We start from the raw sequence: 72,089 nt of genomic DNA on the forward strand, positions 1-72,089 counted from the left end.
TAACTAGAAATCAAGGGTTATATTCATAACACATTAAGTTTGAAGTCCATGTAAGTCTTGCAACTAGAATGCTAAAATGATGGGATACACAAACACAAATACATATACACAAATACGTGAATATTACAAACCTATTTATAAACACAAACACATGCCCCCACACAAACATGAATGAAAGGGTCAGGATAGGAATAATATCTGGAAATTATCAGGCTAAAGATATTATTTAAGGCCACAAATCTGGAGGAGCTCACCTAACAATTTAAAAAAAAAATAAAGAGAGAGAGAGAGAGAGAGAGAGAGATATGAAAAGAAATGAAAGAAAACCAGTAAAACAATGAAATCATAATTTGAATTCATTCAGTCAATGGAATGTCTTCTAGTTCATTTTTTATTAAGTTGGAAAAACTTTCCAGAAATTTTAGAAATTTGAAGTCTCGTTTTTAAAAATTTTAAATATATTTATTCTAATTTTGTTATACATGATAGCAGTATCCATTCCAATTCATAGTGCACATATAGAGCATGGTTTTTCATGTCTCTCTGGTTGTACACAAAGTAGAGCCACACCATTCGTGTCTTCATACATATACTTAGGTTAATGATGACTATCTCATTCTCTTCCCTACCCCCAAGCCCCCTCCCTTCCCCTTTCTCCCCTTTGCTCTATCAATACTTCCTCCATTCCTCCCATGCTCCACCACCCGCCGTCCCATCCCCATTGTGGAGAAGCATTCACATTGGAGAAAACATTGGCCTTTGTTTTTAGGGAATTGGCTGACTTCACTTAGCATAATATTTTTCATTCCATTTACCTACAAATGCCATGACTTTATTCTCTTTTAAGGCTGGGTAGTATTCCATTGTGTATATATACCACAGTTTCTGTATCCATTTATCTACTTCTGTTCAGTTCCTTGACCCATTTACTGATTGGGTTATTTATTTGTTTATTTATTTATTTATTAAGTTTTTTGAGTTCTTTGTATATCCTGGAGATTAATGCTCTATCTGATGTGTGGTGTGGTAAAAATTTGATCCCAAAATGTAGGCTCTCTCTTTACCTCACTGATTGTTTCTTTTGCTGAGAAGAAACCAGTTAGAATCCATCCCATTTATTGATTCTTAATTTTAATTCTTGTACTATTGGAGTCTTCTTAAGGAAGTCAGGGACTAATATGACATGATAAAGATTTAGGCTTACTTTTTCTTCTATTAGGCACAGGGTCTCTGGTTTAATTCCTAGGTCCTTGATCCACTTTGACTTCAGTTTTGTGCATGGTGAGAGGGAGGGGCTTAATTTAATTTTGCTGCCTATGGATTTCCAGTTCTCCCAGCCCCATTTGTTGAAGAGAATATCTTTTCTTCAATCTGTGTTTTTGGTGCCTTTGTCTAGTATGAGATAACTTTATTTATGTGGGTTTGTCTCTGTGTCTTCTATGCTGTACCATTGGTCTACATGTCTATTTTAGTGCCAATACTATGCTGTTTTTGTTACTATTGCTCTATAGTATAGTTTAAGGTCTGGTATACTGATACCACCTGCTTCACTTTTCTTGCTAAGAAATTTCTTTGGCTATTCTGGGTTTCTTATTTTTCCGGATGAATTTCATGATTGCTTTTTCTATTTCTATGAGGAATGTCATTGGGATTTAACAGAATCACAAAAATAGATACATAGAATTAAGTTAAGTGAAGAAATGTCTAAATACCTTTTGTGATTAAAGCTATGAAGTAAGCTTGAATCAGAATAATCCATGAAAGTGAGAACATGGGAAGTGAAAGCATGATTTCTGTAGCAGTGAAAAACCATTCATGTGTAGGTCACATAGCATTAATAAAATTTATGAGCATTTTCTGTACTTCCTCTTCTCTTTCATAGACCTCCTCAGATTTAACATGTTGGTGTGGAATATTTTTATATCAGTTAAGCATAGCCATCCTTAACTTCCATGACCCCCAATATACATATATATGTAAAATTCTTTCTGCAAAACTATGAAAAAGTTGTGATTTTAATTTTGCTTGTTTCCTTGTTCCCTTTAAAGTCTCTAACATTTCCTTGATATCAGTTGTTTTTTTAAAAAAAAAATAAATATGAAATTCATCTGGAAAAATAAGAGACCCAGAATAGCCAAAGCAATCCTACCAAGAAGAGTGAAGCAGGTGGCATCACTATCCCAGATCTTAAACTATACTACAGAGCAATAGTAACAAAACAGCATGGTATTGGCACCAAAACAAACTTGTAGACCAATGGTACAGAATAAAGGACACAGAGACAAACCCAGATCAATACAGTTTTCTCATACTATACAAAAGTGCCAAAATATTCATTTATTAGAGAAAAGATAACCTCTTTAACAAATGGTGCTGGGAAAACTGGAAATTAATAAGCAAAAAAATAAAACTAAGCCCCTATCTCTCGCCATACACAAAACTCAACTCAAAGTGGATCAAGGACCTAGGATTTAGACCAGAGACCCTGTGCCTAGTAGAAGAAAAAGTAGGCCCAAATCTTCATTATGTCAGATTAGGCCCCAATTTCCTTAATGAGACTCCTATAGTGCAGGAAAAATCAAGAATCAATAAATGAATTCAAATGGGACAGATTCAAACTGAAAAGCTTCTTCTCAGCAAAAGAAACAGTGAGGTGAAGAGGGAGCCTACACATTGGGAGCAAATTTTTACAACACACAGGTGAAATAGAGCACTAATCTCTAGGATATATAAAGAACTCAAAAAACTCAACACCTAAAAAACAAATAACCCAATCAATAAAAGGGCTAGGGAATTGAACAGAAGCTTCTCAGAAGATTATATGTAATTGATCAACAAATTTATGAAAAAATGTTCAACATCTCTAGCAATTAGAGAAATGCAAATCAAAACTACTCACTTTTATCTCTCTCCAGTCAGAATGGCAGCTATTAAGAATACAATTGGTGACCCAGTGGGCACAGCTCCACCTACTGGAAGAGAAATTAATCGAACTCTATGACTGCATTTATTATTATTATTATTATCATTTTTTTTCTTTTTCTTTTTTTTCTTTCATTTTCAATTTTTTTTTTGTTGTTGTTCTTTAACTTTTTTTAATGTTTCTAATTTTTTTAATTTTTATTATTATTATAATTTTTTAATTTTAATTTTCATTATTTTTATTATCATTATTATTTTTGTAAAAAAAATTTCTTTTCTTTCTTTCTTTATTTTCTAACTTTTTTGTATGTGTTTTGTTTTTGTTTCTTTTGTCTTTTCATTTCTTTTCAATTTCTTATTCCCCCTTCCTTGAATTCTACCTGCCTACTCTCATTCTCTTTAGTCACTTCTTCCCTTCCCTTCTAATATCTTTCCTCCCAAGCATCAAACAAATTTATAAGAGTAAACAGTAACTCAGCAGTCAAACAGAACAAGAAGTAACATAAGCAGCATAAAAAAGCAAGGAAGCAAAGGGGTACAAACAATGACGGACAGCCTAAATATTCAGGAGGACCTAGAGTCAGCAGAAAAATGGTCATATAAAGAACTCAAGGAATACCTTAGACAGATGGAATGGAACCTTAAAGAGGATACGAGACAGCAAATCCAAACAGTGAAAGAACACTTTGAAAATGAATTACATAAACAGATAAAAGAAGAAGTTAAGCATCTTTATCAGGAGATAGAGATTATTAAAAAAATCAAACAATAATTCTAGAAATGAAGGAAACGATAAACCAAATTAAAAACTCAATTGAGAGTATCACTAACAGAGTGGAGCAAGTAGAAGCCAGAACGTCAGATAATGAAGACAAAATATATCATCTTGAAAAGAGCCTAGCCAACTCAGAAAGGCTGGTTAAAAATCACGAGAGAAACATCCAAGAGATATGGGATAACATAAAAAAACCAAACCTACGAGTCATTGGGATAGAAGAAGGTACAGAGATTCAAACCAAGGGAATGAGTAGCCTGCTGAATGAAATAATTATAGAAAACTTTCCAGAAATAAAAAAGGAAACGGATATACAAATTTTAGATGCATACAGGACACCGAGCACACAAAAATCACAGTAGACCAATGCCAAGACACATTGTTATGAAGATATCCAATATACAGAACAAAGAGAAAACATTAAAAGCTACAAGAGAAAGGAGGCAGATTACATTCAGGGGTAAACCAATAAGGTTAACAACGGATTTTTTCATCACAGATGCTGAAAGCGAGAAGATCCTGGAACAACGTGTTTCAAACACTGAAAGACAATGGATGCCAACCAAGAATTCTGTATCCAGCAAAATTAAGCCTCAGGTACGACAAGGAAATAAAAATCTTTCATGATAAATAAAAGCTAAAAGAATTTGCAGCCAGAAAACCAGCATTGCAAAGCATCTTGAGCAAAACACTACACGAGGAAGAAATGAAAAACAATAACCAAAACCATCAGTGGGAAGTGCCTCTATAAAAACAGAGGGAGGGGGGAAAGCTAACCATGGAGAAACAAACTAAATTAAATAAGAAAAAAAGAAGAAAAATAATCAAACATGGCTGGAAGTACAAACCATATATCAATAGTAACTCTAAACGTTAATGGCTTAAACTCTCCAATAAAGCGACATAGGCTGGTAACATGGATTAAAAAAACAAATCCAACAATATGCTGCCTCCAGGAGACACATCTGATTGCAAAAGACATACACAGGCTGAAGGTGAAAGGTTGGGAAAAAATATACCACGCACATGGTCCTCGTAAGCAAGCAGGGGTGGCCATCCTCACAGCAAATAAAATCGACTTCAAGACTAAGTTAATCAAAAGGGATAAGGAAGGACATTATATACTGTTAAAAGGAACCATTCACCAACAAGACATAACAATTATCAATATTTATGCACCAAATAATGGTGCTGCGACGTTCATAAAACAAATTCTCCTCAAGTTCAAGAATCAAATAGACCACAACACAATAATTATGGGTGACTTCAACACACCTCTCTCACAATTGGACAGATCCTCCAAACAAAAGTTGAATAAAGAAACTATAGAACTCAATATCACAATCAACAACCTAGACTTAACTGACATATATAGAATACATCAACCATCATCAAGTGGATATACTTTTTTCTCAGCAGCACATGGATCCTTCTCAAAAATAGACCATATATTATGCCATAGGGCAACCCTCAGTAAATATACAGGGGTGGAGACAATCCCATGCATTTTATCTGATCATAATGGAATTAAACTGGAAATCAATGATAAAAGAAGGAAGGAAAAATCCTACATCACATGGAAAATGAACAATATGTTACTGAATGATCAATGGGTTACAGAAGACATAAAGGAGGAAATCAAAAAATTCTTAGAGATAAATGAAAATACAGACACAACATATCAGAATCTATGGGACACAATGAAAGCAGTTTTAAGAGGGAAATTCATTGCCTGGAGGTCATTCCTCAAAAAAAGGAAAAACCAACAAATAAATGAGCTCACACTTCATCTCAAAGCCCTAGAAAAGGAAGAGCAAAACAACAGCAAATGTAGCAGAAGGCAAGAAATAATTAAAATCAGAGCGGAAATCAACGAAATTGAAACAAAAGAAACTATTGAAAAAATTAACAAAACTAAAAGTTGGTTCTTTGAAAAAATAAATAAGATCGACAGACGCTTAGCCATGCTAACGAAGAGAAGAAGAGAGAGAACTCAAATTACTAACATACGGGATGAAAAAGGCAATATCACAACAGACGCTACAGAAATACAGAAGACAATTAGAAATTATTTTGAAAACCTATATTCCAATAAAATAGAAGATAGTGAAGACATCAATAAATTCCTTAAGTCATATGATTTGCCCAGACTGAGTCAGGAGGATACTCACAACTTAAACAGACCAATATCAATAGATGAAATAGAAGAAGCAATCAAAAGACTTCCAACCAAGAAAAGCCCAGGACCGGATGGGTATACAGCGGAGTTTTACAAAACCTTTAAGGAAGAATTAATACCAATACTTTTCAAGCTATTTCAGGAAATAGAAAAAGAGGGAGCTCTGCCAAATTCATTCTATGAGGCCAACATCACCCTGATTCCGAAACCAGACAAAGACACCTTAAAGAAAGGAAACTACAGACCAATATCTCTGATGAACCTAGATGCAAAAATCCTCAATAAAATTCTGGCGAATCGGATACAAAGGCACATCAAAAAAATTGTGCACCCTGATCAAGTAGGTTTCATCCCTGGGATGCAAGGATGGTTCAATATACGGAAATCAATAAATGTTATTCACCACATCAATAGACTTAAAGATAAGAACCATATGATCATCTCAATAGATGCAGAAAAAGCATTCGACAAAGTACAGCATCCCTTTATGTTCAAAACATTAGAAAAACTAGGAATAACAGGAACTTACCTCGACATAGTAAAAGCTATCTATGCTAAGCCCCAGGCTAGCATCATTCTCAATGGAGAAAAATTGAAGGCATTCCCCCTAAAATCTGGAACAAGACAGGGATGCCCTCTATCACCACTTCTATTCAATATAGTTCTCGAAACACTGGCCAGAGCAATTAGACAGACGAAAGAAATTAAAGGCATAAAAATAGGAAAGGAAGAACTTAAATTATCACTATTTGCAGACGACATGATTCTATACCTAGAAGACCCAAAAGGGTCTACAAAAAAACTACTAGAACTAATAAATGAATTCAGCAAAGTGGCAGGATATAAAATCAACACGCATAAATCAAAGGCATTTCTGTATATCAGCGACAAAACTTCTGAAACGGAAATGAGGAAAAACACTCCATTCACAATATCCTCAAAAAAAATAAAATACTTGGGAATCAACCTAACAAAAGAGGTGAAGGATTTATACAATGAAAACTACAAAACCCTAAAAAGATAAGTAGAAGAAGATCTTAGAAGATGGAAAAATATACCCTGTTCATGGATAGGCAGAACTAACATCATCAAAATGGCGATATTACCAAAAGTTCTCTATAGGTTTAATGCAATGCCAATCAAAATCCCAATGGCATTTCTTGTAGAAATAGATAAAGCAATCATGAAATTCATATGGAAAAATAAAAGACCCAGAATAGCAAAAGCAATTCTAAGCAGGAAGTGTGAATCAGGCGGTATAGTGATACCGGATTTAAAACTATATTACAGAGCAATAGTAACAAAAACAGCATGGTACTGGTACCAAAACAGGCGGGTGGACCAATAGTACAGAATAGAGGACACAGAGACTAATCCACAAAGCTACAACTATCTTATATTTGATAAAGGAGCTAAAAGCATGCAATGGAGGAAGGATAGCATCTTCAACAAATGGTGTTGGGAAAACTGGAAATCCATATGCAACAAAATGAAACTGAATCCCCTCCTCTCGCCATGCACAAAAGTTAACTCAAAGTGGATCTAGGAGCTAGATATCAAATCAGAGACTCTACGTCTGATAGAAGAAAAAGTTGGCTCCGATCTACGTATTGTGGGGTCGGGCTCCAAATTCCTTAATAGGACACCCATAGCACAAAAGTTAATAACAAGAATCAACAAATGGGACTTACTTAAACTGAAAAGTTTTTTCTCAGCAAGAGAAACAATAAGAGAGGTAAATAGGGAGCCTACATCATGGGAACAAATTTTTACTCCTCACACTTCAGATAGAGCCCTAATATCCAGAGTATACAAAGAACTCAAAAAATTAAACAATAAGAAAACAAATATCCCAATCAACAAATGGGCCAAAGATCTGAACAGACACTTCTCAGAGGAGGACATACAATCAATCAACAAGTACATGAAAAAATGCTCACCATCACTAGCAGTCAGAGAAATGCAAATCAAAACCACCCTAAGATACCATCTCACTCCAGTAAGATTGGCAGCCATTATGAAGTCAAACAACAACAAGTGCTGGAGAGGATGTGGGGAAAAGGGTACTCTTTTTACATTGCTGGTGGGACTGCAAACTGGTGCGGTCAATTTGGAAAGCAGTATGGAGATTCCTGGGAAAGCTGGGAATGGAAACACCATTTGACCCAGCTATTGCCCTTCTCAGACTATTCCCTGAAGACCTTAAAAGAGCGTACTACAGGGATACTGCTACATCGATGTTCATAGCAGCACAATTCACAATTGCTAGACTGTGGAACCAACCCAGATGCCCTTCAATAGATGAATGGATAAAAAAAAAATGTGGCATTTATACACAATGGAGTATTATACAGCACTAAAAAATGACAAAATCATGGAATTTGCAGGGAAATGGATGGCACTAGAGCAGATTATGCTTAGTGAAGCTAGCCAATCCATAAAAAACAAATACCAAATGTCTTCTTTGATATAATGAGAGCAACTAAGAACAAAGCAGGGAGGAAGAGCAGGAAGAAAAGATTAACATTAAACAGATACATGAGGTGGGAGGGAAAGGGAGAGAAAAGGGAAATTGCATGGTAATGGAGGGAGATCCTCATTGTTATACAAAATTACATATAAGAGGTTGTGAGGGGAATGGGAAAATAAACAAGGAGAGAAATGAATTACAGTAGAAGGGGTAGAGAGATAAGATGGGAGGGGAGGGGAGGGGAGATAGTAGAGGATAGGAAAGGTAGCAGAATACAACAGTTACTAATAGGGCACTATGTAAAAATGTGGATGTGTAACCGACGTGATTCTGCAATCTGTATTTGGGGTAAAATTGGGAGTTCAAAACCCACTTGAATCAAATGTATGAAATATGATATGTCAAGAGCTTTGTAATGTTTTGAACAACCAATAAAAAAAAAAAGGAACAGAAAGGCTCAAATCAAAAAAAAAAAAGAATACAATTGGTGTGAATATACTTTGTATACAACCAGAGATATGAAAAATTGTGCTCTATGTGTGTAATAAGAATTATAATGCATTCCACTGTCATATATAAATTTTAAAAGTTAATAAAAAAATACAAACAACAATAAGTGTTGGCAATGATGTGGGGAAAGGGCACACTCATACATTGCTGGTGGGACTGCAAATTGGTGCAAGCAATCTGGAAAGCAGTATGGAAATTCCTTGGAAAACTTGGAATGGAACCACCATTTGACCCAGCTATCCCACTCCTTGGTTTGTACCCAGAAAACTTAAAAACAGCATACTATAGTGACGCAACCACATCAGTGTTTATAGCAGCACAATTCACAATAGCTAAACTGTAGAACCAACCTAGATGCCCTTTGATAGATGCATGGATAAAGAAACTGTGGTATATATACTCAATGGAATATTACTCAGCAATAAAAGAGAATAAAATGACATTTGCACGTAAATGGATGGAGGTGGAGAAAATTGCTAAGTGAAGTTAGCCAATCCCAAAAAACTAAAGGCTGAGTTTTTTCTCTGATAAGTGGATGTGATCCATAATGGTGGTGGTGGTAGTGGTAGTGGGGAGCATGGGAGGAATGGAGGAACTTTGGATAGGGCAAAGAGGAGGGAGGGGCAGGGAGTGGGCATGGGGGTAGGAAAGATGGTGGAATGAGATGGACATCATTACCCTAGGTACACGTATGAAGACACAAATGGTGTGACTACTTTGTGTGCAACCAGAAAAATGAAAAATTGTGCTCCATACATGTACTATGAACTGAAATGCATTCTGCTGTCATGTATAAAAAATTAGAATAAATAAAAATTTTAAAAATTAAAAAAAAGAAATGAATTATTCATAGAATAATTGTTTTTTTTAGTTTAATTACTTGTAATACTGAAAATGCATTATAATGTGTAATTATATTTTTCCAACATAGTCACTAAGTATAATGTCAATGAATAATTCTTTATAAGATCACATGAAGAAACTTGTGCTGTTCATGCATAATGTTACACTTTGTTATTCCTAAGAGTTATTATGATTTGTTATTTTAAATAGATGGATCATTTCACAGGCAAGAAAAACAAGGATTTGCTGTTTATGGTGAATGTGATAGCAGTTTGAAAGTAAAACTATTTAAAAATATTAATATTATAATGTATCTTTAAACATGTTTGCTTATTTATTAATGCTATAGCATAATTTACAACAAACAAAATTTGGTTTGCATGGAAAGTCATGATATAAAATTTTTTGATCATGGAAAATTTTCATGTGCAAATCAAAAAAATATATAATACATATCAAATTATATTGTCTAAAACCAAATTAATATTAGTGATATGTAAGGATTTTGAAGCAGCTATATCTCCTACTTTTGATTATTGGTGCTCTTTCACTAAGTGATCATTTTAGTGAATTCAAGTATACCAAATTATTCTTCATCTCTTGGTCTTATCTATAGGATTGTTAGCAGAGTAAGAAATATGAGACCCTCTAGTATTGGTGAAGTTTATAATTAAGAAGCAGCTAACATTGGGCTAGGGGGTGTGTCTCAGGGGTAGAGCAATTTCTTAGTTTATGGGAAGCGCTAGGTTTTGTCCCCAGAACTATTAAGGAAAAAAAATAGTTACTCTTCATTTCACCTAATAATTAAAGAAAAAGTCATGTCAAGGAAGGAACATAATATGTTCTTAAATTTATTCAACAATAGAATAAATAAATTGAATAAATAAATTTATTCAACTTCATATATATATATATATATATATATATATATATATATATATATATATATATATATATATATAAACAAACAATAGTTGAAAGATTTCTATGTGGCTATAGGTCAAATAGATTTGCTTCATTCAGTTTCAAGTGCTCTTGAGAAAGTTCATAATCTTGGCTTTATCCATTCATTTCTAGTATCATGTTCTCCCTAAAATAACTCTCTCCTTGCATAACCTAATTTTATCTCTCTTTCAATCATTACCTCATTTCCCATGTGATCCCCTGCCACATCTTTTCCTAAACAAACTTGTCTTGTATTCATATTGATAAAATAGCTTTTATAAGTAGGAAATATGTTTATTTTTGTTGATTTAGTCACTTTAAATAGATTATAAATGCTTTTGAAGGAAAAGATCAAATAATTAAACCATAGTTTTTTGTTCTTTTAATTTGTTTTGATATTGTTACAATAATGGTTGACATCTATTCATATTTTAGAGTTGCAAGTGGTTTTCATAACTATAAATTCCAATAATTCCAAGTTTAAATGCCATGAGTTTTACCAAAGTGGGCTCCCAAATTTAAGGAAAATTAATTGTATATACTCATACTATAAGCCTTACTAGCTAAATCATCCCTCCAATTTACTTGTTCTGAATTAGGATTATGTCATATTGATATTACTTTAAAGCTAGTTATCTCATGACAATTGTAAATTATGATTATTAATTAGTTATATACTATTGATTGTTATGGGTTTAATTTGGAATGGCTTCCAAAACCTCATATATTTAGAGGTGGGACCATTTGGAGTTTATTGGATCATGAAGGTTCTGACCTCAACAGTGGATCCATTCATTGATGGCTGAAAGGATTATTGGGAGGCGGAACCTAGTTAGAGAAAGTTGGTCATGAGAGTATAACCTGAAGGGTTTATCGTTTCCTGGTCTTTCTCCCCAACCCCATTTTCTGGCTGCCATGAGCTAAGCAGCTTTTCTCTGCCACATCTTTTCACCATGATACTCTGCCCCGCCAAAAACCATGTACTCAAACCTCTCAAACTGTGAGTAAAAACTAATCTTTCTTCCTCCAATTTGTTCTTGTAAGGTATTTTGGTCACAGACAAGAAAATCTAACACACTGATACATGAACTATTTTCAACAAATGTGATTTTGTAGAACAACCTTTCAAAACAAAGTTTGTCAGGATATAAAAACAAAACAACACTGAATGCTTGTGATTCACTTAGATATTTAGACCAATAATGCTTGAGATGGGAAGACCCATAAAAAGAACTTAAATATAGGCATTTCTTTGGAGTTACATTGCAGCAAACAAACAAAAAACAAACAAACAAAAAAAGGATATTTTACAGTGGACTCCATGAATGCTCTAGGCCTGAAATAGTGAGAAAATCAAAGTGAGAAATTCATCAAGAAAGGGCAAAATGAGAAATAAATGATGAAAAAAAAACTGAAGAATCACTACTTTCACCACTTTTATTCAACATAATACTGGAAGTCCTATAAAGAGTAATAACACAAGAGAAGATAATAAATGTTATCTAAATTGGAAAAGAGAAAATAAAATTGCTGCCGTAGATGAAATAATCTTATATTTAGAAAACTCCAAAGACTCTATCAAAAAACGATTAGAAACAATAAATTAATTCAGCAAAGTCACAAGACACAAAATCAAAGTACAAAAATTAGTAGCCTTGTTATGTGCCAATAGCAAACTATCTGAAATAGAGATCAAGAATTTAATACCATGTAAGTAACTAGCAGAAAAACAAATGCCTGCAAAAAAAAAAAAATGTAACTGAAGAGACGAAAAATCTCTACTGAGAAACTGAAGAAAGAAATTAAACAAAATACACACAAAAACAACCAACCAACCAACAAACAAACAATTGGAAAGACATTTCCTATATATAGATTAGAAGAATCAAAATTGTTAAAATGTCCATAGTACTCAAACATAATTCTATCAAAATATCAATGCATTCTTCACAGAACTAGAAAAAAAATCCTAAAATTCTTATACGTCTGCAAAAAGTCCCAAGTAGCCAAAGTTATTTTAAGCAAAATTAACAAAGCAAGGAGTATTTCACTATTTGACTTTAAAACATACAAGAGGTGCTGAGGATGTGGCTCAGTGGTAGTGTCTACCTTGCATGTACAAAACTCTAGGTTTGATCCCTAGCACCATAAAACAAACAAACAAACAAATTTTCTAAACAGATTTAGTAATAAAAAAGCATGATACTGGCATAAAACAGACACATTGATGAGTAGAAAAGAAAAGAACCTAGAATTAAGCTCACACATCTCCAGCCAACCAATGTCTTACATAGGTGCTAAAAAATACACAGCAGAGAAGGACAAAGTATTTCCCACAAATTGTGCAGGAGAAATTGTGTATCCACATATAGAGGAATTAAACTGGACCCCTATCTCTCACCAGTTACCAAATCCAACTCACAACTGATGAGAATTCAATGTAAGTTCTGAAACTATAATGACCAGATGAAAACTTAGGGGAAATACTTGTGAACATTAGAATGGATGAAGTTATTTTAGAGAACACACAAAAGCACAGAAAAAAAATATAGACAAGTGAAATTACATTAAACTAAACATTTTCTATACAGCAAAGAAAAAAATCAATAGAGAAAAAAACCCCCAAATAATGGGAAAATATTTGAAAAATGTAATTTGACAAGAGGCTAATATACAGAATAAAAGAGAAACTCCCAAAATCCAGTACTACTATGATTAAATATTGTTAAGATGTCAGTTCTTCCCAAGTTATTCTACAGATTCAAAATAATCCCAATCAAAATTACAAGTTATTTTTATATATAAACAAATAGATTATGAAGTTTATCCAGAACAGAGGAAGACCCACACAATACTGAAGGAAAAGAAGAAAGTTAGAAGAACAACACTAACCAATTTCAAGACTTGCTATAAAATAGCGGTAATCAAGATAGCATAGTATTAAAGAATAGACAATCAATGAAACAGAATAGAGTCCATAAATAGACCCTTGTGTATATGGACAATTCAATTTTGACAATGGAACAAAGTCAATATAAGGAAGCAAAGATAATCTTTCCAATAAAGAATACTCTGACAACTGAACATTAACATGCAACAAAATTAATTCAAACAAAAACATTGTGCCCTTCACAAAAATCAAATGAAAAACAGATCAACCTAAGAACAGGTCTATAAAACTTTAATCTAGAAAATCTCTCGAAGATGATATAAGACTAGATCTAGATGACCTTGCGTTTTGACATGGCTTTTTAGGCATGTGCCATGAAAAAAAGAACTGATAAACTGGACTTCATTAAATTACATATAGACACACACACACACACATACATGTATGTGTGTGTGTGTGTGTATAGATAGATAGATAGATAGATAGATAGATAGATAGTGTGGTAGGGCAATAAAAGTTATAGAAATAAAAATAATAGATTAAGCTGTCATTACAGATGAATGATTATGTGACATGGAATCAAAAGAATCAGAGGTAAACTTAGAATTAATGAATGAAAATAGATTGAATACTCAATAATGTAAAAATGTTAAATTCTGCTCAAATTGAAATATATGGATGAATTAATTCCTATAAAAATACTAATGATTTTTTTTTTATTTTTTTGGAAAAATAAGCTGTAATTCATATAGAAGGGCATAGGTTAAAAATACTCAAGATATTATTGAATAAACTAAAATTTGGACATTGAATTCACTGACAATGGAGAGATTTATTATAAGGTTATAATGATATATTATCAATATTTTATATATACTCAATATTTTATCAGCAAGGAGTAGACAAACAATCCAATGAAACTCATTAGAGTGTCAAAATTAGACACACACACATATATGGACACTTGATTTATGACAAAACTTCCACTTTAGAGCTTTGTGCAAAGGATTGTATTTTCAATATTTTTTTCTTAGTCAAGTGGAGATCCCATGGAGAAAGGATGAACTTAATGCCTCTTTTACACAACACACAAAACTTTGATTTCAAGTAGATAGTATATTTAAATGTAAAAGGAAAATAAAACATTTTCAAGGAGAAAATTATTCTTATGAATTTTCATGGTCATAAATTTATGGAACCAAAATAAATTTAATAACTTTGATTTATGAAGATAGTAGAAAGTGAGCTAAATACAAATGAGAAACAAAACAAGACAAATTTTGGGAGAAAATATTTTCTTTTTCTTTTTTTTTTTTCAACAACCATCATCATTAGAGCATTAGGCTGTTTCATAGTTGGGTAGGGAGGGGAAGCATGGGAGGAATAGATGAACTCTAGATAGGACAAAGGGGTGGAAGTGTAAGGGAGGGGGCAGGGAATTAGAAATGATGGTGGAATGTGATGATAATTATTATCCAAAGTACACGTATAAATACATGAATGGTGTCAATATACTTTGTATACAACCAGAGATATGAAAAATTATCTCCTTTCCATTTATTTCTGCTCTGATCTTTGTATCTTTCCTTCTACTAATTTTGGGTTTAGTTTGTTTTTTCTGTCCCTAGTTTCTTGGAATGCAGAGATAGGTCATTTATTCAAGATCATTAGATCAATTTTTTTTTTAATAATATGGTCATTGATTGCTACAAACTTGCCTCTTATTGATGCTTTTGCTGTATACCGTAAGTTTGGTATTTGGTATCTCCATTTACTTTCATTTCAAAAAATTTTAAATTTCCTTCCTAATTCCTTCCTTGATTCTGGTAATTTTTTAAATTCTTACTTATTGATGATTCTTTCTTTCAGTTTGAAGAACTTCTTTTAGCATTTCTTTTTTTTTCCATTTTTGTTCATTTATTTTTCGGGGAATTTCTTGTTTTCTTTAGCATTTCTCATAGAAGAAATGCTAAGTAATTCTCATTCTTCCAGATTTTATATAAGAAAATATCCTTCTTTCCTTTCCTAAAGGCTACCTTTTCTGGGTAAGGTATTCTTTTTTTTTTTTTTTTTTTAAAGAAAGGGGGAGAGAGAGAGAGAGAGAGAGAGAGAGAGAGAATTTTTTGAATATTTATTTATTTTTTAGTTTTTTCAGCGGACACAACATCTTTGTTTGTATGTGGTGCTGAGGATCGAACCCGAGCCGCACACATGCCAGGGGAGCGCGCTGCCGCTTGAGCCACATCCCCAGCCCGGGTAAGGTATTCTTGTTTCATGAGCATGTTGCTCATTTTCTCTGAGTCTATACTCACTTTCCCTATTTCTCTACCAGAGCATACCCAGGTCTGGATTTACCAGGATACTGCATTGCTGTGCTATCAATATTTCAGTTCTGGAGTGCAATCAAATTGCAGATTCATCCCACATAATCTGTTGGTATATTATTCAGAAAGAAACAGAAGCATTCTCAGAGCTGTCTTCTCCACTAGCTTCTCTTTTGGGTCAGGGTAGTCCAGGATGCTTTATCCACGGTTGGTTCTTTGTGGTCAGGACTGCAGAGTCACCAAAGCCAGACACCTATCTTAAACCTGTAGTCATGTATACAGTTTTGATGAAGGCAGACCATTGGACACCAAGTCTTATACTAAAAGCTGAGTCATGGCTGCATCTCAAAGCTTCAAAGATCTGCATAGTCTCTGGCACACTATGAAACCCATGATGCAGGCCAAATAGAAATTTTTTCCCACTGGGTTTCAGTTATGCATCTGGTGCTAGGGCAGTTCTAGAACTCCATTTGTGAGCATTGGCCTGGGGATATCTGTGTTTCCTGAGGTTGAGGGATGGGTAATTGCCGCAGTCTGGCTGGGCACAAATCACTAGCCACTGAAGCAGGAACAAACTTTATTTTTAAACTGTAGGAAAACACTTCACACAGCTCCCGGGGGAATCGTCCTGAACGCCACAAGGCTTGTCCAGGAACCCCCAGCCGGAAATATCTCTCCCGGAAATCCCTCCTCCTGCACTTCCCCAACCAATGGGAACTCTCGGGGAATCCCCGGAAATCCCCACGAGAACTCCAAAATAGTGCGAGAACTCAAAAGTTGCGGCAGAGGCGGATAGTAATGCCTCGCCTGTCAATCAATACTGTTGGCAAAATGCCAGGGGCCATACAGACTCAGCCGTGGCTCTCAGCATCTCCCCCTTTTTGTTTAATTAAACAACAAGCAATGTGGCTTAGGGACCGTGCCTGTTAGGCAGTCCAATTCAACATATGGTCCTTACCCGTCATCGGATGAACTGACCTCTAGGCGTCAGCCTCCTGTCTTAGGTTGGTACCACTGCAATTGGATCATACCCATCACTGACTACCGGTCCATCATACAGCCATACTTGTGGAGAGGCCTTTGCACCAGTGGGGGGGTGAGGTTCTTCGCCTCACCTCTGTTGGCCCCCAAATTTTAGACCATCACTAGTAGAAGGGAGGAGGATGCAAAATGCCATGACACTAAGCCAATTGAGGGCTCCTTTGAAAAATTGTACCACCGGTGACACCATCAGCAAAAATACTCCAGCACTACCACAATTCGCTGTACCAACAGATAGTTCACAATGCATACAAGTGATACATAGTCCAGGCAAGGTCTGCAAGCAATTCAAAGCAGAGGAATCTGTCAATATGTCCATTTCCTCCCAAAGTAAATCGACTCCTTAATTGAGCGTTACTTGTGGAGTTATTATTCATTGATGCATCAGTTTTTACAGTTTGTTGTGATAACTATCGAAGAAGCTGTAGTTTGGTTTTATCTTTGTCTTCACCGGCACTGGGATGAAGATAGGAATTCTGGCAATGATGCTAAGAAAAAAATTATGTAACATTCCAACAGGCACTAAGAAAACATTTTTTTGAACAATTTACATTATCCTGAACAGAATTATTAAATATAATGAGAAGGAAAGGTGAAAGTAAACAAACAGATCTGTTAACCTCCTTATTTGTTCACATATTAAAACAATTTTCAACAGCTGTTTACCCAATCTAAATTAAACCATTAAAATCACGTGAATAAAAAAATTCGGATCCATTTATTCATGAGCGCTCCTCATATATGATATATGGACATACGCACATACAGACATACAACACAAAACAGAAGTGTGCACACATAACATACAACACTTAAGACAATAGTAAAGGCCTTGAAGCTTTACCTAGGTGAAATCTCCATTGCAATGCTTAAAAACTCCACAGTCAAAAAATAAAACTGATCAGAAAAACATTAACCTAGGTCTGTATGAGCTCAAAAATAAAATAGAACTTTATGATGTGGGAAAAGGCAAATAATAAAATAAATATTGAAAAAAGCATCCTGGTTAATCACTGTCGCAGATGTAAGAATAGCCAAACTGGAGTTCTGGATATCAGCTGTTATGGATTTGAGTCAAATCATCTTCCTTTTGGCCTGTAGAAATTGTTTTAGTTAATCTCTCTGGAATCCAAATCGGTTGCTGTTCTCCCTGTGGAAAAACACAAACAGAACCCCGACTCCAGACAATCACTGGGTCAGGACCTTTCCATTGTCCTGTTAGAATATCCTTCCAAAGTACCTTAGGCTTATGTACATTTTTTGGACACATATGCCTTTCCGCAGCACTAAGCCCTGAGGAATCCAAATTTAAAAAGTTTAGAGTAAAAAGGGTTATTTTAAGTTTATCTTTGGGTGACATATACCCCTTTCCAATTCCCCCTTTTTGCTTTAGTAAGTACATTTTAATAGTTTGATGAGCTCTTTCAACTATGCCTTGTCCCTGTGGATTGTATGGAATTCCTGTTATATGAGTAATGCCAAATGATGAGCAAAATTGTTTAAAAGAGGTAGAAGTATAACCAGGACCATTATCTGTTTTTAACTGTTTTGGAACGCCCACAGTGGCAAAATTTTGTAAGCAATGAGCTATAACATCTTTAGTTTTTTCTCCGGAATGAAGGGAGCCCATCAAAAATCCGGAAGAAGTATCAACTGTAACATGCAAATATTTTAATTTTCCAAATTGTGGCAAGTGTGTGACGTCCATCTGCCAAATATGGTTAGGTATCAGTCCTCTAGGATTGACTCCAAGATTAACTTGTGGTAAAAAGGTCACACAATTTTGACATTGTTTTATTATTTGTCTAGCTTGTTCCTTAGTTATTTTAAAACGCTTTTGTAAAGTATTAGCATTGACATGGAACCTTTTATGAAAATGTGTAGCTTCTTCTAGTGTAGAGAAAATATGTATGTCATGTGTAGTTTTATCTGCTAAATCGTTGCCCAAACTAAGGGCTCCAGGCAATCCTGTATGTGCTCTGATATGTCCTATAAAGAATGGATCTTTTCTGTCCCAGATTAGACTTTGTATAGCGGAAAACAAAGAGAAAACAGTAGAGGAAGGGGAAATCCTGCCAGCATCTTCAAGGGATACTATAGCATTAACTACATACTGACTATCAGAGAATAAATTAAATACAGAATCTTTAAACATCACAAAAGCTTGTAAAACTGCATTAAGCTCTACCTTTTGAGCTGATTGTTTGGGTACTAAAAATGTAAAAGTTTGATCAGGGGTAACTACTGCTGCTGTACCATTATTTGACCCATCAGTGAATACATTTGGAGCATTCATGATAGGGGTTTTTCTTGTCATTTTTGAAAAAACTACAGGATGCGAAGACCAAAAAGACAACAAAGGATTAGATGGTAAGTGATTATCAAATGAAACATTAGATTTACACATGATTATTGCCCAAGTATTTAACTCATTAGCTAACTCATCAATTTGATCCATAGTATATGGAGTAATAATTTTATTGGGAGAAATTCCAAACACTCCCTTTGCTGCTTTTATTCCTTTGAGTATTAATTGTCCTACAGCCTCAGGATACCTAGTAAGAATAGTGTTAGGAGAATAAGATAAATGTATCCACAATAATGGACCTTCTTGCCAAAATACTCCTGTAGGAATATTTTTTGTTGGTATTACAATAAATAATAAAGGCAAAGTTATATCAATTCTATCCAAATGCATATTTTCCATATATGTTTCAATAATTTTTAATGCCTTTCTTGCTTCAGGCGTTAACATGCGGGGTGAATTTGGATCTGATGGACCTTTTAGGATATCAAATAAAGGTCCCAACTCTCCTGTTGGTATGCCTAGATAAGGCCTTATCCAATTTATGTCTCCTAATAACTTTTGAAAGTCGTTAAGTGATTTGAGTTGATCTACTCGTATTTGAATTTTTGGTGGACGGACCATGGTTGAGGATAATAGAACTCCTAAATAATTAATTGGAAAATTTAATTGTACTTTATCTATTGCTATCTCTAGATTATAATTTTTTAATAAATTTGTAAGTGTGGCATAACATTCTAGCAATGTGTTTTTATCTTTGTGTGCTAACAATACATCATCCATATAGTGAAATATTTGTAGTTTAGGATTTTGATTTCTAAGTGGCTGGATTGCTTTGTTAACATAAATTTGACACATAGTTGGGCTGTTAGCCATCCCTTGAGGGAGTACTTTCCATTCATATCTCTGATCAGGACCTTCATGATTCAGTGCAGGGATAGTAAATGCAAAATGTGGACTATCCTCAGGATGAATTGGAATTGAAAAAAAACAATCTTTAATATCTATAGCTAAAATGTACCAGGTTTTTGGCAAAGCAGACAATTGAGGAATCCCCGATTGAGCAGGTCCCATAATAACCATCTCATTATTAATGGCTCTTAAATCTTGCAATAATCTCCATTTACCAGATTTCTTTTTAATGACAAAAATGGGAGTATTGTAAGGAGATACGGAAGGTTGTATATGTCCCTCCGCTAATTGTTGTTTGACCAGGTCATGGGCTGCTTGTATCTTTTCTTTAGTCAGGGGCCACTGAGGAACCCATACTGGTCTTTCTGATTTCCAAGTAATTTTTATTGTCTCAGTGACCATTTCTGAAAACCCAGTCCATGTCTATTTATTCCCTGATCTATTTGAATTGGTGCTGCTATGCCTTGTTCTCCTAATCTTTTTTCTTTCCTGAAACCTTGTCTAGCCCTAATAGTGGGCGCATTTGAATTGATGTTATTTGTTAATGTTAGTCCTAATTGATCTAGGACATCTCGTCCCCATAAATTTATAGGAAGATGATCCAATACATATGGCTGTATAGTTCCTTCACATCCTTCAGGATCCTTCCAATCTAATACCATTGCACTTCTATGGGGATTAGTTGCCACTCCTAGGCCTCGAAGCGTTTGAGTGGCTTGTTGTAACGGCCAATGTTTTGGCCATTCTTGACGAGATATGATGCTAAGGTCTGCACCTGTATCCAGTAGCCCATTAAATTCATGTCCTTGAATATTTAGTTTTAGCATGGGGCGAGAATCTAAATTTAAAGACAGCATAGCCCAATCTACACCTGTGGAGCCTAATCCCCTGGAACCTCTTTCTATACTACTACTGGAAAATTTATCATGTAGGCTGGGTATTATTAATAACTGTGCTATTCTATCTCCTGGTGAAATTACTGATATACCCTTTGGAGAACTAGCTATAATTTTTATTTCACCTTCATAATTGGGATCAATTACCCCGGGACTTATCATAAGTCCTTTTAGCGTAGAAGAACTGTGTCCTAACAATAAGCCTACTGTTCCTTGGGGAAGAGGTCCTTTTACTCCTGTGGGAATGATTTGAACTCCCATCTCTGGAGTTAGTACTGCTCTGGCGGAGGCGCAGATGTCCAACCCTGCGCTCCCTCTGGTTCGTCTGATGAGAGATCTGATGGATAATGTGTCCTGGGCACTACCCTGATGGTGTTGCTGGGTTCCTCCATGGTGTTTCTGGGTTCCTCCAGTGCCCCGTACATTTGTGGTCGTGGGCCCCGGAGCATTGGGCCCCCCTGTCCGTTTTTTGGCAATGGAGCTCGATGCCTTTCTCCACGATATCGTGGGTAAACACTTGGTCCTTGTCTGTTTTTTGATAACGGAATACCCTCTATGGTGGTTTGAGAACGGCATTCATTAGCCCAATGTTTCCCTCTACGGCATCGTGGGCAAATACCCGGTATTCTATTCCTTTGATACCTAGCCTTGTTAAACCCTCCTCCTATGGGGCAACTCCTTTTAAAATGTCCTGTTTGATCACAATTATAGCATGTTTTTGGCCTGGCATCTAAAGCCTGTTGTACTGCTGCTAAGACTTGCCCTTGTTCATTAATGTCTCTACATAATTTAATATATGTGTTTAAATCTTCATGTCTCCATGGTCTAATGACCTCTCTGCAACAACGATTTGCTTGGTCATAAGCCAGTTGTTTTATAAATGGCATTGCCTGTTCTGTATCCCCAAAAATTCTAGAAGCTGCTTGAATAAGCCTATCTACAAATTCAGCGTAAGGTTCATTAGTTCCTTGTATTACCTTAGATAATTGACCTTGTAAACCTCCATGCCCCTGTAAAGTTTTCCATGCCCTAACCGCATCTACAGCAATTTGTGCGTATACGCCAGGATCATATTCAATTTGTTGCCGTTGACCCTCATAACGTCCTTTTCCTAACAACATATCTAGATTTCTTTGAGGGTAACCGGCTGCTGCATTTCGCCTAGCTGTCTCCCTGCAAAATTCCTCATTGGCAACCTTCCATAACAAATATTGTCCTCCATTTAGCACAGATTTACACATACTAGCCCAATCTGCTGGTGTCATGTCCAAGTTGGTAATGGATTCGACCATGCTTACAGTGAATGGTGCTTGAGGACCATAGGTTGTTACAGCCTCCTTTAACTGCTTCACTGTTTTGAAATCTAAAGCACGGTGAATTCGCTGCCCTCCTGCCTGCTCAAGTACAGGGCATGCTAATCTTTGAGGTCCTGTCTCAGGATCCCATCTATCAACTACGGGGTTTGAGGGCCACTCAGCTATCTCCATAGGGGGAGCTGTTGGTTGAATTACGCCCTCTGGTGATAGAACGGTGTTAGTAGCAGCCTCCTGTTGTAGCTTTTTCCCTAATAGCTGTTTCTCCTCTAAGCTTTCTTCCTTTAAATTTTCTTCCTCTGTCTGACTAGCTTGAGAGACCTTCTCTTTTGCTTGATCTAAAATATCTTTCTCCATGGTCTGAACCTCTAACAATTTACTTAACACTCTTTCAGTTTGTTTTTTACTAATTTCTAATCTGTTATAAAGATAACGCAACCCAATAAGATAACACAAAACAAAACCGAAACAGAATGAAACAAAAACGGAACAAAAAATCGTTGTATCAATTTTCCTATTTTCTTGATATGTGCATTTGTGGTCTATTTCTATCTCTTCCTCAGGGGCGAACAACTTCAAACCTTGAGCCAACCATTTTTCCCAATCTGCCTGAGAAAATTCTAGGGATAGGCAGCTTGAAACAAACACAAAACAAATCAAAACAAGAACACATTGTTTTTTAAAATGGTCACCCATTCTCTCGCCTTCCCTTAGGGGCAAGTAATTTCACTTACCCCGAAGCTTCAGACGTTCCCCGTACGGGCCACCAAATGCCGCAGTCTGGCTGGGCACAAATCACTAGCCACTGAAGCAGGAACAAACTTTATTTTTAAACTGTAGGAAAACACTTCACACAGCTCCCGGGGGAATCGTCCTGAACGCCACAAGGCTTGTCCAGGAACCCCCAGCCGGAAATATCTCTCCCGGAAATCCCTCCTCCTGCACTTCCCCAACCAATGGGAACTCTCGGGGAATCCCCGGAAATCCCCACGAGAACTCCAAAATAGTGCGAGAACTCAAAAGTTGCGGCAGAGGCGGATAGTAATGCCTCGCCTGTCAATCAATACTGTTGGCAAAATGCCAGGGGCCATACAGACTCAGCCGTGGCTCTCAGCAGGTAATAGAGAAAGTCTTTTGGTCATAAAGGTTGATGCTAAAGTTGGATTTTCCTGAGTCTTATTGTCACAGAGGCCTGCAAAGACTTAGGAGTAGGATGGGTATTCCCTGGGGCCACTGAAATGTTGGTACTGATGTGGTCAAATTGGGACTCTTCCAGAGGTGTACAGCTCTCTTCCTGGTGCTGGACTTGGTCTAGAGGTTTCTTCTGTGTGCTTTAGCCTCGGTACAGGGCCTTCAATTTCTACAGGGTGATTGGTCTCACTGTGGTAAGTCTGGCATGGGGCTCTGAGACAAAATCCTGTGCTAGATTTTGTGCCTTGCTCCCCAGAAATTTGAGTCTTATTCCCTGTTCTGCTCCCTGAGGTTGAAGGAGGGCTGGCAGAGGAAATCTCTTTGCCACAGGGCCTAGAGAATTTCTATGGCTTAATACACAGGTCCTGATTAGTGGTAGGGGTCATGGGGTTTTGCTCAGCACTGAATTTCTCTATCATGGGTCTGGTACTGGGTTTCAAGTTAAAGCATGATCGTAATTCTTTCTCCCTCCATCAAGTGGAAGGTAACTCCTGCTGGATAGCTTGGAGTTGGGGGAAAGTGACATAGGCAACAATTTTGTTCCTGCATTCTTTCTTATACAAGAAAAAGACACTCTGTTCTCTCATCTGATTTACTCAGCATTTTTTGCTCTTGGTTCTGTGTTTGAATACCGGTTTTAATTTAGTGTGTCTATGGGGAGAGATTCCTGGAGGAGCTTACTCAGCTTCCATCTTGTTTTGCTCCCTTTTATTACCTTTTTGATGCTCAAGTTACCCGATGCGGATTGCAACTTTTGTAGACCAAAATGTTCACATAGTAATTATATTTGTTTCAGTTTAGGTTGGGTGTTTCTAAGATGTTCAACTTTTTTTTTGTTTTTGTTTTTCTTTGTTAATTTCTAATTTAGTGAATTTGGTAAGAGAATATAGTAACAAAATATATGATTTAAACATATTATTTTAATCATATGCAAGTATATTAAAATAATAAATATTGAATTAATATACATTCTTTCTTTGGAAAAGACTCAGTATTTTGTGTGTGTGTGTGTGGGGGGGTGGGTATCTATCATTATTCAAGTTCTCTATAGCAGTGGGTTTTAAAACATTGTTGTACTCTATGTATTTCTAGAAGCAGACAGTTTTAGTTTTGGCCAGCCAAGTGTTTAAATATTAAAATTTGAGTGTCTGTAAAGCAAAGTGTTGATTACGCATTCTAGCTATTGTCTATACCACTCCCTGTTGTGTTATTACTACACAAATCCACAAAATTGTATGCCAACATCCTAAAGGCATTGAGTTCTCTTCCCCACTCCATATCTTTAATGGGATTTCCACATCTTGGGGGTATTTTTGTTGTCTTGTTAGATAGTTCTTTCATTATTCTTTCAGACACTAAAACAATAATTCTCTTTTTCTATTCCTGTACAATGTTCTATATTTCAAATATAATGTTTCTTTGGTTCCAGAAAACTCATTTTCTGCTCTAATTGTACTGTTTGAGAGCCTGCATTGTTTTTTGTTCAAACTTTTTTCTTTTTTCTTTATTTGGCTTTAATATGAACCACCTGTTCTTATTCAATTGAATCTCATTCCATTTTTGTAGTGAGATTTTTCAAGATGGACCATTGCTTCTCTTTGCCTTCTTATGAGTTTGTATTACCTCTGCATCCTTCTTGGCTAGGATGTTGGGGTTATTAGGCATTGGCAAAATGTGAGAAAAGGGAAAAATACCACAATGTTTTCCTATGAGATAACGTATAAAGTCAACTGACAAAATTGGGACCCTTTCCACTAAAGCATGTGATAAAGCCTGGTTAATGTTTTAGACATCTCCAAGTGCTCTGGAGAAAGAGATCTTTTTAGTCTCTTGCTCATGTATCTACTTTATCTACTCATGATATTCTATTACCCTTTCTCATCTCTCAACTTCTTCAAGATAGGCTCCATTATTATAGCTTCCTTGAAACCTCCATTTTTTTTCTTTGCCAATTGCCCCTTCTCTGGTATCTGAAAGCATTTTCATAGAGCATATTTCACACCAGAGTTATTTTAATGCAGTTGTCTCTGAAAAAACCATATGTCTAGAAGAGCTAGAGTTCATCTTTCATCACTTATATAGCAAATATTAAACAAATGCTTTATTTAATGAATGATTGCAATGAACTGGATATTTGTGTCCCCAAAATTAGTATATTGAAATCCTAACCCTCAATAGGATGGTAATAGGAAGAAGAGCCATTGGGAGATAGCTGTACCATGAGGGTGGAAACTTCTTGAATGGGATTAGTGTCTTTATAAAAGAGACTCTGGGGAAACCCATAGCCCTCTTTTTTGCCAAATGAGGCTATTAAAAGAACATGGAAGTTTCCAACAAGGAAGAGGACCTCTCAGCACCTGACCATTCTCACACCCTAATCCCAGACTATTAGCCTCCAGAACTATGAGAAATAAATTTATGATGTTTACAAACACTCTAGCCTTTGGTACTTTGTTATGGAAGTATAAACTGACGAACACAATGATGAACCTATTTATCAGGACTTTTTTGATCACAGGGACAAAAAAAAGCAAATTAACTTAATTAAAAAGTGAATTACTTGACTGGTATAATCAAATCATGGAAAGAAACCTTTCCTTTTTGCTTGCCTCTCTGTGATTATTTTCTCAAGTTAGTTATTTCTAAGCAGTTGAATTTTACCGCAAAACATCTGTAGAATCATAATTTCATGTCAGAATTAAAATAGAAATGGAAAACTCCAAGTAACTCAGTTTTTATATGTACACAAGCCAAAGTTAGAGGGCAAAGGATTGTGGTTGACATCTCCAACAAAATTGCATATAGAGAAATAGTGAAAGGAACAAGATTCTCTGCTGTGAGAATTAATACAGGTACATTTCACTTAATTATATGAATATTAAAATCTAGTAATCAAACTAAAGTGTGAGTATAATCCTTTCTACAAACATTGGCTTTATATGTTCTTGACTTATATATGTGTGTATATATATATATATATATATATATATATATATATATATATATATGGTATAAAAATATATATTTCTTTTCTCTCTCTCTCTGTATAGCATAATTAACTCTGGAGGTACAGAACCAATAGTATTATCAGTGTTGCTATTATTCAATTTATATAACAAGTAATATGGATATTTCATGAGCACAAACTTTTCTCCATCTTTTCTTAAAAGAACATTGTTAGAGACATTAAAAATAAGTATGTGTAAAGACATAACTCATGTAAGGGCCTAACATAACTTTACAAATGTGTTCATTTCTGAGATTTCCATTAAATAACAGCAAAAATCAAGATTCCTGATTGAATGTATATGCATTATTGATTACACCTGCATCTATATTTAATCACATATTCTAAGGGAATCACACAGCAGTTCAAATCCTGATTGGACTATAATTTAATGCTTCTCCATACAACATTAAATGTAACTTTGATTTTAAAATGTTGTACAAATTATATATTTGAGATTTCAAAGTGTTCAAAGCTAGCTAAATGCTACTTTCCTTAGTAAAAAGATTAGAAAAAAGAACACAAAAATTAACTTTTTTGGTACTTTGGAATGCAAATGCTTTTTTCGGACAGATAATTACATCCTAAATTTTCTTGCTCAAACAAAATTTACCTAGTATTGATTGAACATGTAGTGACTAAAGAAATAGTCATCTCAGTTGCATTGAGTGTCTATGGAACAAAATTGTATTTGCCTTCATAAAGCAGAAAAACAACTCTAATGTCTTAACTTTGGTGTGTGTGTGTTTTCCAAGCAACAAGAATCAAAATGATAGATCAGAGTTTGCTCTGATATAAAATAAGAAACCTAGACCCAGAGTCCTTCTTCTACTTTTTACCTGTGGCTTTCATACTCATGATTTCAATTTACCTACATCACTTTAGGGAAGAAGGTAATAATGAGGTAAGTGGTTGATGCCTTTCTCAAGAAAGTAAAACTCTCAGAAATTCTCAACAACCGTGTGCTTATCACATTGGCTGAAATTATGTAACATATCCAGCTGTAGCTGTAATGATGATTTAAATTTTAGCAAAATTCTTTTCAAAGGAACTTTTTAATGAACTAAGCTAACTGATTACATAATTAGTTATTTTAACATTAGCATTTTAATTTTTCTTCTTATCAAAGTTCAAAACAAGGCTTCCTAATCAACTCATGTTATATCACTCTGAAACAATCTGACTTCTTTCTCACATTGTGTTCTTACTTTTACTTGTTCATCCTTTCTTATATTTCTGTGATTATTTTAAACATATTTATTGAGCCTACGTTCCATATTTTCTGGATATCAGTTTCTCCTGTTTGTAACGTCTTAGTGAATCTATTGTAATATATGAGATCATCACACTTTTAATGGGAATCCCACACACTCCATGCTGTGGGGGGAAAATGGCACAAGGCTGTTCTTCTTGCAGTTCTGCAAGGCAGTGTCCATACAATTCATCACTTCTAGACATTGTTCATATTTATTTTTTGACTTAGGGGCTCTTATAATTCATTAACATTGTAAAATTGAATATCAAGTCCATAGACTATATAAACATGAGGGTGCAAATTCTTGTAAGCTATACTTTTTTCCAGTGAAAATCTCAGTCAGCAATTTCCGGTTTCTCAACTGTAGGTTTTACCCAGATCTTACACAGATTTCCAAGAATTCAGGAGTGAACACCCTTCTTATTCTTCTGGGTCTATTGTATAGATAAGAACTCTCTCCAGTGTACTTGTGTTGTTTATTATTACTTCCTCCTTTGAAGTATAAACTCCTAAGACAGAGATCTTGTCAGAATTAATCATCATTTGTGATAGGCCAATATTTGGCTATTGCAAATTAATGAATAGGAGGATAAACATTGAGGCCATGGATTTGAGTACTCCCTGGCCCACTGTGTTTATGTCTTAGATGTACATTTACTCCATTATGAGAAATGCAGCCTTAGTAAGCAATGTGAGTGTGGACATTCAGGCACTAGGGTACACTCACAAGGAAGATACTCTTGCACAAAAAGGAAAAATTGCTGTTTCCTTGTGAATAATAACTGGAAATGGTACTTTCTGAAAAAGAGTGGATATTCAGGTGAATATGAAGAAAGAGAACACATGGCTCTGGGGGACTGATGTTTGCAAATTGCTCTCTTGCTCCCATTCACTATTTTTTTTTGGGGGGGTCTCATTCATCTTTAAGAATATCATGTTCTAGAACTCCTTTCTTCCTTCACAAACAACATCTTAGCTGCACATTTTTCAATGATCCTTTTTTTCTTGGGTCAGGTCATTCTGTCAGTTTTGTGCATAGCTACAGTCTTATTAGCCATTCAAGTTTTTACATGTATTTTTTCCTTGGAAATATTTCAGCATTTATTTCTTAAGAGAATAATTGTCACAATACAGATTTTAAATGCAATGGTTGTATTTACTTGCATAGTTATTTTATAATGGGTATCATTTTTATTTTAAAATATTAGGTATATATTTTGTCTTTGATTTAGCTTTATTGGGTTAAAAGTAAAAACAAAGTGATATAAAATATATTAAAACTTAAAGAATACTGACACAATGAACACTTAGGTGTATACCCTACATCAACTCTGAAATCCCATTGATGTTGTTTCTTTTTCTCATTCCATTCTATTCTTTCTCAGAAGGAACCAGCATGAAAATTTGTATTTATTTCTTCCTTTTTTCATAAAATTTTTCCTTATATATAGTTCTATTTATTCCTGATTATTTACTTGCATAATGTATAATATTTATATTGTATTATACATGTTGAAGTAAATATCTGTGTGTTTAAATGTATTTAACTTAAATGTATTTATTGTTTAGTTTGTCTATAATGTGATTATTTGTTCTGCATTATACTTTTCATCTATGCTAATGCATGTGATTATAATTCATTCATTTTCAATGGGTTAAACTATTCCATTGTCTCAGTTTTTATATAGATTCCTGAGCATATTGTCTGTTTCCTGTATTTTTGACTTTTATAAATAGTATTTCAGTGAACCTGGTGTTACTAGACAGGTTGCTTCAAATTCTACCTGCCTTACTGCATTCTCCTTAGAGGACAGCCAAAGCAAAACTGAGTCTGATATGGTACTCCATGCTCTCCTCCAGTTGTGAACACAGCAAGTGTCTTCAGATGCTCTATGACCTATTACAAAATGCTCTGTAACTTGGATATGCACTTTAAAATCTGGGTGTAGACTGAGCCATTATCCATCAGAGATAAGAAGTTGTAGGAGTAGCTTGAATTTGGGGATACAGATGGCCAGAGAGCACAGCCCACAGTTTAGGTGCAACTGGGTAAGAGAGAGGGTTATGGGGACTCCAAGAGTCCCTATCTTCAAATATATTAGATAATTCTATTTACTTATGACTTATTAATAATAAGATTGTTACAATTTGACTTATATAAGTCAGGGTTTTTGCTTTATTTCAAAATATATATTTTAAATGCCAACTAAATTCAAAATATGCTCAAATTTTAGCAAGAATTTTCAAATTTATCATTCGATGAAAAGGAATATCTTTTCTGTACTCTAAATATAGCTTCAACTGCTATGCATGTTTACTGATCTTAAGAAATAATTTTAAACTATAGTTATTTGAGTGAACAAAATTCTTTATTGAGGCTGATTCTTAAGAATGAGAATTTATTATGTAAGAATATAATAAAGAATCATATATAGCAATTGAAATAGGTCAGAATAATTTATATTCATAAAACAGGTTAAACATTCCAATAAATATTTTGAAATATATTATTACAAAGTTTCACATAAATTTAGTATTGAACTTATTCTAAAGTATTTTAAATTTACTGTTAAGATATTAAGTATGCAGCACATAGAGAATCTAGTGAGCTTTTTAAAATCTAAGCTTTATTATGGAATCTCTCATGAGCCTGAAATTTACACCAATGAGCACCATTTTTATACTTTCATTGTTTTCATGTGTCATAAATGGAAAAATTCCGAGAAACACTTTTCTAGGATATCTATTTAGAAATAGAAGTTTGCATTAAAATAGAATGAGCATATTTTTTTTCTAGAGAATAACGAATCATTTTCCTATTTACATGCCAAGCAGCAAAGAGCAATTCCAAGTTGTTCCAAAACTTCACCAGCGCTTAACATTGTCTCATTCTTGATTTTGGCCAACTTTGAAATGTGTAGTTATCTAGTTACCAATGAGATTAAAGTCATCTCATATGTTTAGTTGGCTCTTCTAAAAGCCCATCCCAATATTTTGCCCATTTTGTTTTCAGTGCTGGGGATCGGGTCCAGGGCCCTGCATAAAGTAAGCAAGCACTCTACCATTAAGCTACATCTCCAGCCTGTTGTTCTCTTTTGAAGCATATCTTTTTCTTATTAATATTTTTTGTGTGTGTTCATCCAATATAACTATCCTCTGTAAATAATTTGTACTGCTACCTGGTACAAATCCCAATACATTGGCTGGGATATACTCTTTTCCTCATGTCTTCATTTGCAGTTTATCAGTCATATAAAATTCCTATGGTTTATATTTTTTTATCTTATTTAAGGTATTATGTTCTGCACCAAGACTATTATCCTCCTATATGCCTGTTGAAAGTTTTATGGTTTTGCCTTTTATGTTAGTTTCTAATCAATCATGAATTTATTTGGGGATAAATAAGTGGATATCAATTTATTTTATAGAAGTATTTCCATTATTGATCTGCAGTATATTTCTGTTATAAGTGAAGTCTCTATGTATATGTATTTAACCTCTTCAGTCTGCTTTTATTTATATATATTTTTAATCACATATACTCTACAGTCTTAGTTGCTATGATTTTAAAATAATTCTAAGAAAGTCAGAATTTTGACTGCAATTACATTGAGTCTAGGAGGAAATTTTAAGTTTTGCAGAATTGTTTTTGAATATGTGAACTTGTTAGCTTTCTTTATTATGCATTCCTTAATGTATTTAAATGATGTATTTTTTTCATAAAGGTCTTGAAATTTTATTTAGATTTGCTCCTTGATATTTTTTATCTTTATAGCAATTTAAATTATATATTTTCATAATTATATTTTCTACCTTTTTGTTGGGGTGAAATTCAGTTGATTTTTTTTTTCAGTGATAATGTAGCCATTAAACTTGTTATACTCTCCACTAAGTGATAAAATTTTATATGTAGAGTTTTCATGATATAGTATGTAGATAGCTATAACTTCCAAATACTAAACATTGTGATTATTTTTTTTCTTTCCAAATAATTTTTTTTTAATTTCAGTTATTGCTCTTCTAGTGTTGGATACACCTTTCTCCCCACTCCCACAGGGCAACTTGAATAAATAATACAAGGAATTAGGCTTCTTACATGAAGTGATTCCTGCTTTATGTTCATATTTTCTATTTGACTACCTATCAGGGGATTCTGGATGTTCATTGTCTTCTCTCCCTCAAGCATACTAAACCCTGGGTTTAATGAATCTCCAATTAAACATCAATGTCAACATTCAGCTTTGGGCTTAGGCTATAGCTCAGTGGCAGAGCACTTGCCCAGCATGTGTGAGGCACTGGGTTCAATCCTCAGCACCACATTTAAAAATAATAATAATAAATGAAATTAAAGGCATGTTGTCCATCTAAACTATGAAAACATTTTTTAAAAAATCAGCTTTATCATCCTGGTATCTGTTTCAATTCAGTTATAGGCCTTTGAGTATTTCTTATTACATTCATACCCGATTAATACATATGAGATATTTTTAAATATTGTGCATTTTAAGTGCCATTTTTGGGGGCAGCTAGGGGATTAGCTAGTGTAGCCAATCAACCAGAAGTAGAATGCCAATTTGTTTTCTGAGTGCTATTTCTCAGTCATCCTTCATCAGGAGTGATCCCTGGTAACCAGCCAGTAAGACTATAGGACCACAGTGGTGCAGCCATAGGAAGTGGATTCTGCCAACTATCTGTCACAGCTTTAATCCCTACCTAGACAAATCTCTAGCCACCCTGACTTTGTTTTAGGAAAGAGTGAGTAGAGGGCCTCCTTAAAATGCTAAGCATATGACCAGCAGTAACAATGAGGTACTACATTAGTATTGTGCCTTATAGGCGCTGAATGAGTGGTGACCTTATGCAGTATTAGAGACAATTCAGAAGCAATCACACTGAGCTTCTGAGCTTCATTTATCTTTGTCCTTCTGCATAGCCCAATCCATTCCCTGCTTTAGTGGAGATGAAGAACTCTGGCAACTATTCTCTAGTACTAAAAATAAAGTTGGAGAACAAAACTTTTCCAGTTGTTTTAAACCAAAGAATGGAAGAGATTTTGGAAGGAAACGGAATTCCCTGTTGTAAATTGACACAAAGTCTTCAAATGAGCACAATAGCTTAGATGAAGTTTATTTGACTTTATAGGATATTCTTGGCATTTAAAAATATGGAACAAGTGTGTGAAGAAAATGGAAATTATATTTTTAAAAGAAAAAAGTATAAAAATTAAGGGAAATTTATTTTTAAAGCCTATGAAATATTATTTAAAATAAAGTTATACTGATGGTTTATATCATCACTGTACTTTAAGGGAAATAACAGATGATACCCCAGTGATTTATTCAGTGCAGTAAACAAACAACCAATGTTCTTCCACATAAAATATTATTATTTTAAAATGTAATATAGCCAGACTTAAATCTAGCAAACTGGTATAATTTTATTTTCAAATTCATAGTTGACAAGAAAAGGTGCATATAAATTATAGTTTTACTTTGATGTGGATAATTATTTTTTTACCGTTATACACTTATTATTATGTTGTATCAAAAATGGCAGAAGTGTATTGGCCCAAGACAAATTCCTTACCCATTCAACTTGGTCAGAGAATGTGAAGAACTGGCTCATGGTGAAGAACAGTCTGATTCCAACTAGAAACAAAACTCCAGTCAAAATCTGGAATCCCAGTGTCTAACCAATTCTGGAGTAAGAGAAATGTGTCGTAGGCCACTTGACGACTTGTTTCTTCTCAAAAACTTATAAGTAATTCCAAATCTTAGTAACGGACTTCAGGAAAAGTAGTATACTATGTAGCATACTAGAACTACAGCTGAATGACTTCTCCTTGCAGACACATTTATTTTTTACTCTCCCATGGTGGGGGATATATATTATAAAGGCCTGAGGGAACAGGGCAAAGCCGATAAAATAGAAAGATCTTCGACAAGAGGATAAATAATCAATCAACAAATATATGAAAAAAATGCTCATCGTCTCTAGCAATCAGAGAATTGCAAATCAAAACTACTCTAAGATATCATCTCACTCCAGTTAGAATGGCAGCTATTAGGAAGACAAACAATAAGTGTTGGAGAGGATGTGGGGAAAAAGGTACACTCATTCATTGCTGGTAGGACTGCAAATTGGTGCAGCCAATATGGAAAGCAGTGTGGAGATTCCTTGGAAATCTGGAAATGGAACCAACATTTGACCAGCTATCCCTCTCCTCGAACTATACCCAAAGGACTTAAAAGCAGCATACTACAGGGACACAGCCACATCAATGTTTATAGCAGCATAATTCACAATAGCTAAACTGTGGAGCCAACCTAGATGCCCTTCAGTGGATAAATGGATAAAAATATGTGGCATATATACACAATGGAATTTTACTCAGCAATAAAAGAGAATAAAATGATGGCATTTGCAGGCAAATGGATGGCATTGGAGAAGATAATGCTAAGTAAAATTAGCCAATCCCCCCAAAACAAATGCTGATTGTTTTTTCTGATATAAAGAGGCTGACTCATAATGGGGTAGGGAGGGAGAACATGGGGGGAATTGATGAATTCTAGATAGGGAAGAGGGGTGGGAGGGAAAGGGAAGAGGCAAGGATGTCGAAATATGATGGACATCATTGTCTAAAGTACATGTATAAGACATGAATTGGGTGTCAACCTACTTTATATACAATCAGAGATATGAAAAATTGTGGTATATATGTGTAATAAGAATTGTAATGCAAAAAAAAGTACATATATAAAGACATGAATTGGTGTGAGCATACTTTATACAAAGATATAAAATTGTGCTCTATATGTGTAATAAGAATTGTAATACATTCTGCTGTTGTGTATTTAAATAAATAAATAAATATTTTTTAAAAAGAAAGACCTTCAACAGTCTTAGCTGAAATAAAATTGATTACCAAAGGCACTAGCAGTGAAGTAAAGAGAAAGCTGACCTCTTGTTCTTTCTACTGCATGCACAAGCAGGAACCACAGAGCCTCTAGATATCAAATTTCTATATTTAAACACAAGAACAAATCAGAGAAATGAAAACCAAAGTATAACAAAATATCCACTCTGATGCATAGCTGAATTGGATAGCTAGCCTAGCAGCATATGCAAAACCCAGGGTTCAATCCCCAGGAGGGCAAATAAACAAAAAATAAATAAACAAACAAATAAATAAAAAGAAAGAAAGAAAGAAAGAAAGAAAGAAAGAAAGAAAGAAACTTAACATTCACTTATTCATTGAGGAGAAACAAACTATGATTAAATGAGGAAGATTTAAAATGTCTGATCAATGTGACCAAGAAGTGATAAAGTCAGTCTATGTTGGCCCCTCTAAGATTTCCCTGAGGTTGCTGTCCTGTTAGTAGACAGTAAGAATAAGGAAATGGATTGAAGACTGAAGCACACCCTCTAAATTCAGAGGTTAGACAGCATGGGGCCAAACAACGAGACCAAGCCTAGGATGGAACAGAACAGAACACAAATCTCAACAACACCACTCCCTTTTAAGTAAGATATTAAAAACTTCAGTAGATATGCTTATGTGTTATACTTAAACAAATTATATTTGTTATATATTTAGAAAAGTACACGTATATATTTATGTGTATGTATGTATACTTAAATAAACCCTTAAGTATACATACTAGAATTCCCCTAAGCACACATGTTAGTTTCCTAGGGCTGCCATAATGAAGTGTCATAAACACAGTGGCTTAAAATGATAAAAAATTTAGTCTCTCAGAGTTCTGGAGGTAAAACTTTGAAATAAAGATGTCAGCAGTGCCCTGACTTATGTGACAATTGGTTCATGTTTTGTCTTAACTTCTGGGTTTGCCAGCAATCCTTGGCTTATAGGTGCATTAGTCCAGTCTCTGTTTCCTCCATCCATACACCCTCTTCTACCTGTGTGTTTGCCTTCACATGGTGGTCTCCTCCCTCTGTCTGTCTGAGGCCCAATGTCATAGGACAGAAGAAGATCAATGTTCCAGCTCAGGAGAAATGAGCTGGCTCCTCTTTCACCTTTTAATTTTATTAAGCATCTTAATAGATTGGATAATGTCAGTAAAGTGAGGGTTATCTTCTTTACTCATCTACTGATTCAAATGCTAATCTCCTCTGGAAACACTCTCACAGACCCCAGAAATTAGGTTTACCAGCTATCTAAGCATCTTTTAGCCCAGTCAAGTTGACATAAAACTAGCCATCAGAAGTCCGAAAAGCATTTTTATTGCAAAAACATTAAATGTATATATAAAGAAATATTACTTAAAGCAGAAGTATGTAGGATAATTTATTTTTAGATTCACATTAAAAGAAATTTCTCTTCTAATTTATACATAATCATTTCATTTTTTTGCACAATTCTTTTTTTGCTATTTTTGCTATAAGAGACAAAGATAGACTTGAGCAAACAATAATGTCCAAGTCTCTACAATCCTCAGGAACCTCCATTGATAAGATTCTAATTTCTATTTACTAAAATGAAAGATGCATCTATTTCTATAGAGATCAATACTAAGTGTTATTATCAATTTTTTTTTAATTTAATATAGGCTACACTATAAAATTATATTTCATAAAGGAAGACAAAAATTTCTTCACATAATAGCAACTAAAATATCTGACATCTGGTTTTAAATTATTTAAAATTCTTAGAAAATATTGGAATCAAAACAATTAGGAATAGAATTGAAAGCACACACACAAAAAGTCCCAAGACATATAATATACATTAAAATCTACATTTTTTTTAAATGGGGAAGCACCAATTATTTTATTAATATGTTAAGAAAATTTGTTAGCCAAAGGGGGAAAATTTAACTTGGAGAACTAACTACCTTATTAATTAATAATATCAAAATTAAATTCTATGGGTCATGATACAAATGATATGGCTTTTAAATGTTTCATAATGTACATACAAGGGAAATATAATTCAAAACCACTTTGAGATTGCACCTTATTTGAGTCAGAATGGCAATCATCAAGCATGTAAGTAACAATAAATGCTGGTGAGAAAGTGTGTGGGGGATGAACCTTTGTATACTGTTGCTGGAATGTAAATTAGTACAGTCACTATGGAAATCAATATGGAGATTCCTCAAAAATCCAAAATAGAACTACCATAAGATCCAGCTATACCCCTCTTTGGTATCTATCTAAAAAAATTAATGTCAGCATACTTTGGAGATTCATGCACACCCAGGTTTATCATAGCACAATTCCCATAGCCACATTATGTAACTTGCCCAGGTGTTGTTCAATGGAAAAAGAAAATGTGCTATATATGCACAATGGGGTTTATTCAGCCATGAAGAAGAACAAAAATATGTCATTTGAAGATAAGTGGATGGAACTGGAGAGCATTATATTACTATTACGTGAAATTAGCCAGACACAGAAAGACAAAGGTCATGTGTTTTCTCTTACATGTAGAAGCTAGACAGAATAAAGGGAAAAAAGGGAGTGGAGGTTCTCATGGAAATGAAAGGATAGAAGGCAGACTATTAGGGTAAATAAGGGAGTCAGGAGGGCTGAGGAGAATAGGGGAGGGGATGTATAGGTAGTGAAATTGATCAAAATATTATGCCACAATGAAACCCATTATTCTGTATAATTAATATGCACCAATAAAAATATTACAGGAAGCATAGCATTGTGGTGTATAATTTGATATGCTTTGTAAATACAGAGTCATTTAACACCATATATACTCAACCACAATCAACAAGTCTTATTATAATAAGAGTTTTCTCCCCACTGTTATTCCTTGGAAACTACTGATCCTTTCTTCAGACATACAATTGTTGTTTTTCATAATGTCATATGCATAGAATCAACCAATATACAGTGTTTGGATACTTTGAATGGACATAATATGTTAGTGATAGATCCATGTTATTGAGTGTGTAAATAATCCATTCTTTTATAATGTTGTATAGTATTACATTGCAGAGATGTATCAGTCTATCAATTCAGGAGTTGAAGGACATTTGGGTTGTTTGAAGTTTTCGATGATTATGCTATAAAGTTGTTAAACATTCATGTTTAGTTTGTGTGTGTGTGAAAATATTTTTGTTTCTCTTGGATAACATACAGGAATAGGATTGCTGAATCACATGGTAATGGTATGTTTATATTGTTGATATTATATGTTTATATTTGTTGGTATTCTTAATATTTAAAAACTCTGAAAAATTCATTTGTAAAAGACACCTAATAAAGTTCATGAACATGTAGCTGAAGAAAGAGAGATATTTTAAAACTGAGTAAAATTGTCCAAATTCACTAAACATCAATGAAACATGAATTTAAAAAAAACATGTAAGTTTTATTCTGTTAGATAGACAAATGGGAAAATGTGGGTTATGTACTATGTTGGGAAGAGTTCATACAGAAAACCTCAAACACTGCTACTAGACCTATTCATTGGTATTAACCCATTGTGCATGATTTACAGAATGCATAGGCATTAGGATTTAATGTTTATAAAGGTTATATAAATATAAACTTATTATATATATATATATATATATATATATATATATATATATATATACTAAATTAATCTTCCTAATACCATAAATGTTAGCTATTGTATATAATTATTTTCAAATGGGAAAACTCACTGGACACGGAGGTACACAACTATTATCATGGCAACTGAGACAAGAGAGTTGCAAGCTTACAACCAGACTCAGCAACTTAGTGAGATCCTGTCTCAAAAAATAAAGAATGGACTTGGGATGTAATTTAGTGATACAGCATTTCTGGGTTCAATTCCCAGTACTATAAAAATAAATAAATAATACACAAATTTAATTTGATTTTTAAAAATGAAAAACGTAAGATCAGAGAGATGTGATGTTTAGTTAAATTAAGCAAATAGCAAGTGGCATACCTCAGTTAAAAAACCCATAGCTTTGAATTTCAAGTTCAGTTATGATTCTCCTAATCAGTGTTGATTTACCTTGAAATCAAGTGGTTTGTACAGTCAATTATGTGACTATTTCATGCAATAAATATGAAAGACATTGCATTTTTTTGAAATTGTAAGATAGTTAGTGTTCTGGAGTCATCCCATTTACTAGATGGTAGAATTGCCATAACAAGAAAAGTAAAAAGTAGGCAAGTCAATATTAAATACATCCTTCTTTTTTCTTTATTAAAACCTTTTGAAAGGGCTTTTATTTAAATTTACTTTTGTTTGTTTTAAGGACATATTTAAAAACTCTATCATTTGGAAGGTTTGGGCCAATGATTCTCAAAGGACAGGCTCCATGAAAATACTTTATTAACATGATAAATGGTTAGTTTAAATAAAATACAAGGAAAAAGAAAGTGTAGTTTTGATATAATTTATTATCTGGCATTGCACCAGCTTTTGAGAGAGGTAATTATTATGAATTGCTGAACTTTGCTGTAATATTCACATGGAAATATTTTTTTCTCCTGTTTCCTCATGTAATTGAAGACATATTATGAAAGCCATGATATATCAGAAGATTGCAATTGGAACTCATTTGATTTAACTGATAGGAATCTTTTCATTTCATAAACATAACTTCACGCAGAAATATAAAACTGTTCCACTGTATTAAACAGTGAACAGCAAAGCAGCAATATTAATTGGCTTTCAGACTGAAAGTGCCTGAGTCAGCTCTCTTCCCCATCATCTTTCCATTAGACTTTGCTCGAATGACTCAAAGACCAAGGTATTTATCCTGATTTATAATACAGCACAACATTTTTCTGATTAGTATTTTAGCATTTTTAGAAATGCTCTGTACTGAAGGAACAAACAAACAGCAACAAAAGACTAAAGCCAGTTTAGAATGTGTGTTTAGTTGAATAGCAAGTAAGCACTGATTTAATATTCAATATTAATTTTCAAATAAAAAAAAAATATCAGTTAGAAATTTGGCTCTGTTGTGGCAAACTTAAAAGGATGCGTTTGGAAGCTAACGTTATTTAGGTTTGATACTGACTGCTTTTGCAATCTCTTTCCCAGCATTAGAACAGGATCCTGGTTAATGATGCAGACCTTACACTGAAGCAACCTCTTTCTAGTTACCTTCTAGCTGTGTGATTTAGTGATGATTACTTTGCTTCTCTGAACCTGAATTTTCTCATCTGTGAAATAAAAGTAAATGCTCAGACACACACAAAGTTATGACTTAAATGAGATAACTAAGTGTTCCTAGTCCAGTGCTTGACATATAATAAATATCAAATAAGAGTTAATTTTCTTTTCTCTCTACTCCTTTGGCAATTCTCTGTCTTCGGTCCACCCATGAAAATTTTCAGCAAATAGGGCCTGTAACCCTTTCAAGGAGTTGCTTGTTTCCTCAGCTATGGAAATGTTGTTGCCTCCTTAAGGTATTGCTCCACCTAATACTAACTGCTTTAATAGGGCTTCTTCCTGGGGCATTCCACATCCATTGACAGACAGGACCTTACACGCGGACACCAGGCCATTCTGCTTCAATCCTCACAACCCTGAAGGGTCATCTAGACTCAGCTTCTCTGAGGCTGTCATGTGGCTCATCACAACTCACCTCCTTCTTCTGCCCCATATGGCTTCCTTCTCTTTTTAGCAGAGATTGGTCTTAAGGACATTTTGATAAACATCATTCAGTTAAAATCCATCTCAGAATCTGTTCTCTAGAGAACCCAACTTGCAATCCAGCTCCACTCTGCTTCTTTTATGTCTTCAAAAACATTTTATTGAATGCATCACAAGGCCACTCACTTAACTCCTTCACTTTACTTTCCCTACCCGTTCCATATCACTACCTGCACATGCCCAGACCAGGTAAGAAAAGAGTCAGCAATGAACAGAAAGCACTGACTATTGATAAAATATCCTTATCCAAAGTAAGAGTCATTTTGCTTAGGCTCAAAAACTTCAGTTCATGCTGGTCAGATTCAATTCTATGAATAATAATTGCAAAAGTGATGGGAATGGCACACAGTGGTGAAGAAACCGTCTAGCATGTGCCTGGCCCTGGGTTTGCTCCTCAGGACAGAAAAAATAAAAGACTGAAAAAACTTTAAGATGTTGAGATTAAAATCAAATAATCAAATAATAAAGGGTTATGTTTTGTCCCAAAATAAGCTGAGTTCTTAAGGATATAGTCCTATTTGCACAAAGCAAAATTTTTATCACCATTGTTCTACTATTAATCATTCCTATTTCTATTACTAACAAAAGCAACAAAATTAATAACACTGCCTAAAATTTACATACTATATTCAATACATAAAAATGAGATATGAAGGTTAAGAATACTGCTCTGATAGTCTGTATAAAGAAAATGAGGCCCAAACAGCTTAATGATTCATGGAAGGATATAGAACTAGCTGGTAAATTTGAGGATGATTTCAGACTTCTAATCTTAGATGTAATGATTTTTCTTCTAATCGTTATAAACCTCACATTACTTAAAACTATCAACTCTATTTGGAAACATAAATGTAATATAAATACCTTAATCTTTGATATCATATAACTGAGCATATGTGTATTAATAAATAGAGATGCCTGGCTTTGCAACACAGATTTGCAGCATCCTAGGCTCAAAGAGCCAAACTTGCCTATGCATAACCATGAACAAATTATTAAAGCATAAACACTGACAATGATTATTCACTATAGTTATTAACACAGGCCGTGTCACAAAGATCGTTAGTGTATCTTTCTGAAGGATATATAAGACATCCATAGAGCATGTGATAGGCTCATATGTGGAAAAGTTTAGCTCTGTGTTCTAAATTAAGAGAAGTTTCCAGGGAGGAAATGAAAGTTTGGAATTGGAATCTAGGCTTCATTGTTTCACCATGTGTTAACCTCTGGATACGGAACCAAAGGAAGCTACACAGTGATTTGTGTGACAAGTGCTTCATAGAGTGTGGTACATTTCAAAATCACACTGAACACAGTGTCAGAATTATAATGGCCTGATGTACTTTGTAGTATTATTTTGCTAGGATGAGTCTCTAATGATTGTTTGGTTGACATATATCAGATATCTTATCTGACATATGTTTAACATTACTAACAAAAGCATGCAGCAATTTCCATTTCATTCACGTAATCATTTTGATTGAGTGCCATTTTCTCAGCATCACCAATTAGACATTCATATTGTTTGCTGCAATTCATTTGCAAGATCAATTCAAGTGATTCCAAAGTATTGAACAGAATTTTTTTTAAAAAATGAAAATTTATAAAGTCATGTTGGTAGATGAAAATTTTGCTTCAGGATGTTCATCGTCAGATGATAGCAGGTGTTGTTCAAAATAGAGCTATTTCTTATTGTCAGTGTCTCATGCGAGAGCACAGGCAGCAATTACGGTCTGCTGGGGACTGGGCTACAGACCTCTGTTGTGCATCACAAAACATAATAACAACTACAGTGAGCGGGAGTAATCCATCTTCCCTGAAGGAAAAATGTAGTATTTCTTTAAGTTTGTGAAGATGACATGCTCTATTTTTAAGCATATGATAATTAATAAATAATTATATTATAAGGCATTATGTGATGCTCATGATGCTATAAATCTCCCACCTATACAAACAAGTAGTTAAATCTTACTAAATCAAGCATATATATCTTCTTCCTGTATGAGGAAGGAAAGCAATGGTTTTATCATTCTGGGACTTCATTCTGGATAATTTTTAATGTAGCACATTAGATAGCTACAATTTGCTCACCATGCTACAGAGTTTTAACTCTACTCCTATTATGGAAAAATGTCCTGACCCCTCAGAAGGCACTGTTTATATTTTCACATAGTCAGATCAATGGAAGACCTAGCAATATTATATTCATTTTTTAAATCCAAATACGTAGCAGAGTACTGGAAGACTTCCAATGCTACTTACTGCAAAAATGAATGAGACACATGCTCTTTGAACTCAAGAAATTTATTACAACTATAGGGAGGAACACATCATTTATTAACACACATTAGTTGTACATATTACTGAATTTCAGTGTGATATTTCTATACATACATATAGCATGCATTGATCATATTCAAACACACTTTTCCATTCTTATCCCTACCACACCCTTCCCAATTTCTACTAATCACTATTTTTCTTTCAGGTTGACATTTTTTAGTTTCCACAAATAAGATTTTTCTTTCTGTGTCTGACTTATTTCATTTAATATCATGTCCTCCATTTTGCTGCAAATGATATGATTTCATTATTCTTTCTGGCTAAAATAATACTCCATTATGTGTATATACCACCTCTTCTTTATTCATCTGTCGATAGGCAGCTAATCTGATTCCATATCTTAGTTATTGTGAATAATGCCACAATAATCATGGCCAATCAGGTATCCTTTGTTTAAATTATTTCATTTCCTTGGGAAATGAAATAATTTAAACAAAGTGGTATAACTGTATCATGTAGTAGTTCTAACTGTATCCAGGAGTAGTTCTAATTTTACCTTTTTGTGGAAACTCTACTGATCTCCATTAGTGAGTAAACTAATTTACATTCCCAAGGAGTATAAATTTCTTCTTCTCTACATTCTAGCTAGCATTTGTTATTTATTGCTTAGGGTTTGTTTGTTTGTTTGTTTGTTTGCTTGTTTTGATGCTAGGCATTCTGAGTTAGGTTAAGATGGTATTTTATTATGGTTGAATTGCATTTCCCTGATGGTTAGGATATTGAGCATTTTCAAGTATTTATTGTGATGTGTATTACTTCTTTTAAGGTGTCTATTGGGATCATTTGCTCAAGTAGAGAACGAAAGAAAATATTTTTCAACTATTCATATGACACAGGATTAATATTCAGAATATATACACAACTAAAAAAAACTAACAATAAAAAACATGAGGGAGTTTTGAATACAATTAGAGAGAGCTTTACATTGTTTAAGGATCCATTTAAGAATTTGTCTATATTCTATTAATGAAAGATTTTTTTTCAAAAGAGCAGGAAAAGTGTAACAATCTTACCAATCTTCCACCTTTTACTGATGTTCTGTTGAAAGTAGCAGAAACAAATTAGTGATGACGGAAACTGATTTTTGTTTTAAAGTGGAAATTATCTCATCCATAATCATTAAACCAGAACAGAGTTTTGGCCTGTGTTCTTTTCTCGAGACAAATGTGTTTATGATTTCCAAGTTACTTAAGAAAGGCATGCTAGTTTCAATCCTTCATGTACTGATCCATCCCAGAGTATAAGAAATGTGACTGGTTCTTAAGAAATCCGATAAAAAGAAGCTTCTTTGGTCTTTCTTGTTTGTTGATCCTGTTTCTTTCCTTGCTCCTCCAACAGAGGTGGTCCTTGGATTACCTTTTATTACTCTTTTATTCTTCTTTAGGTTCACCTTCAGCAATATTATTCATTCCTTTGTTTTCAACAATTAGCTATAGATCAGTGGAACCCATATCCAAAAAATCCAAGATTTCTAGTCCTAGATCTTCGAAGCAGTGCCATGCCCACCATTGTACCTTCTAACTCCCATGTAGAGCCAGAGGCCAGTGCACATACCTCCATGAAACCACTAAGTTATCTCATACCTAGAATATTTTCATCACCCTAAAATGTACCCTTATATTCCTTTCCATGTAATTCACTGTAATCCCCACTCCAGGGAACTAATTATATTATTTCCACTATGATGTATTAGTTTTGTTCATCCTAGAACTTCATATAAATGGGATTATACAGAAATATACTTTTCTTTGTCTGACTTATTTCTCCCCACATAGTGTTTCTGAGATTCACTCAAGTTTTTACATCTATTTTATTTTATTCATTTCTTTTATTGCTGAGTAATTTCATTGTATGAATAAATCACAGTTTTCACATCCATCCTCTTGTTGATAGATATCTGGGTTGATTCCAGGATTTCATTATTTTAAATAAAGCTGCTATGAAACTCCATACATGTATCTCTTTGTGGACATGAACTTTCATACTTTTTTGAATTAATAATTGTAAACAGAATTGCAAGATCATGTAGTCAGTTATATTTTCAATTTTATAGTATATTTTAAAACTCTGTTTGCACAACTGATTTATCATTTTACAAATTAGCCACCAATAAAGGAGAGTTATAGTTCCTTCAAATCCTTACCTAAACTTGTTAGTTGTTTTACCCATTCTAGTAAATGTGTAGCTTTTACTAGATTTTTCATTTGCTTTTTGAAAAATTATTGTAGTCTTTTATTTTGACTTTTTTGCCATTTATTAATCTTCCTTTATTAAGTGAATGTTCAAATCACTCGTGCATTTTCAAAATTAGAATTGTTTACTGACTACAAGATTTATTTACATATTTTGAATAAAAGAATTTCATAAGCTTTATGAAATTGGAAATAATTTCTCTCAGTCTATGGCTTGGCTTTCATTTTCTCAAAAGTGCCTTTCAAAATTTTTAATTTTCACCATCTAATTTGTAATTATTCTTTCTTTTATGCTTTGATTTTTTTCTGTCTTTTCTTATAAAACTTTACCTGTTATGAGATAGTAATTCTTCTCCTGTTTTCTTTTGGAGATACATATAGTCTGCATATTTAAGTCCATACTGCCTTTAACTTCATAAATGTGTTAGGTGAGAAGTAGAGGCCTGGGTTACTTTTTTCCATAAGACTACACTATTGTTCCTGCATTATTTGTTAAAAAAGTCCTCTCTTCCCAAGGAAAAAAAGATGGTGGAAGGGAGCTACACAGCATCCTCATCTCCTCACAACACAGGTTGGAGGAAAAGCAGAATTGACAGCTGGGTGACAAAATAAATGCTCTAAGATTCAATGTTACAATGTCTGAGACCTGGGGAGATATGAAGATAAGGTACCAGAGTATTGAATAAGCTAGAGGCCCCTAACTTCAACCTGGGACGGGTGGAGGAGGGGGGAGGAGAGAGGGAAATCTCTTAAGTTCACCCACCTGAATATCTAGTGACAAAGATGTGGTTCCCAGATGGTGACAGCTGTGGAGAGAAGGCTGCTATGATAAGTTCACTAAATATCCAAGGAAACAAATAGAAAGCATCTGCAAAGATAGCCAGAGGGAGATGACTTAAGGTGGAAAATTACCAGTCAAGGCAACCAAAAGTGGCTGCTTCCAGTCCTAATTGTTGCGTAGCCTGACCCATGATCAAAAGTGGCAAGTGAAAGGGCATTATTTAAATATTGGCAGGACCTTGCATCAGATATACTTAACAGAGAAAATCAACATCCACCATTCACAACTTGGGGCAGTGGAAACTAGAGGCCAGGTGAACCACCTGAATCCCTTCACTACAGTATCCCAGAGAACAGCCTTGACTAGAGTAATACTTCTGCACCCCAGAACACTCATAGAAAACCCATGACTGGAGTACTTGTACTCAAAGACAGCCACCGGATCTTTGCCACCATGAAACAGGATCCTGTAGAGGGAAGCATGTACACAGTGATCCACAGCAGTCACAGGGACACTCCAGGGCCTGCATCCTACACTCCTGCACACAATAGAAATACCTGTGTGCCAGAGCACTGCACCCTCTGAGAAGTCAGCTTTAGGCTCCTGAGCTTACAAACCAGAAGCCATTGGTGGAATGTCCATATGTTCAGCTTGGGGATTGGCTCCTGTGCCCCAGTAACTTTGGAGAGATCTACAGTCCAATTCTGGTGGACATCCACTAACTGTCCAAACTCCAATGAAATCCAACAAGATTCAACAAGAATTTGCTTCACCTTGTCTTGATTTCCTATAATGAAGTCTAATGTCAACTTTGATCACATAAATAACTCTTAAGTTGAATGATAATTGTCACCTCGATAGCCAACATTGTACCTCCAACTCATTTGATATATTTCATTTAATGGTTTGAAGCATTAATTGGAATTGGAATCAATCTTCCTATCTTTGTCTTACTAGCTCTAGTTTATAATTTCCCCTCTTCTCTCTATATATATTCTTGCATTATCTGCTATACTACCTCAAATACCCACCATTAATCTATTTCTTTTTTTAATCTTGGTGTGAATTATTACTTTATGTCATTTTCTTTATTTCTCTTTTTTCGTTCTCCTTTTTTTTTTTGCCCAATCATTCTTCCTTCCCCCCTTTAGCCCTAATTTAAGTTATAGTACATTTACTAAACCTAATAAATAATTTTTTTACCTATTCCAGAACTTTATTACAAGTTATTGCCTGGAATTGAGGAACCATGGGGAACAATAACAACAAGTTTTTGTTTTTTATAAGGTCGAAAAAACCAGATCTTGTCTCTGAAGTGATCATAGTAAATAGGGTTCAATGGCATCTCTTAAAGTGGTGCTGATCAGCACCACTTTTTGGGATCAGCAGAGGTCAAGGACTTAAAATGTCATTATTTGAATTCATCCACCCCATAGCTCCTAAAAGGAAGAAACTCACAAAGTAGTCTCTCACTTAAAAGAAGAGGTGAGAACTATACAAATAGATGGGTAGACACACTAACAATATGAGAAGACATGGGGAAAAAAACATCCCAAATAGCCTATAATGCTTCACCAACTGATTCAATCAATATCACAGTGGGAAATTTCAGAGAAGAAATTTAGAAAATTTATAGTTAAAATATTCTGTGATCTAAAGGAAGACATAAGTAGTAAAATCAGAGAGAATAATGGAAGTAAATTTAACATCAATAAAGAGATAGAGATTCTGAAAAAGAACCAAACAGAAATCCTGAAAATGAGAGACTCAAAAAACTTTAATGGAAAGCATTACCAATAGATAAGACTGCTTTGAAGATAGATTTTTCAGTCCATAAAGACAAAGTATATAATCTTGAAAATAAAGTGATAACAGTGAAAAGATGTTAAGGGACCATGAAGAGATTATTCAAGAAATTTGGGATAATATTAAAAGGCCAAATTTAAGATTCATTGGGTTAGATGAAGGATCTGAAATATAAACTAAAGGAATGAACAATCTTTTCAATGGAATATTACCAGAAAAATTTCTAAACCTTAAAAGAATGAGATGGAAATTCAAATGTAGCCAGCATAGAGAACTCTGAATATACAAAATAGAAATAGATCCACTCCAAGACACATTATAATAAAAATGCCTAATGTATAGAATAAGGAAAATTTTTTTTAAAGTCTCAAGAAAAAACAACTATAACATTTAGAGGTAAACCAATTCAGATTTCAACTCATTCCTCAACCCAGACCCTGTAAGCCAGGAGGATTTGGAATAATATATACCAAGCCCTGAAAGAAAATATATGTCAACCAAGAATACTCTACCCAGCAAAATTAAGCTTCAAAATTGAAAATGAAATACAAAACATTCAAAATAAACAGAAATTAAAAAAAAATTATAACTAGAAAGCCTGAACTACAAAATATACTCAATAAAATATTTAATGAAGAAGAAATAAAAAATAAATATAAAAATTAGCATAGGGAGGAATTACATTAGAACAATAGTCAATTTAAGGAGGGTTGGAGTTGTTGCTCAGTGGTAGAACACTTGTCTAGCATGTGTGAGTCACTGGGTTTGATCATCAGCATCATATATAAATAAATAAATAAATTAAATAAATAAATAAATAAATAAATAAAATGAAGGTGTTGTGTCCATCTACAACTAAAAAAAAATTTAAAATAGTCAAAGAGAATCAAGTATAATTTAAAGAATAGAAATAAAATGGCACTTAATAATAACACCAAATGTAAACAAATTAAACTCTTTAATCAAAAGATATAGGTTGGCAGATTGAATAAAAAAAAAAGACACAATATGCTGTCAGTAAGAGACTTGCTTCACAGGCAAAGACATCCACAGACCGAAGACAAAATGGTAGGGGAAAAAACGTGCTATTTACAAGGATCCATAAACAAGCTGGCATAGGTATTTTCGTATCAGATAAGTGGACTTCAAGCCAAGATTAATCAGAAGAGACAAAGGAGGTAACTTCATACTACTTAAAGGCATACATCCAACAAGACATAATAATTGTAAATATTTATGCCCCAAATAGAGCATCTATATACATAAAAAAGACCCTTCTCAATACTGTGAATCAAATAGACCACAAGGTATTAATACTGGGTGACATTAACATGCTTCTCTCACCACTGGATGGATCATTCAAACATAAACTGAATAAAGTTTCTATAGGACTAAAAAATACTATTAATAATATGGAACTAACAGACATCTACAGAGTAGCTTATCCTCCAATGACTGAATTTTTTTTCTTCTCAACATCTAATGGAAATTTTCTAAAATGGGCCATATTTTAGGTCACACAGCAAATCTCAGCAAATACAAAAAACATAGAGATAATGCAATGAATTCTATCATATCATAATCAAATAAAATTAGAAATCAATGATAAGATAAAAAATAGAAACCATCCTAACACCTAGATATAAATAATACACTTTTGACTAATGAATGGGTAGCAGAAAAAATCAGGTAAAAATTTTAAAAAATCTTAGAAGTAAATGAGAATATTGATAGAACACACAAAATATTTGGGAAAGTATTAAGGCAATGATCTTTAGCAATGAACTCACATATTAAAAGAATAGGAAGGTACCAAATAAATAATCTAACACATTACAACTCAAGGCCCTAGAAATAGAAGAACAAGCAAACAATAAAATCAGTAGAAAACAGAAAATAATTAAAATCAGAATTTAAGTCAATGAAATTGAGAATAAAATAATAGTAAAGATCAATAAAACAAGGATTTGGTTTTTGAAAGTCTAAATAAAATTGAAAAATGCTTAGTCAAACTAACCAAACGAAAGAGAGAAAAACTCAAATTAATAACATTTGATATGGAAAAGGAAATATCACAAACATCACTAGAATCCAGAGGTTTGTCAGAAACTATTTTGAAAATCTACACTCTAATCAGGTAGAAAATCTTAAGGCTACTGACAAATTCCTAGAGACATATGACCTATCCAAATTGAACCATGAAGATATAGAAAACTTAAAACAGATCAATATCAAGTAATAAAATTGAAGTAGCTATCAAAAAGCTTGAATCAAAGAAAAGCCTAGCACCCGATGGATTCTCAGCTAAATTCTCCAGACCTTTCCTTTAAGGAAGAATGCCAACCCTTCTCAAATTGTTCCATGAAATAGAAGAGGAAGTAACTTTACTGAGTTCATTCCATGAAGCCAATATCACACTGACATCCAAACCAGACAAAGACATATCAAAGAAAAAAAATTTAGAACAATATCCTTGATGAACATACATGTGAATGTTCTTATAATAAAATATTGGCAAACTGCAATAAAAAACATTAAAAAGATAGTGCACAATGATCAAGTGGATTTCTTCTTGAGGATTCAGGCTTTGTTTAATATATAGAAATCAATAAATGTAATAATCCACATCAATAGATTTAAAGACAAGTATCACATTATTATTAAAATAGTTGTAGAAAAAGCATTTAAGACAATGTAGCATCTATTCATGTTTAAAACACAGGGATAGAAGGAACACACCTCAAAATTGTAAAAGCTATGTATGAAAAACCCAAGGCCAATATTATCTGAAACTGAAAGCCTTTCCTTTAAAAATAGTAACAAGACAAGGATGTTCACATTCACCACTTCAATTCAGCAGTCCTTCAATCTCTAGCCAGAGCACTCAGATAAAAGAAGAAAACTAAAGAGATACAAATAGGAAAAGAAGAGCTCAAATTATCTCTGCTCACTGATGACATGATCCTCCATTTAGAAGATACAAAAACTCCACCAGAAGATATCTGGAACTCATAAACAAATTCAGCTAAGTAGAAGTTTATAAAATTAACACTCGTAAATCAATTGTGTTCTTATACACCAATGATGGAAATACGAAATAAGGAAAACTATTCCATTTGCAATAGCCTAAAAAAAAAATACTTGGGAATCAATTTAGCAAAAGAGGTGAATGACTTTTCCAATGAAAACTAGACAACACTAAAGAAAGAAATTGAGGAACTCCTCAGAAGATGGAAAGACCTCCCATGTTTTTGGATAGGCAGAATTAATATCGCCAAAATGGTTATTTTACCAAAAGCAATAGACATATTCAATGCAAATTCCCATAAAATGTCAATGATTTTCTTCATAGAATTAGAAAAAGCAGTTATAAAATCCATATGGAAAAATAAGAAACCCAGAATAACCAAAGCAATCCTTAGTGAGACAAGTAAAGTAGAAGGCATCACAATACTGACCTCAAATTATATTACAGAGTTATAGTAACATAAACAGCATGATCTCGATACAAAGACAGACATGAAGACCAATAAAACAAAACAGAAGGCTCAGATACAAACTCAATAAATACCATAAGCATACATTGGAGAAAACATAGACTCTTCAACAAACGGTGCTGGAAAAACTGGAAATTCATATGTAAAAGAATGACATTGAACCCCATCTCACAGTCTGCACAAAAATCAAATCAAATGCCTATGAAATTAGACCAGAATTCCCGCAACTGTTGTAAAAAAAGTGTATGCCTAACATTCCAACAGTTTGGCACAGAAACAGATTTCCTTAACAACAACTCCTAAAATGCAAGAAATAAAATTAAAAAATCAATCAGTGGATGGCAGCAAATTAAAATTTCCTCACAGCAAAGGAAACAATTAAGAGTGTGAAGAGAAAGCCAACAGAATGGAAGAAAATCCTGTCACCTGCTCCTCAGATATGACATTAATATCCAGAATATACAAATAACATGAAAAATTTTAACATCCAAACAACAAATAAACCAGTCAATAAATGGGCAAGAGAACTAAACGGATGCTTCTCAAAAGAAGAAATACAGATGATTAACAAATACATAAAAAATTCAACATTAGCAATCATGGAAATACAGATTAAAACTATATTAAGATTAAGATTTCTTTCTTTTGTAGCTTATTTTTATTATAAGATTAAAAATTGTGTGGTTTTAAGTCACTAAGCTTGAGATAATTTGTTAAAGAAGCAAAAAGAAACTAATATAATTATACAAGAAAAAAGAAGTAACTTCACAGTAGAGAAATCTGACAAAAAAAGATTAAGATTTCATTGCATTCCAGTCATAATGACAATTATCAAGAATATAAGTAGCAATAAATGTTGGTGAGGATGTGGGGAAAAGGGTACACTCATGCATTGTTGGTGGGTTTGCAAATTAGGAGAACCATTCTAGGAAGCAGTATGGAGATTCCTTAAAAAACTAGAAATTGAACCAACATATGACCCGCTATCTAACTACACATTATATATACAAAAGATTTAAAGTCAGCGTATAACAATGACACAGTCACATCAATGTTTATATATAGTAGCATAATTCACAATAATCAAGTTAAGGAGCCAACCTAAGTGCCGTTCAAAAGATAAATGGATAAAGAAAGTGTGGCACGTATACACAGTAGAATATTACTCAGAGATAAAGATGAATGATATTGTAGCATTTCCTGGTAAATGCATTGAACTGGAGTGTATCATACTAAGTGAAATGAGTCAATCCCAAAAAGTCAAAAGTCAAATATTTTCTTCTTCCAAAATAAGGAGAGCTTAAAAAAAAATAGAAGAAAGATCAATAGCATAGATTGAGGGCATGAAGTAAAGAGAGAGAGAATGGGATTAAAAAAAGAACATTGGAATGAATCTGATTTAAATTTCCTATGTACATATATGAATATGCCATAGTGAATCTTATCATTTTATATATATATGTGTGCATGTGTTTATATCCACATATTCACAAGACAACACTAATTTTTTAAGTAAAGCTATAAGTAAATAGCAGAAATATCCACAGAATAGAGAGAAGGCAACAGCGGGCAGGGGAGGAGTGGAGGGAAAGGGGAAATGTTGAGGACTGAATAAGAAAATAATTATATTCCATGCTTTTATAATTTTGTCATAATGAATCCTAATTTGTGTATAACTAAAAAGAACGAATGAAAATGTAGAAACATTTTTCTCTCACTGAATTACATTGTCAAAATTGCCAAATATCTATATCTATATCTATATCTATATCTATATACATATATATGTATGTATGTATGTGTATATATATATATATATATATATATATATATACATTTGTTTATTTTTGGAGTCTCATCTATTCATTTGACCTATATGTCTATCATCAGAAATGATTCTAATTATTTATTTTTATCTCCATGCTATTTAAAAAAAAATTATAGTTGTAGATGACAGTGTGCCTTTATTTTATTCATTCTTTTATGTGGTGCTAAGGATTGAACCCAGTGCCTCACACATGTTAGGCAAGTCCTCTGTCACTGACACACAGCTCCAGCCCTCTTAGGGTATATTTTGAAAGGCTTTCTCTACAGATTATGATAACATTTACCTCACATTCCTCTATTAATTTGGCTCAGTTTTTGTCATCAGACATATAGGTCAAAGGAATAGTATATTCTATTGATATACTGCAAACTTTTATTAAATCAATCAGGTAGTATAAACAGTTCTATTCATACTTTGTCTTCATAATTGCTATGAAGGTTCTTAGTTCATTGCATTTTAATACAAATTGATCAGGATTGCAGGCATATGTTCTCTTTTCATTTATCTGGGACTTTTAAAATTTAATTTAGTCCTAAACATATTTTATTAAATCATTTATAGTTTTTATTTTTGCAATTATATATGATGTGTGAATTTCATTTTTCTTTTCTAAGTATATAGATGAAAATTTTACAAAATATACAACTTTCATCATATGGTTTTACTAAATAACTTTTATTTTTTCTAGAAAAAAATTCACAGATTATTTGAGTCTTTTCAAATAAAAAATATTCTGTATTATAAATATCTTAATATATATTACATGCAGACAAAATATATACATTCTTTTCTGCTTGTCTCATTACACTGCCCTGAATCTCTATTATGGTGTTGTATAGAAGTGGTGAGAGAAAACATCTTTGTTATTATTTCTTATCATAAGTACAAAGTATTTTTCTATGCTTGTTATCAGTTTCCCTAGTTCTGAGTTTTCTGAGGGTTTTTGAATGAATGGATGTTGGATTTTGTCAAATGTTTTTCTGCATCTACGAACACATCACATAATTTCTTGTTATTTAGTTTGTCAGTATGCTTAATTATACTGATTTTCAAAGAATTAAACCAAATTTTGCATTTCTCAAACAAATTTCACTTGGTAATAATGTATTAGACTTTTGAAAATGTTCTAGAAATTGTTGGTGATATTAAGGAATTTTCTGTCTATGTTGATGAGAAATAGTAGTATGTAGGTTTATTATGTTATTTTATCATTTTTCAGTTTTGGTGTCAGGGTTATACAAGATCAAAATGAGTTGGGAAATGCTTTAGTTTTATTGTTTAAGGTTAGAACTATTTCTTTTCTTAAATGTTTAAGGAAACTCACCAGTGAAATTATCTGGCACTGATTACATTAATGAAAAGATTTTTAGATTAATGATTCAATATCTGTCTGGTGATGTGGCTTGGTCATAGAATTCTTGCCCACTCAGTCTAAGCCCTGGGTTCAATCATGAGCACTAAAAAAATTCAGTACATTATAGATATGGGTCAGAAAATATTCTATTTATTTATTTTTACCTCTTATGCTATTTTTTAAAAAATGTATAGTTATAGATGGACATTATGTCTTTATTTTATTCATTTTTAATATGGTGCTGAGGATTAAATCCAGTGCCTCACACATATTAGGCAAGTGCTATGTCACTGACCTACAGCCCAGACCTCTTATGCTATATTTTGAAAGGCTTTTTCTACAGGTTATGATAATATTTACCTAGCATTTCTCTATTATTTTGGCTCAATTTTTGTTAGTTTCTAATTTTTAAATTTCAGGTGTTCTTACATATGTTTTCAAATAAGGATTTAGGTAAGGATGTAATATTTCTTTTTAATGGCTATCCATATTTTGCAATTAAATTTGTGACAAAATTATTGAAATGCCAGGGATATTACTTACTAAATTCCCAAATGACTTTATATCTGTGGTCTGATAAGATTCTATATGTGTGTGTTATCATTGTCAATATTATGATTTTAATAACCATAGCTACATAATATGTCTATTTTTAAAGTGTGTGTTTGTGTGTGACTCTGTGTGTGTGTGTCTGTGTGTGTGTTTCTTTTTCAAATATGTGCTGATACCTGGAAATCACTGTGCTAGGAAAAACTGGTCTCACCTGAACAAAGCCCACTGTCCAACTCTTCTTTCAGGTTTGTATTTAGTGTGACAGACTATGAAATTCTTCTGATGTGGATGGAGCCAGGCCATTTAATACTGCTCAGATCTCTGAATGTTCTACAGCAATAGGTTCTCTGAGAAATACTGCCCTGTGATTGTTAGCCCATCCCTTTGTTAGAAGTTTTCTTGTGTTGCTTAGCAGTCAGTCACTAAAAGAAAAATAAAAGAAATTTTCCCTTCTTTCTTTATAGTGACAATCGTGATTATCATTTGATGTTTTGATTCTCATTTATAAAATAATTAGCATTTGTATTCAATATAGTAACCATGAACATTTCACTTATTTATGTCTATTTTTCCGAATGGAGTCAGAGTTCACAGCCAATTTTTTCATGATACAGTTTTATCATTTATTTCTTTTTAAATTCACATTGAACATGAATGATATACATTACTAAAGTCTTTCTTACTTGAAAAAATGTATTTACCTTCACATATGAATAATAATTAGGTTTGTATGACAGATGCTGTTGATTGAGTAATGATATTTATTCGCTGTTTCTAAATTGCTACCAAAATGTCAAAATCCTATCAGACTGCAGACAGATATAAGTTCACTTGGGAATTTAGTATGTGATATCTCTAGCACTTCAATTATTTTGGAAAAGATGGATTATTGCAAATTTTATTGTAGAATATGGATAGCCATTAAAAAGAAAAATTAGATCCTCCCTGAAATCCTTATGTGAAAAAAATACGTAAGAACACCTGAAATTTAAAGATTAGAAACTAACAAAAATTGAGCCAAAATTCTTTAGTCATTGGAAAGTTTGTAGCCTTAGTATCAAGATTGAGATTGAAATGTTTAAAGGGCAGAATTTGGGCTTGGCATTTGAAGGGAATTCAAAGAGTAGAAATGTGGATTGTAGTCCCCAATTTCTTAACTATTATTGTATGCAAATTTGTAAAGAAAAATTACAACCATTATCCATGATTTGTTAACATAATATTCTATGAAGCATTTTTGTCATATGTTACAAAAAACATTTATTTTCTTATTTTTTAAATGTATAGATGATTGGTCCTTAAATATTTTTTAGTTTTAATGTTTTTAATTTTTGTTTTCTGGTATCCTCTATATCTTGCATTAAGTTTTATTTGATATTTTCCCTTTTTCCAAAGATGGAACTATTTAAAATATGTATCTAGCTTTTAATTTTTGTGTTCTAATTTATTTATTTTTTACACTTTTTTATCCTATTTAGATGTTTTCCGCCTTCTTTTACTGTTATTTTTTGTTCTTTATGAATTCTTAAATTGAGCACTGAATACATTTAAAATTTTGTTCTCATCTGTAATAAAAGTATATATAGCTACTCATTTTTCCTATCAATAAATTCTTCATTTTATCTTATAAACTTGTGATATTATGATCTTAATATTAAGATTTTTAATATACTTCACAAAATTGAAATTTTATTTTGGACATTAAATGGAGTTTTTCCCCAAGGAAATTTTATAATTTTCAGTAGTTGAGAGACTTTTATTTTAATATTTATTATTTTGAATGTATTTTTATTAGATTAAGGTGTAAATTATCTATTTTAGTGTTTGAATATTATTGTTGTTTTATTGTCCATAAATATGGTCAACTTAAATTTATGCTTCATATTTCCTACAAAATGCTATTTGTTCTAAGGATTAATATATATTAAGTAATCAATTAAAATATTGGGGACTCCATTATGCTTGCTGACATTTACTCTATAAGTTCATTAAAAACTAGGAAAACAATTTTCACTAAGAGACTGCCCACACCAGCCCACACATGATCTAGGCTCTCAGTAGGCCCAGTTCACCCCTCCCCCAGCAGGACAGGCACCACCAGAGTCTAGTCCTTGGCACAGATCTGCACCTTCCAACCAGCTGACTACCTCAGGAGGTCAAGCACAGTGACCAGATCCACTCACTCAAACTTACCCAGTAGCATTCGTTGAGGGACACCATCAGGGTCTGGAAGCCTAACATCAAGGTGAGGTACAGACAATCTGCACTGGTACTACAAGAATATAGGAAAGAAACTGTAATATCTCAGATCCATGCTGCAAGAAAGGAAGACACATAGACAACATGAAAAATCAAGGGAAGAAAGTGCCCCCAAACAAACCAGGACACTATAATAACAGAATCCATGGACAGTGAAGTTGATGAAATGTCAGAGAAGGAGTTTAGAAGGTTCATAATTAAAATCATCTGTGAATTAAAGAATGACCTAAATGAGCAAATACAAGCAAAAATTGATCACTCCAACCATGAGATAAGAGAACAAATACAGGTAGAAAAAGATTACTTCAAGAGAGAGAAACTCTGAAAAAAAGTCAGAAATCCTTGAAATTAAAGATACAATAAAGCAAATAAAAAACTCAATAGAAAGCATAACCAACAGACTAGATCACTTGGAAAAAAGAACATTAGATAATGAAGACAAAGTATACAATCTGGAAAATAAAGTTGATCACACAGTGAACATGAACAGAACATCCAAGAATTATGGGATAGCATCAAAAAACCAAACCTAAGAGTTATTGGGATAGAGGAAGATACAGAGTTTCAAACCAAAGGAATACACAATCTCTTCAATTAGATAATACCATAAAATTTCCCAAGGATGAAGAACAAATTGGAAAACAAAATACAAGAGGCTTACAGGACACCAAATGTACAAAATTATAAACAGATCTACACCAAGGCACATTATAATGAAAATGCCTAGCCTACATAATAAGTATAGAATCTTAAAAGTCACAAGAGAGAGGAATCAGATCACATATGGGGGAGACCAATTCGTATCTCAGCAGAATTTTCAGTCCAGACCCTCAAAGCCCCAGGAGATTGTGGAACAACATATACCAAGCTCTGAAAGAAAATGGATGCCAACCAAGAATCTTATATCCAGCAAAACTAAACTTTGGATTTGATGATGAAATAAAAACCTTCCATGTTAAACAAAACTTAAAAGAATTTACAACGAGAAAGCCTGCACCACAGAACATCCTGAGCAAAATATTCCAAGAAGAGGAAATGAAAAACAATGATGAAAATCAGCAGAGGGAGGGATTACACTAAAGGAAACTCTAATCAGAGGAGAAACCAAGTCACATTAAATAGCAAAAATGGCTGGTAATACAAATTATGTCTCAATAATAACCCTGAATGTTAATGGCCTAAACTCACTAATCAAAAGACATAGACTAGCAGATTGGATTAAAAAATAAAACAAAACAAAACAGTATGCTGCCTCCAAGGGACTTGTCTCATGTAAAAATACTTTCACAGACTGAAGGTGAAGGGTTGGGAAAAATACCACTCACATGGACTGCAGAAGCAAGCAGGAGTTTCCATCCTAATAGCAAATAAAGTAGACTTTAAACTAAAGTCAATCAAAAAGTATAAAGAAGGACACTACATACTGCTCAAGGGAACCATACTCCAATAAGACTTAACAATTATAAATATATATGCCCCAAACAATGGAGCAGCTATGTTCATCAAACAAATTCTTCTCAAGTTCAAGAGTCAAATAGACCAAAACACAATAATTTGGAGTGACTTTAACACACTTCTTTCATCACTAGACAGATCTTCCAAACAAAAGCTGAACAAAGAAACTATAGAACTCAATAATATAATCAATAACTTAGACTTAACTGATATATATATATATATATATATATATATATATATATATATATATAATATTCCAACCTTCAACAAGAGAATATACTTTCTTCTCAGCAGCACATGGATCCTTCTCTAAAATAGACCATATACTATGCCACAAAGCATCTCTTAACAAATATAAAAAAGTAGAGATACTATACTGCATTCTGTCAGATCATAATGTAATGAAATTAGTAATCAATGATAAAATAAGAAATGAAATCCACTCCAACACTTGGAGTCTAAATAATATGCTACTGAATGAACAATGGGTTACAGAATACATCAAGGAGGAGATTAAAAAATTTTTAGAGGTGAATGAGAACACAGACACAACATATCAAAATCTGTGGGACAATATGAAAGCAGTTGTAAGATAAAAGTTCATTGCATGGAGTTAATTTCTTAAAAGAAGAAAAAGTCTACAAATGAATGACTTAACACTACATCTCAAAACCATAGAAAAAGAACAAATCAACACCAAAAGCAGCAGATATAGAAAATAATTAAAATCAGAGATGAAATCAATGAAATTGATACAAAAAGAAACAATTGAAAAATTGACAGAACAAAAGTTGTTTTTTGAAAAAAAATAAATAAAATTGACAGACCCTTATCCATGCTAATGAAGAGGAGAGAGAAAACTCAAATCATTAACATAAATGATGAAAAAGGAAATATCACAACAGACACTACAGAAATACAGAAGATAATTAGAAATTATTTTGAAAACTTGTACTCCAATAAAATAGAAAATATCAAAGGCATCAAAAACTTTCTAGAGTCATATGATTTTCCCAAATTGAATCAGGATGATATACACAATTTAAACAGATCAATTTCAAGTGACAAAACAGCAGACACCATCAAAAGTCTAACAACCAAGAAAAGCCCAGGATTGGATGGATACACAGCCGAGTTCTACAAGACCTTTAAAAAAGAACTAACACCACTACATTTCAATTTATTTCAGGAAATAGAAAAAGAGGGAGTACTTCCAAACTCATTCTATGAGGCCAATATCACCCTGATTCCAAAACCAGACAAAGACCTTCAAAGAAAGAAACTTCAGACCAATATCTCTAATGAACATAGATGCAAAAATCCTCAATAAAATTCTGGCAAATTGAATACAAAAACATATCAAAAAGATCATACACCATGATCAGGTGGGTTTCATCCCAGGGATGCAAGTTTGGTTCAACATATGGAAATCAATAAATGTAATTCATCACATCCATAGACTTAAAGATAAGAATCATGTGATCATTTCAATAGATGCAGAAAAAGCATTTGACAAAATATAGCATCTTTACATGTTCAAAACACTAGAAAAACTAGGGATTACAGGAACATATCTCAACATCATAAAGGCTATCTATGCTAAGCCCTAGGCCAACATCATTCTAAAATAGAGAAAAATTGAAGGCATTCCCTCTAAAAATTGGAACAAGACAAGGATGCCCTCTTTTACCAATTCTATTTAACATAGCTTTTGAAACACTGGCAAGAGCAATTAGACAAGATGAAAGAAATTAAAGGAATACACATAGGAGAAGAAGAACTCAAATTGGCACTATTTGCTGATGATATGATTCTATACCTGGAAGACCCTAAAAGTTCCACCAGAAAATTTCTAGAACTAGTAAATGAATTCAGCAAAGTAGCAGAATATAAAATCAACATCCATAAATCAAAGACATTTCTCTATATCACTGACAAATCCTCAAATAGGTAAACAAGGAAAACTATCCCATTTTTAATAGCCTGATAAAAAATACTTGGAAATAAACTTAATGAAAGAGGTGAAAGATCTATATAATGAAAATTACAGAACCCTAAAAAATGAATCAAAGAAGACCTTAGAAAATGGAAAGATCTATCTTGATCTTGTATAGGCAGAATTAATATTATCAAAATGACCATACTTCCAAAAGCACTATACAGATTTAATACAATTCCAATCAAAATTCCAATGACATTCCTCATAGAAATAGAAAAAGAAATCATGAAATTCATCTGGAAAATTAATAGACCTAGAATACCTAAAGCAATCCTTAGCAGGAAGAGTGAAGCAGGTGGCATCACTATACCAGACCTTAAACTATACTACAGAGCAATAGTAACAAAAACAGCATGGTATGGGCACCAAAACAGACTGGTAAGCCAATGGTACAAAATAGAGGACACAGAGACTAATGCAAAAAACTACAATTATCTTACATTAGACAAAGGTGCTAAGAACATGCATTGGAGAAAAGAGAGCCTCTTCAACAAATATTGCTGGGGAAACTGGAAATCCATATGCAACAAAATGAAATTAAAAGCCTATCTCGCTCCATGCACAAAAGTCAACTCAAAATGGATCAAGGACTTAGGAATACAACCAGAGACCCTGTGTGTAATAGAAGAAAAAGTTGGCCCTAATCTCCATCATTTGGGATTAGGCCCCAACTTCTTTAATAAGACTCCTGTGGCACAAAAATTAAAATCAAGAATCAATAAATGGAATGGACTCAAACTAAAAAGCTTCTTTTCAGCAAAAGAAATCATCTGTGAGGTGAATACAGAACGTACATCTTGGGAGCAAATCTTTACCCCTCACACATCAGATAGAGCACTAATATCTAGGGTATATAAAGAACACCATAAAAGCAAATAACCAATCACTAAATGGGCCAAGGACCTGAACAGACACTTCTCAGAAGATGATGTACAATCAATCAACAAATACACAAAAAATGCTCATCATCACTAGCAATTAGAGAAATGCAAATCAAAACCACTCTAAGATTTCATCTCACTTTAGTCAGAATGTCAGCTATTATGAAGACAAAAAACAATAAGTGTTGGCGAGGATGTGGGGGAAAAGGTCCTCTATATACTGCTGGTGGGACTGCAAATTGGTGCAGCCAATATGGAAAGCAATATGGAGATTTCTTGGAAAATTGAGAATGAAACCACCATTTGACCCAGCTATCCCTCTTCTCGGTCTATACCCAAAGGACTTAAAAACAGCATACTACAGGGACACAGCCACATCAATGTTTATTGCAGTACAATTCACAAAGCTAAACTGTGGGGCCAACCTAGATGCCCTTCAGTGGATGAATGGATAAAAAATGTGGCATATATACACAATGAAATATTACTCAACAATTAAAGAGAATAAAATCATGGCATTTGCAGGTAAATGGATGGAGTTGCAGAAGATAATGCTAAATTAAAAGTCAGTCCCCCAAAACCAAATGTTTTCTTTGTTGTAAGGAGAATGATTCATAGTGGGATAGGGAGAGGGAGCATGGGAGGAAAAGACAAACTCTAGTTAGGGCAGAAGGGCTGGAGGGGAAGGGAGGGGGCATGGGGTTAGAAATGTTGGTGGAACGTGATGATCATTATTATCCAAAGTACAGGTATGAAGACATGAATTGGTGTATACTGTTTATACAACCAGAGATATGAAAAATTATGCCCTATATATGAAATAAGAATTGTAATGCATTATGGTATCATATATAAATAAAAAAGAAGACCCATGGGAAGAAAAAAAGAGAAGAGCTTTAGATGATGACACTGTGCTCCCAGTGTTCTCTAGTTTGAATTCTTTGCTGAAAGCACTTGTCAAAAACCAGAGAAAGAAAACAGAAACTGTATAAGAACTAGGTCCAAGGTTATTAAATGTCCAAGAAAGTGCTGCTTTGTGGGTTAAATAGCAGAAAGGAGCACAAATGAATAAGGTTATCATTTAGAGGGCACAAAACCTAAACACAGGCAAGAGCATCAATCCTAGAAACGAACATGAGGGAGAAGATGACTTGACAGGAACCATGCTAATCTACACTCAGAAGAGAAGCAAAATTGAGGAGATGTCCCTGAGCATGCCAGAGACCAAGTAGCTTTCCCGAGCACATATAAGATTAGTAAACATGGGGGCGAGGGGGTAATAAAAAAAATATTTCACTAATATTGTTTTTACTAAATTCTTATAGTTCCAGTGTTGTCTAATCTATTTTCAATGATATGCTAAAGGGTACATAAAATTTTAGGATTCTTTCAATGTTGGCAAAGTCATCTTAGAATTATTATACGATAGCTTTATTCTAGTTAATATTTTTATTATATAATCTGTTACATAGTATGCATTATAAAGTATGTTGTTTTAGTAGTATTTTTATTTTTGTGTATAGCTTTTCCTGGTATCTCTTTGATTATTCTTTTATCATATGCATATTTAAACAATTATGTGTGCAATGATTATTACATATAATACCCAAAAGAGTTTCAGTCTTGAACCAGACTGATTTTTTTTTAATGTCTACTTTTCTACTATATTATTGTTATGAGAGATGTGCTTGGCATATTACAATTTTTTTCAAGTGTTTGGATTAATGAATCCCTGATATTTCTTGTTTTCTTTTTTAATTTTTATTTTTAAAGCTTTTATTCATTTCCTTGATCCTATATCTCAGCTGCTGCAATCCTTGCAATATTTAGAATGTACATAATGTTTTTAATTCCATCTGCTTTTCCTCCTTTAAAATAATTACTTAAACACAAACCATATTTCTCAACAGAATAGCAAGTTACATTTTTTTTCTATTGCTCTAACAATCTCCTGGTATTGGTTGGTTGGGTTTGTAGGTTTTTTTCTCATTCTATTAATAGTGATTATCATTTGATGTTTTGATTCTCATTTATAAAATAATTAGCATTTGTATTCAATATAATAACCATGAACATTTCACTTATTTATATCTATTTATTTTTCAAATGGAGTCAGAGCTCACTGCCAATTCTCTCATGCTACAGTTTTATCATTCATTTCTTTTTAAATTCACATTGAATATTAATGTTTGATATACATTACTAAACTTTCTCTTATTTGAAAAAATGTATTTACCTTCACATATGAATAAAAATTAAGTTTGTATGGCAGATGCTGTTGATTGTGTAATGATATTTATTCGCTCCTTCTAAATTGCTACCAAAATTTCAGTTTTGTTTGGAATGATAATGCACTTAGCTAAATATTAATTGTTCCAACTTCCCTAGACAATAGAATATAAATAGTCTGAAAAAAGAATACACATGCAGGTTGACCAGCCTTCTCAGCTCTCTCTAGAATATGGGCACCTTGAGCTGATCCAGTGGTCTTCAGCTGTAAACCTTCAAGCTTGAAGTCAAATGCTAACTATTAAAAATGGTGACAGACCTGGCTCAATGGCCCATGCTTGTAATCCCAGAGGCTTCAAAGGCTGAGGCAGGAGGATCATGAGTTCATAGCCTTTCTCAGCAAAAGCGAGGCACTAAGCAACTCAGTGAGACCCTGTCTCTAAATAAAATACAAAATAAGACTGGGGATGTGTCTCAGTGGTCATCACCCCTGAGTTCAATCCCTGGTATTCCCTCCCTGACCTGAAAATGTTGGTGATGAAAACAGCCCATGGGACCTCTGAATAATTAGACCAAACATCAGCACCTGCCTGCCTACCTCTGAAATGCTGATTTGATGCAGGTGGCAATGAAAATTTATCTGAAGAAGCCACAGTCATGTGAGTTTTCAGTTACCTAGAACTATAAGTAATCTTAATATAGCTTCATCAAAAACAGGAGTGAAGGGAGGTAGGAAGAATAGTAGAGTGAATTGAGCATGATTACCCTATGTGTATATATGACTATACAACTGGTGTGATTCTATATCATCTATAACCAGAAGAATGAGAAGTTATACTCCATTTATGTATGATATGGCAAACTTCATCCTACTGTAATGTATAACTAATTAGAACAAATTTAAAAACGCAGCTGTTTTCATATTATATTTTAGCTGTTCCCTATCATAGTCAGAAAAATGCCCATGGGTGTTAGAAATATATATGTTTATTAATTTCAGAATGAATACTTTCTACACTATTCAAGGTGACATCAGTTTTTTATTCTTCCTAGTACCAATCTGTCTCTACAACTAACTCTTTAAAAAAATCAATGACAGCTCCTCACTGGACTTTGTTATTTAGAAATTGGAGGCCAGTTATATAGCCTTGGGGTTTATTTTTGTTAACAAATGGTCACAATAGACATCTGCAGTATCACTGATGAATTATTTATTACTGATTTTTCTTGCAGACAGACTGGTTTGCAGTAATAGCTCATATGTATTACCCTTGGGTACCATAGTTCACAAAAGAGAGAGACAATCAGTTTTTTAACCTCAATAATTCCTTAATATATAGAAATATTAATTAACATCTTTAATGTTAATAATAAAAAATAATTTCTATCAAGTTTGGCTTCTCATATTGTATTACTACTATGCAGTCATGTGCCACATAAGATATTTTGGTCAATGACAGGCTACATATGTTACAGTGGTCCCATAAGATTTTATCCCTTGGTGATGTCATAGATATCTCTTAGATTATATAAGTGTACCTTATAGTTTTCATAAAAATATGAAATTGCCCAATTATGTAGTTTTCAGGGAATTTCCCCATCATTAAGTGACACATTACTGTATACCCATTTTATTTAGTAAATTTTAGTAGTTGCATCATGTGCAAACTGTTAATATTCACTTTATCAATATTATTTTTATGGATATTCTGGAGAATCCATCTTAATTATGAATAGCTCATTACTAAATTGACTTCAGCTTACTGTTTTCAATAAAGTATTGAAAATTGCAATATCATCAAAACTCAATTTTCAATTAGTTTGAATATATAGGAATCATAATTGAGAGTAAAAATACATTTTTGTATTTGTCTTAAGATTGAAATATCAATTAGTTTTGGTGCATGCTAAGGTTTGCTTTACAGTTCATTCCAAAGGAAATAATATTCAAGAAATATATTTTTATTTAACTCATTTATGCCAGTGGTGATAATATGGTATTCACATTTTTCTTCTTGATATTGTTGGTAGATGTGACCATAAACACAAACTTGATACTATCAAAAGATTTTATCAGTAACCATAACACTTCTACAGAAGCATACAATAAATAGATCTCAAGGATCTTGTTAATTTGAATGTTCATTGGAATCATTAAGGCTTCCACTTCTAAAATTACTTTCTTTATTTCTTTTTAATATCTACTCTTTTTACTCTGTTTATTTTTGTTATCCATAAAGAATTTAGAAAAGGAAGAAGGCTGGGAATATAGCTCACAGAACATTTCTGTCATTCATGAGGTCCTGGGTTCAATCTTCACTACCACAAGGAAACAGAATAAAATAAATTATAAAATAAATAAAACAAATTAAAATAAAATCACAAGATGCTGATAATCAAAATGAAGAAAAAATAACCTAACACATTGCCTTGAGAGACCTATGGTCACTTTGCCATATTTCTTTCAAATACTTTTCTTTCAATTTTTGTGTAATTTCTTTTTAACACATCACTTACCCACATAATTTTAAACTTATTTTTGAAACTTATTTCCATAACGTGTAAGATTTTCTCATTTTATTGAGTATTTTACTACAAAATAATTTTAATAACTACATTATATTAATTGTATAGGCACACAATTGTTTTTTCTTTTTAGAATTAGGTTGTGTGAATATAGATATAGTTACAAGTAATAAAATAATAATTATTCACTATGTGACTCCAATATTTGTCTTTATAAACAATTTTGTGCTGAGCAGCATTGAAGCAAAACCTTGTCCATATTCTTGAGTATTTCTTTGGGATAAATTCCCAGAACAGTAATTCCTGGATCAATATATAAGAACATTTTTAAAAATTTTTCAATATATAATGAGAAATTGTTCTTCATAAAAGTAGAACCAATTTACATTTTCACCAAAAATATCTACAGATCTTCTTGTTCTTGAATATACGTAATCATTTATTCTCACTATAATCTTCTGTGCATATAACAGAAAACAAAATAGAAACTGTATAATCAGGAATGAGGTGAGGATAAGAGTGGAAATCGGAAGAAAAAGAAAATATGATCTCCAAACTGTGGATAAATCATAGTCAAGGAATTACTAATGAATGAAGATAGGGTTCAGGCTAGAAATGATCAAAGTTTATGTTACAAGGTATCTTCCAAAGGCTCAAACATGAGACAATGCAAGAATGTTCAGAGGTGGAATGATTTGATTATGAAAGTGTAACCTAATTGTAGTGTAGGAAGACAGGGTGTGGCTTGAGGAAGTGGATCACCGGAGGTTTGTCTTTGGGGTTTATATTTTGTCCTTGGCAGCAGAGCTCTTTGCTTCCTAGTTGCTTTATCCTGAGCTGCATCCCTCCAATGTACTGTTTCATCATGATGTTCTGCCTCATCTCAGTCCCCAAACAATGAAGTTAGCCCATCAGTGGACTGAACCTCTGAAACCATGAACTAAAATAAGCTTTCCATCATCTCTATTGGTCTTGTCGGGAGTTTTGGTTACAGTGACACAGAGCTAACTAAAGAAGTATGTGTATATACCACAATAAAACCCACTATTCTGTGTAATTAATATGCACTGACAAAAAAATAAAAGTAAATTAATTAATAAAAGAATTTGACCTTCACTGTCATTTTACTACATAAATCCCTAAAGTCTCATTTAGGATTTTACAGAAAATTTCCCATCTCTGACTCTTTGAAGAAATTTTTTCCTACATAATTTTGGATGGTCAGGGTTGATTTTTTTTTCTACCAAGAAGGTGACTGTAAACATATATTAAGGTTGTGCAGATTCGTGTGAATACAGATATAGTGACAAGTAATAAAATAATAATTATTCACAATGTGACTCTGATTTAGTTTTTTGGGTTTATGTCTTCTACTATTTATCCTCAACAGAATAGAACACACACTTACCCTATATTGCAAAATAATTTATAGAATACAGATAAAATAATCTACAGTCACCATATTCCTATATTTACTGGATATAGGTCAAGAGTCTTATTCAGTATCTAGATTACTATTTCATTCTTCCATATTTAGCTGGCTGCTTCCCAACCCACATTCACTGAGGTAATTAATGGTTGGTGTTAGTATTATGTTGTGTATAATATTATAGTATAATGACCCCTAAAGATACTCATGTCTTAATTCATACATAAGATCATTTGGTAAAGATAAATTAAGGTTGTAGGTAGAATAAAGATCGCCAATTAGTTGACATTAAAATGACAACTTGTGTGTGTGTGTGCGTGTGTTGTTTGTGTGTGTGGTGAGAAAGAGGATGCTACTCAACTTTTGCCTAAGTGTCAAAAAATCTTTATTTTAGATCTTTTATATGAAAATTTAAGTTGACTTCTTGCCATGGAAATTGCTCTTTCTAAGGCCCTTCAACTGAAATAATGTCTATAGTCTATTAGGAATTCTGTGAATCCCCAATTTTTTATTTTCTTGGATATACTGTGTTTTCTTCTCTCCTCTAAGCCATATTTTCAAATCTTAATTATTGCATCTGATTTCAGGCACCATCATTTATAATCCCTAAATTATTTAATTGTTACTTCTACAGTTTTTCAGTCTGACCTCCAATATTCCTCAACGATTATAAACTCTTATTCATGAGCTCATTCAGCTTAATTTTCCTTAGAATAAATTTAAATTATTTATATATATCTTCAAAATCATTCTATTTGCTAATAGTTTGGAAATGGGTTCTTTTAGATAGAACTTCAAATTATAAAAGTTGAATGATTTTTTTTCTTCATGCTGAAGTAAATGTAAAAGTTTGATATTAAATTACTGCTTGATAATGGGTTAATTGAAGTGGCTCCATTATACATTGTGTGAACCTAACTCATCTAATTGCCTATATTTTATCTAAATAAAAATAGATGACATTTTTATGGGAAGAATTACTCAAAAGACATGTTAAACAAAGCCTCACATTTGATGTATGTTGCTCTGGTTTGGATCTAGAATGTGCCCTCAAAGCTCTTGTGTTGAAAGTATGGTTCCCAAAACAACAAGGCTCAGAGGTGGACTTTTGAACAATGATTCAGTCATAAGGGTTCTAACTTCAATGCATTTAGTGGATTAATTCATTGATCTAAATGGACTGCTAGTTGGAGGAAGTAGGTCACAGGGACCCTGCCCTGGAACTATTAATCTTCCCCAAGTTTCTTTTTCCCAGTTCTATCTAGTCCCTTCTCTCTCTCTCTTTTTTTTTTTTTTTTTTTCAAGCTGCCATGACCTGAGTAACTCTCCTCTGCCATTTGCTTACACCATGATGTTTCTAATGTTTCTGCCTTGGAGCCAGATGCCCACAGATTGAATCCTTTGAAACTGTAAGCCACCAAATAAATGCTTCTTCCTATAAGTTGTTTCTGTCAGATAGTTTGTTGAAAGTGATGAAAAGCTGACTAACATGGGTGTTCAGGGTTGTAATTTGTTTTCTTTAATCCTTGTATTCTATTAACTGAAATGCTCATGTTGATGGAGAAATAGGTCTAACATTATAAAGTTCCTTCTTTCAGTGCTCACAGGATTTTATTTCTCTGTTCATTTTACATAGTTTTCAATGTATTGCTTTTAGAATCTTTGGAATAAAAGCAGCTTGGTTAGTTAAGATATTAAAGCTTTGAACACCTTTCAAAAACTCCAAAATCTTTATGCAATTTCATTTGTATGTCAACCTAATCCTGCCTTTTGCAATTATTAGTTGATCAATTATCTTAATTAAGTACTTGCTATGTTTCACTTTTATAAAGAAGTCAGGCTTCTGGCTGGTTGTGGTACTTGCCTATAATACCAGGTACTCAGGAGACTCGGGCAGGAGGATCACATGTTTGAGACCAGCCTGTGTAACATAGCAAGACCCTTTGTCAAAATTAAAGAAAATAATAAAGGGCTAGGTATGTAGCTCAATGATAGCACAATTGCCTAACTTAAAGTCTTGGGTTCCATTCCAGTATCAAAAAAAGTAAAATAAAAGTCAAATATTAAAACGAATGTCATCTTTGTATATTTAGTCTTTAGAATAATGTCCCCTAAAGGTACTCATGTCCTAATTCATACTAAGGTCATTTGGTAAAGAGAAATTAAGGTTGTAGGTTGAATAAAGATGGCTAATTAGTTGACATTAAAATGACAAGATTATGTTGGATTATCTAGTAGTGCTCAATGTGATCACAAGGGTCCTATGTGGGAAGTGAGAGGCAGAAGAGGAGAATCAGAAAATAAAACCATGATAAAGACTCAGCCCACTATGGCTGGAAGAAAAGGACCAGAGTCAAAGGAAGTGGGTGCCCTCTAGAAGTTGGAAAAGGCAAGGGAGTAAATTCTTCAGAGCCTCCAGAGAGGAAGACAACCCGTGATGTCTCAGTTCAGCCCAGCGAGGGTCATGTGATACTTCTGATCTACGGAACTGTAATACAAGTATATTGTTTCAAGCCACCAAATACCTGGTAATTTATTGCAACAGCAATGGAAAACTAATACAGTTGGCTATATGTTTGCCTGAATAAATGTTGATATTTGAATTCTACATTATAATTTAAATGAATTTAAATAAACTTATGATTTTCCAACTCTGAGTTTTTTTTTACTCAACATTTTCATTTTTCCCCATTTATATGGTATAAGTTCAAGTTCTAGTGACATTTATTTCAATTTGCAAAAGCCTGAATGCCATCTCGCCTACTCTTGCATATCCTTATATTCAGTAGTGAAAACATTTTTCCAGTAGCAATTTTAATTTCATCACCCCTTTTCTCACAACTCTGGAATGACTCTTAAATTTTCTCAGTATAATTATCTTTCTTTATTATGGGTTTCTCATTTCACATCCAATAAACTCCACCCTCTTGTGCAAGTATATTCCTGAGGGCTCCAATGATGCTTTGTCTATACTTGTGTTTCAGTCCTGGGTTGTACTCTGAAATACCTGAACACATCCATCTACCTTCACTGGACTATCAGATATTTGGGAGGTTGGTATAGTACATGGTACATACAAGATGATTAAGCAATACTTAAATGTATGCATGAATTATTTATACAAGAATCAATATTACATATTAGCATTACTGTTATGCAATCCATGTCCATTACTGCTTCTAATTTTACTGCCACTGCACTACATAAGAAGAGTTTTCATTTTCTTATTTATTCTTAGATGAATGAATTTCTTCAATACTGTTTTCTCTTTCCTCCAGAAAACATTCATTATACATCTCAATAGGCACTGATGATGACACTTATTACTTTTGTGATTAAATTTTAGTGAGTTTTGGTGTCTGAATATTCTGGTGTTAGACTGTGCTGCTATATATGCATGCCCATATTTTTTCCTATCTGTTATCATTCCACTCATTTCATTCAGCCCAAAGATTTTGGTAAGAAGGGAAGGAATTATTATCTCCTCCAAATTATTCAGTCACATCAAGATGACTTTTAAAACCATGTTATATTAGAAATAAATATACTGTATTTACTTAGCTTATAAGTCCAGACATTTATATATTCATCCAGAAATTGAAAGATAATCATAAAAAAGAAGAAGTATGTTTATTTCCTTTAATTGCCGTTTCAGACACTAGAATTCAGTTCAATGAAAGGGAATTATGGAGAGGATCTAGCTTAAATCTTCAGTTAAATCTGTCAGTAGTGCCATGTAACTAGATACATAGAGACTACTTCCTGAAAAATTTCTAATAAATGTTGAGCCATCACCTAAAGTGAGAAGACCCTTCTTTGGGATGAGTATAGATACATCTTAACTCCCCCCTTTTTTATTCATTCTCAATATTAGATACTTCTGCAGATTAAGAGCTCCTGGGACAAACTGTCTGGATGCTGGCTCACATAGCTTATAGTAGCTTGATTAAGCAAGGTTTTCAGATTTTGTGTGAATCATTTTCCTCTTCTGAAACCTGGGGAGTTTACTCACAGTGCTATTGTGAGAAGTAAATGAGATTAAGTATGTATAACATTTGAGAAGAGTACTTAACAATTAAGTATCATAAATGTTAGCTCACATTATTCTTAGCAATTATGCATTAATGAGTCAGAAAAGAGGTCCCTTTTGCAATAATTAGAATTTAAAACTTTTGTTTTTCTACTATAAATGTAAAACATTTTTTATGAAAACAAATAATACAGTAATATATTCCCCTAGCCCCAAAACAATGTAACTGTTCCCAGTCTGACACATAGTATAACAGAATGTTACACATATAAATATACTTATGACGTATCTCTGAGTTTACCTTTATACATACCTACTACACCTGTCAGATCTTATACCTTGCTTTTTGCCTTAATTAATTATTATACACATCTCTCTTTTTTGGACCTTATTTTTTCACAGGTGCAGATTATTTTTTATTTAGGATATACCCTAAAATGCTTACTTTGCATATGATAGGTGTTTAGAGTGTTTCACTACCACTATCAGTAAAAATGTGAATAA

This window comes from Marmota flaviventris, chromosome 6, assembly GCF_047511675.1.
Source record: "Marmota flaviventris isolate mMarFla1 chromosome 6, mMarFla1.hap1, whole genome shotgun sequence".
NCBI classification, from domain to species: Eukaryota; Metazoa; Chordata; class Mammalia; order Rodentia; family Sciuridae; genus Marmota; species Marmota flaviventris.